Here is a 72,089-nt window from a genome sequence, read left to right as displayed (position 1 = left end):
GCAGTGGACAGGGTGGTAGAGGGCTCAGATTTGCATAACGCAGCATTCAAACACACCCCCTGCCCACAGAAGCTCAGTAGGAGATAAAGAGCCATCAGAGAGTCTAGCCTCAGCTCTGGGGCAAGGGGTCCTTCCAAAGTCTAAATCATGGCCTGGACTCCTCTCCTCCTCCTCCCCCTCCTCACCCACTGCCCAGGTTCGTGGAGATTTCAGAGGCCAGCCTTTGGAGGGATTCCTCTGCCTTAATTCTTCATTCCTAACATGGGTCTCTTTTCATTTCAGGAACCAGTTCTGAGGCTGTGGTGACTCAGGAGCCCTCCCTGACTGTGTCCCCAGGAGGGACAGTCACTCTCACCTGTGCCTCCAGCACTGGAACAGTCACCAATGCTCACTATCCATACTGGTTCCAGCAGAAGCCTGGCCAATCCCCCAGGACATTGATTTTCAACACAAACAGCAAACTCTCCTGGACCCCTGCCCGATTCTCAGGCTCCCTCCTTGGGGGCAAAGCTGCCCTGACACTCACAGGGGCCCAGCCTGAGGACGAGGCCGAGTACCACTGCTGGCTGGTACATGATGGTGTTAGGCACAGTGGTAGGTTCAGACGAGAAACCAGGACAAAAATATGCCCCAGCCCTTGTGATAAAGAGATCACATGATCAGACGCACCAACCCTCAAGCAGCCTAAATGTGGACCATGTATTGAAGGTGAAGGGAAGGGTCTGGATTGACTCTTCTAACTACCTTAGCCCTAAAGCAGAAGAAATACATGAATGATTTGGAAGGAACTGATTCAGGAAAAGCAAAACCCAATTATTTCATAACCCAAAAGGAATAGTAACAGCTGGGTCAGATCTAAGGGCTGAGATCAAACACATTTCTTCCTAAAAGGAGCATCCTGCATGATGTACTTTCCTGGCTAGGTGCAAAGAGAAGAAACACTCTGTATATACTAGCATTTATGTAATTGGGTTACATTTAATGCAGCATTCATGTATAAAATCAAAAATATTAAAAATTACCAAGTTTTCCAAAAAGGTCCTTTATGCCACAACTTTACTAATACCAATATAACTACAATCAATGTAAACTACACTTCTGAATTTGAATGTATTCTTTAATTTTTGTTCTCAATGTTTCCACAATTGTTATCAAAACTTGCACTCATATTTCTGCATTTTATATACAGCTCCTGCCATATAAGATTAATGTAGTAACTTCCCATTTATTAAAAAGTATACAGGGGCACCTGGGTGGCTCAGTCAGTAGATTGAGCATCTGACTCTTGATTTCAGCTCAGGTCATGAGCTCAGGGTCCTGGGATGGAGTCCCATGTTAGGCTCCTCGCTCAGCAGGAAGTCTGCTAGAGATTCTCTCCTTCCATCTCCCCTTACCCCTCCCCCCTCTAAAATAAATAAATAAATCTTTAAAACATACATATAAAGATTTGAAAGACTGCTTATTATTATTTTGATTTGAGTGTTGATGCAATATTATAGGATTTAGGTAATTCCAAATCTTTACTAGCCAAATAAAGGAGTGATGTTACATAATTAATCTTATTATTAATAAAACACTCCTGGTCATTTCTGTGGATTTTGTGAGATCAGGGGGAGACGCCTGCCATTGTCAATGGGAAGCCTCAAGTCATTACTCCTGACTATACAATGCACCAAAGAGGAAAACAGGAAGTTAGTAACTGCACATGTCTGTTGGAAGCAGAATAGTTTGAGACATGTGGGACAATGCATAGCCAAGACCACACCATTGTCTTTGAGCCTGGATTAGACCAGTGTCTCTCAAACTTCACCTGAGGATCCTGTAAAATGTGGATTCTGGTTCAGTGGGCCTGGAGGGAGGGCAGAGACCACATTTCTAAAAGCTTCCTGCCCCACAAATCCACATATATGTTTTAATAATAGGAAATCTATATGAGTAGTATAAATAAAGAGAATCATTGGCAGACAAGAACCTAAGAGAAATCTCTGACATAAAGAACTGAGTTTGCATTATAAAAGCGCTATCCCACCCCCTACCCTGGCCCTCCCTGCATGGATCCTGCCAAGAGAACAGAGGCCCCTCTTTCTTCAAGAACAAAAAACAAAAGCAAATAAACAAACTAAAAAAACTGAACTCTGGAGCTCCTGCTGAATCTCCCTCTTGGTTTTGAAGTGCAGACTCTTCCCTACCTCTGATTCAGACTTCTCTTTCTAAGTTCATGGCCCTCTCTCCCTTTCCTGCCGCCCTTCTCTCCTGTCCCTCCGCAGTTAATTGCCAAGGCCTTTATAGCAGGAAAGCAACTGCCGTTGTCCAGATCTTTACTACTTGGAAGCGGACACTGACATTCCTTCCTCCTTTAGTGTCTCTATTCCCTTACTTCTGAAAAGCCCTAGGTGTGCTTATTCTCTTTTGTTCACTTCAGCCAGTACCTTCTCCTTCTACTTCCCTGCCCCCCCCCCCATTTCCCAGTGAATACAGTGAACCACACAAACATGTTAATTTATCTTCCCAAATACTCACCACTCTGCCCTAGGTGCTGATCTATGAGGAATCAAGTAGGAAGAGAAACTTGGATATGAGCAGCCTGGGAAGAGGGTCTGATGGTTGAACTCTTAGCTGGGAAACCAGACTCCTGTGGCCCTGTCTCTGCTTAGGGGCCCATTTGTGCTTAGGGGCCCAGCAGCTATGTCCTCCCAGAGTCACTAGGGAGTCACGGACCATGCCCTCCCCACCTCCAAACAGCTCCACCTCAAGATGAATGGCTGACTCCATGCCCCATGTGAGGAAGCACAACCAGGGGTAGCAGAATATATTTACAGAATCCTCTCCCTCCCCAGTGGTTGGGGAGGAAATAAGAGAGACTGGGGGCTGTTTGCCAGCTCTGTGACTTGAGAAGCAGAATTCTGGGGTATCTGCACTTGCGGCTTGGACCTTTTTGTTCTTAACCTTACTCACTGCCCCAGTGCGTGGAGACTGGGCATTAGGAGCTCGCACTGGGAGGGTCTAGGGCTCTGTCTTGCTTCCTTGGTCCACTGACCTGCCTCACTCACCTCCTGTCACTCTCCCATCTGAACATTTAAATTTATTGAACACCTACTATGTGCCAGGCTCAGGTCCATGGCTCCAGATACAGCATTGACAAGATAGATAGGGTCCCTATCCTCATTGGGCTAACACCTTGTGTGGCTGACAAAGGGACTCATCACTTTCCTTCGTTCCTATTCACTGAGATTTATTTGAAAAGTCACTTTTCATATGGCGAGAAAGAGCTGGTTACTTGCTATTGAGTGAAAGCTCTGAGAGGGTCCCAGAGTATCCTACAGAGCACACAGGGTGCCTTTGGGATGCACTTACACACTCAAGGAGCTCTTTGTAAGAAGAGCTCAGTCATACCTTCTTTGTCCCACAGAACTGTGGCTGCATGTCCCACTCTCCCTAGCTCTTGGTGGACACGTAACAAAGTCCTAGCAAATGAAGAACAATCTCACTATTCTATAGGACTTCTGGAAGGCTTTTTTTTTTTTTTTTTAAAGATACATTAGCTTTGGGCGCCTGGGTGGCACAGCGGTTAAGCGTCTGCCTTCGGCTCAGGGCGTGATCCTGGCGTTCTGGGATCGAGCCCCACATCAGGCTCCTCTGCTATGAGCCTGCTTCTTCCTCTCCCACTCCCTCTGCTTGTGTTCCCTCTCTCGCTGGCTGTCTCTATCTCTGTCAAATAAATAAATAAAATCTTTTAAAAAAATAAAGATACATTAGCTTTGCTTTTGTTGTATCTATATAAGCTCCTACTGGACAGAGCCTTAGGCAGATATCAACTACGCCTTCTGGAAAAAATGTTAAAAAGCAATTATCTTGGGACGCCTGGGTGGTGCATTCTGTTAGGCATCCAACTCTTGGTTTCGGCTCAGGTCATGATCTCGGCGTTGCGAGATCGAGCCCAGCATCGGGCTCTGCACTTGCTGCGGAGTCTGCTTAAGACTCCCTCTCCCTCTGTCCTTCCCCCTCCTCTCTCGAATAAGTAAATCTCAAAAAAACCAAAACCAACCAAACAAACAAATCTAAGTATCTGAATACCAGACAGTGAAGAAAATGCAGGAAGGTCCTGGATGGAAATTAACATTTTTTAATGGGTATGGTAAAACAGAGTTCCCAATTTTTATGGCTTTTAGACTGGAGTTAGCATGAATTGGCATGGATAAAACTCCTAAAGTAAACCCACAGTCTGTGTTGAAGAAGCAATCAATTGACAGACTTCGGGGAACCACAGCCACTGGAAAGGAAGGGAGGAGTGCTGTAAAGAAGAGAGCCACAGAGGGGGAAACTGATATTTGTGCATAATTTCTGCCTAAATCTCCAGCTCATTTCTGAACAAGGCATGTGGTTAGGTATTTCCCAAGAAGCCTAAATAAGGACAAAAGGATTGACTGAGATTTGAGTTACCTACCATCCAAGAGACAGGGTCTTCAGTGTGAACCCAACCAAAATTTTGCCTGTTCTAAAAAATCAGAATTACTGGGACACCTGGGTGGCTCAGTCAGTTAAGTGTCTGCCTTTGGCTCAGGTCATGATCCCAGGGTCCTGGGATGGAGTCCCGCATCGGGCTCTCTGCTCAGTGGGGAGCCTGCTTCTCTCTCACACTGCCTCTCCCCCTGCTTGTGCTCTCTCTCTCTATATATAGGACAAATAAATAAACAAAATCTTTTAAAAAATCAAAATTTCTTAGAGGACTATAATGGATCTGACATCAATGCAATATAACATTCATAAAGTTCTGAATACAATCTCAAATTATTCAGCATCAAAGAAACATGGTTAGTGAGTCTAAGGATCTTAAGTTGGTGGAGGAAAAGTGCAAAAAGTGCTGTGACAAGAGGGGCGCCTGGGTGGTCAGCTGTTAAGCGTCTGCCTTCAGCTCAGGTCGTGATACCAGGGTCCTGGGATGGAGCCCTGCATCGGTCTCCCTGCTCAGCAGGGAACCTGCCTCTCCCTCTCCCACTCCCCCTGCTTGTGTTCCCTCTCTCGCTGTCTCTCTCTCTGTCAAATAAATAAATAAAATATTTTTTAAAAAAGTGCTGTGACAAGAGGACAGTAACACACAGAGAGGTTTGTTTGGGTGGCACTTAGCAAGGTCGGGTGAGCAGGGAAATCCCTCACAGCTATAAACCTTCCAGAAAGTGTGGCACAGGGCCAACACCCAGAAAAAGAAGGCAAAGGGTTCCCAGGTAGGAAGAGAATCAGAGAAAGGCTCATGTGTCTAGGGGAGGCCATTCAGCAGCACAGCCTCCAGGTCAGACAGCTGTAAAGCAGTTTGGGGTCTTTTATAGAGCAAGGATTTTTCTTATCAAGGTTATCAGATGTCGAGTGCAGTTTCATGGGGCATGCAAAGCAGACAGGCTCCACATGGCAAGATACATGCTCATTTGGTCTATATTTAAAGCAATTGGTTGTGTAAAAAATTGATTTTGTGCAGGCAGGGAAATGGCCACAGTCTGCACTGAAGAAGAAGAAAAAAGCGTAGGGGCCAATACATTGAGCCTGTCTTTAATCTATTTGTATAAAACTGGATTCTAACAAGTAGAATGCAGAAGTGATGGGACGCTCACACTGATAAAAAGCTAGTGGCCTGTCTTGGCTGCTCTCTCTTGCTTTCTCTTGGGTCACTTGTCCTGTGGGAAGCAAGACACCCTGCCCAACACAACCTCATGGAGAAGCCCATATGGGAAGCTACCAAGGTCTGCCAATAGCCACAAGAGAAAGAAGATACTAGTACTCCAAACAAGACTTCCGTTGTCTGTGGCTCACTAGTGACAGCTCACCCACAACTAAACACTAAGTGCTTTAGCAAACTCTCAATTCTTTTTGGTTCCACTCCCAGTGCCCAACCCACAGCATCCTCACATCACAGGTACTGTTGAGTATTTTAGGTCCGGGTTGGTATGAATATGTTCTTTTATTCTTCCTTTCTTCCCTCCCTTCCTTCTTCCCTTCCTCTCTCTCTCTGCCTATCTTCCTTCTTTTTTACCTTCTGCCCTCGCTTTATTAGACAATAAATCCATGAGTTAATTCCTTATACCTTATTCCTACATCTCTTGCACTTCTTCACGTGCTGATCTAGTTCAACAAGTATTTATGAATACCCGCTGTGAGTCAGGCCACGTTCTAGGCACAGATCAATGACCTCATGGAGAATATGTTTTCAGAGAGGGCAGAAAGATAAATTGTGTGGTACGTTAGAAAGTGGTAAGTGCTGTGGATAAAAATAAAGCAGAGAATGGGAATAAAGAATGACATGAAGATACAATTTTAAATAATCTGATCAATAGGCCACACTAAGATGATACTTGTACAAAAATTTGAAGAGGTTGGGAGGAAGCTATGCAGGGCATGGAGGACCCTTCTAAGTCTTTTGGTGCAGACAATCCTCTCAAATCCTTTGTTTCCATTATTTTTCCCAATTTTATCTTTGAGAACATTACACTTATTTTAAATCTTGATGTTCTAGGGGCACCTAGCTGGCTCAGTCCGTAAAGGATGCAACTCTTATCTCAGGGCCTTCAGTTCAAGCCCCATGTGGGGCGTGGAGCCTACTTAAAATTTAAAAAAAAAATTGAAAAAAAATCTTGATGTTTTATTTCATTAGTTCTAACTCACGTTAAAATGTTGAGTTGATGCCTCTTTTTATATAGTGTATATGTTTCTATGTGTCTTTTCATTTTTGTGACCATTCTACAGGGGTATCAGCTATTTAGGTTAGAAAGGTGTAAGGAGAAGGCACTGAAGTGTTACTTCTGTCAGTTTAAGTAAGGAGGAGTGATCTGCTCAGGAACAGAGCCCAGGGCTTATTCTGTTGGTTTTGCCCCATCTGGGTGACTGTAGACCCCATGCCCTGTCTCCCTTTCTCTCCTGAGATTGCTTTTTACGATCTGTTCGTCTTTTTTCCTTGTAAATTTAGGGCGTAGAGGAGGATGAGTGAAGGAAGAAATACGGAAACACTGCCTGCTGTGCTGCTGATCCCTGGTGCCCCATTGTTAGGCTGCAAATCCGTTTGGCCTGAGCTGGGGTTTTGGGTTTTTTGTTTCTTATCTCTCAGTGGTGAAGTACAAGCAGCAATCCAGCCAGGATAGCAAGGCGGGGGCGGGGGGGGGGGGGAGAAAAGAGCTTAACTCAAAAGCTATTTTCCAATTCTTGCTCTCGCAAAGAAGCCTGGTCCTCTAAGTCCTTTGCCCCAAGATGATGCTTTCTAGATGTAAACAAGGTCTCTATGCCCCGATTCCCCACCCAGTCCCTCTTCCCTTTAAAACAAAACAAAACAAAACAAAACAAAACAAAACAAAACAAAACAAAACAAAACAAAAAAGAAACATTTCCACGGTTTGGTGCTTGCTCCTCTCTTCTGAGGTCTTTCCATGGAGGAGTGGGGGTTGTGCTTTGCTATTCTACACACACACACACACACACACACACACACACACACACACAACCTATTCACTTTTCAGACCTCTGCAGAAGGTCTTCCCTGTCTGTTACCTCCTCAAGTGCTCTGGTTAATGATGCCAGGAAGGAGCTTCTAATCGACAACTTCATGGTACATTTTACTTTTCATCTAACTTTCCCCCTTACTATCCGTTAAATGTACTGACATCTTCCTTCTTGAAAATATCTTTTACTTTAAGTCCCATGAGAGGGCTCTCTTCTACTTGTCTCTTTCAACTTCCCTCACTCTCCTTTTCCTTTCCTTCTTTCCAAACCCACCCCCTGTATTTCATGTAGTGTTTTCCTAAACTACAAGTATGATCCTGACACCTCTCCCTTCAAAAGTCACATACACAATCTAAGACATGAAGTCCAAAAGCCTAACTAAGATATTCTCAGACCTTTCCAGCATCTGTGACCCAAATTCTCAGCCCCGCACTTCAGTCCAGCCAAGTCAACTTACTTTGAATTATTTGGATAACACATTTCTTTCTTATCCCTAATACTTTATGTAGGATGATCTCTCATCCAGAATGCACCATCTGACCAACCCCCACTCCTCTGTCCAGCACCCCCATTATGTCTGTTTCCATGCTAGTCTTTCTGAAGGTCCAATTTCATTCAGATTTTTACCTCCTCTGGAAAGTGTCCCTTGACTTCTCCAGACAGATTTACCCCCACTTATTCATGTGTTATGATAACGTATTTTCTGAGCTACGTATTTTTCCCAGTCTCTTCTCAAATAGACTCTAAATTCAAGAGGGTGGAATTTGTTTTCAAGTCATCTTCTGTTTGTAATAAAAATTTTACGAAGTTGAATGAATGGAGGAATGAATACTTAAATCCTTTAGTTTCCAAAGGCTCTATCACATCAGCACCTCCATGACTGTAATCATCCTGACGTACCCCAGGAAAATCTAAACAATCATAGCCTCTAATTTCAGAGATGGTCCAGAAGTGGTTGTGCTGCAAGACTATAAACCCTTTCATGACAGGATCTGTTGCCATTCTGCTCCCTGATATGTTCTTCCTGGTACCTAGAAGAATGTCTCCAGTACAGGAGCCGATGACTTTTCATCCAATGACTGAACTCAGGCATGAATATATTCTTGAGTGGAAGGTTCCCCCTCAAGATACGCCCATCAATTATTTTAGCAGGAAACTCTGCCTATAAGGGTGAAGAAAGAATCCAGGACTAGGTGTGTGAATCCTGGGCCCGGGAAAAAAACATTTCTTTTGTGCCATCCTCAAAATATCTTAACATACAAGTCTTAAAAAGGCCTCATCAAAAATGACAGTAGTCAGGGCTTATGAGTGGTTCCAAGTGTTTATTTCATTCTTCTAATCTTTGTGTATTTCCATCACTGTCAGCAATTAACATGTGTTTCTTCCGTGATAAAAGATTTTTGACAAAACTTCAGAGATGGAGAGACCACATTAGGGTTGCCAGGGAACAAAGATGGGAGAGGTGTGCAAATATAAAGGGGTAGCATGAGGTGATCCCTTTGTCATGCTGGAACAATTCTGTATCTTGACTGTAGTGAAGGTTACACAAATGTAAACTTAAGATAAAATTGTATAGAACTACTTACAAACACATACCACACACACAAAAATGTATGCATGTAAAATATGGTGAAAAGTAGACAAGGTCTGTAGTCTAGTTAACAGTACTATACCAACTTCAAGTTCCGGTTTTGATATTGTTTCATGTATGTTAGATGTCACCAATTTGGGAAGCTGAATGAAGGGTACTCGGGACTCCATGTACTATTTTTGCAACTTCCTGTGACTATATGATTATTTTAAAATAATTTTTATGGAAAGTTTTTTTAATTTCTGTTTTTCAAGAAAATATAATCCAAAATTTGGAAATGCAACAAAAAGGTAATTGTATGACTCTGGAATGTCACACTAGAGATTTTTTTAAATGGTCCCATCTGACCTTAAAAAATTGTTTAATTTTATTTGTCTAAGGATTGATTAGGGCCCAGATATTTTATAACTGGTACATTTACATTAGCATATAGAAAACACATTAGAAGTAAAATACAAAAGATAATCCCAAGGGTTATAGTTTTAGGATTTCTAACCAGCTTTGTATTTAATTTAGCAGATCTACTTTAGCTATCTTATTTCAACATTTTCCCACTGACTATATAAACACAACTCTGAAAATAAATAAAATAAAATAATAAATAAATGTATGTATGTATGTATGTTACTCTGTATGTCCTTATTGAATCAGCTTTGCATTCTGGTTGTTCCTTCATTAACGGAATACATAAATTAGGCATGTGCTCACTGTTTATATAATAACTATGTTTTCAGTAATATGAAAATTATGCTTTCACAGTACATGAAAGTACCACTGAAATGTGTTTACCTCATGAAAAATCCCTGGGATAGTCCCTATGTCAAAGAACAACATGACAAGCATGCTTTCTAGATCCTTTATGTTTCCCTGAACTTCATGGTTCATGAAGTTTTAACTGGTATGTAGAAAATAGTATTCATTTTCAGAGCTTGTACATGCCAAAGCCTGATGACCTAACACGTCTACTGTTCAAACAGAAATACTTGCAACTTCTCCCAGAAAGTGCCAACTTGTGCTGTCATATTTTAATGACTTATTATTACATAAAAAGTAAAATATATGTTACTAGAAACTTCGTTCTTAAAAAGCCATTAAGATGTTACCAACGAAAGTCTGTGAAACATTTTTATGGAAGGGACGAATCTCATCTAATGTTCCTCACTGAGGTGAATCCTGAGTTAAATCTGATATTTCATTTTGTTAAAAAAAAAAAGTGAGAAAGACATAAAAATTGGAAAGGAAAAAGTAAAAACTGTCTCAATATTTTTAAGATATTAAATATCTCCAAGTTGGAATAGACATGCAAACCAATCTCAAAATTGCAATGGGTTGGCAGAAATGATTAAATGATTTTTAACTTACGTGGAAATCTAAAGGACCTAGAATAGCCCTAGTAATCTTGAAACTTTCTACAAAGTTATAGTAATCAAGACTGTGTGGTATGGGTGTTTCAAAAATAAACCAACACTTTATACTGTATTGTATACTTTAAATTTGCTAAGACAATGTATCTTAAGTGTTCTCACCACATGGGGCACCTGGGTGGCTCAGTCCTTAAGCATCTGCCTTCGGCTCAGGGCGTGATCCCAGAGTCCTGGGATCGAGCCCCATATCAGGCTCCTCCATTCAGAACCTGCTTCTTCCTCTTCCACTCCCCCCTGCTTGTGTTCCCTGTCTGTCTGTCAAATAAATAAATAAAATCTTAAAAAAAATTTTTTTAAAAAGTGTTCTTACTACGTACACACAAAAAGGTAATTATGTGAGGTGATAGAGGCATTAATGAACTTAATCATGGACATCTTTTCACAATGTATACGTATTACCAAATCATCACACTGTACACTTTAAATACATATAATTTTATTTGTCAATTATACCTCAATAAAGTTGGAGAAATAAACAAATAAACCAACATATTTAGAAGTGTTACAAGTTACAAGTGTGACTACTTGATTTTTCAACAAAGCTACCAATGAAAGCCAAAGGAAAAAGTGCTTTTAATAAATGTTACTAGAATAACTGGATATTTGCATTAGAAAAGGAAAAAAGGAACTTTGACCCCCTACCTCATATCAAACACAAAATTAATTCAATACGGATTATGGACCCAAATGTGAAAGAAAAAACAATAAAGATTTAGAGGGAAAAAAAAGAGAGAGAGAGAGAGAATATTTTTATAAGCTTGCCATGGGCAAGGCACAAAGATACCAAGGATATGAGGGAAAAAAAATGATAAATTGGACTTCATAAAAAGTAAACCTTGTGGGGCACCTGGCTGGCTCAGTTGGTAGATGCGACTCTTGATCTCAGGGTCATGAGTTCAAGCCCCATGTTGGATATAAAGCTTACTTAAAAAAAAAAAAAGTAAAAGCTTCCTCTCATCCAAAGATAACAGGAAGAAGGTGAAAGGCAAGCTACAAGTTGTAGGGGGGAAAAAAATCAAAGGAATTAAAACAATATTTGTTAGTTGAATGAATAAACAGATGATCCTTCATTCTCCCTATTTCCCATCACCTCACTGTTCACATTCTCTTGAAGAAGCCCCCACGAAGCCCTCATATGGCACTATGCATTCCCTCAGAAGTAAGCACAGTCTGAAACAAACTCAGAGCTCCAAACTGAAAGGGTTCTGGACTCAATGGCCCACGTAAAAGGTTGCTTCATCAGGTAAACTTGTTCCCTGGCAAGGGAACTGCTTTTTGAGCTGAGGACACAGTTGAGGGACTAGCAAAGGGAAAGATAGGCACAAGTACCACACACATATCCTTCACCCAGGGTATTCAGAAGGGAATAAAAGAGCCAATAGAAAGCTCAGCATCATCTAAGAAGCCAGTAGATCCTTGGGATGACTGCATCATGGCCTGGGTCACTCTCCTTGTCTTCCCTCTACTCATTCATTGTCCAGGTTCATGGAGATTTCAGAGACTGGTCTTTGGAGTGATCCCTCTGCTCCTGTTCTTCATTCCTGTGTCTGTTTTCAGTTTCAGAGACCAGTCCTCAGGCTATGGTGACTTAAGAGCCCTTCTGGCCATCCCCAGGAGGCACAGTCACTCTTACCTGTGACCCCAGCACTGGAATAGTCACTAATGGTAAATATCCACATTGATTCCAGCAGAAGTCTGGACAAACTCCCGCAACACCGATTTATGACAAACACAACAAACACTAATGGACTCCCACCCAGTTCTCATGCTCCCTCCTGGGGTCAAAGCTGCTCTCACCTTCTTGGGGTCCCAGCCCGAGGAAGAAGCTGAGTATTATTGTATGCTGGTGTATCCTGGTGCTTGGCACAATAAAAGACCCAGATGAAGAATGGTGGCATGAACCTGCCACCTGGCTGAGCCTGAGTCAACATAGTATCGATCTGACTTAACTATCAAATGGATAGATATTTTAGCTCACCAGGAAACCTAAATGTTGGTTACTTATATGGGACAAAAGTCAAGGGAAGGGGACTAAAATGATTCAGTGAAAGTTTTGGGAGAAAGTGGATATAGGAAAAACAAAACCCAAATATTTTGTCAACTCATAGGGCACAATAGAAGCGGTACTAGTTGAAGAGTTTATGATCAATTCGTGCCCTCTCACCCTGCCCCCCCACAAATAATGTAAGATATATTTCCAACAACTAGTTGGAGCAAAGAAAATAAGCCCCTCATTTTATATGAGTAAAATTTTCAAAACAATGCAAGTTCACTGCATAAAATCTGGAAATATTTTTAAGGAGTACTTGTTCCTACCCCATAAAGACCAAATAGTTCAGAAGTTGGATTACTATAAAAGTTACTCTTTTAGTCTTTTATCCTTCAAGTATTTTCTCCATAGTCAAAATCACAATGTATACAAAACTTTGTATCCTGCCAGTTTTACTTCATACTACTGCAATCTGTCTTTAATAAATATGTGTATATGTGTGTGTATATAACTATTAAACAGAAGTACCAAAGCATTCAATTTTTGAGCAATTATTTCCACTTCCTGTAAGTATAAACTAAAATCTTGGAGTTTCTTGTATGCTACATTTTTGATATATACACATTTTTCCATGAATTTTTACTGAATTTGTAAAAGCTGTCTATGAAAGAATATGACATTAGTGCTTTTTTAATTCACATTTTAAAATAACTTCCAGAATGATTTATAACAATTGGCACTATAACCATATTCTCATTGGCAATAGACATTATACTTTCTAGACCATTAATCAATAAGATACCATTGTTTAATTTCCATTTCTATGTTTACCATTATTTTACATTTATTTATTAAGTAGCTTTATTTCTTCTTTGTGAAATAGCCAGTTTTTTTTTTCTTTACAATAATTTCACATTAGTGCCTTAGAGATTGCTCTTAGTAATATTTAGAAACACTTCAAAAAAAGGGGCACCTGGGTGGCTCAGTGGGTTGAGCATCCAACTCTTGATTTTGGCTCAGGTCATGATCTCAGCGTCCTGAGATCAAGCCCCGCATCAAGACCCTCATCAAGCCTTGCATCAGGCTCTGTACTCAGTGTGGAGTCTGCTTGTCCCTCTCCATCTGCTCCTCCCCTACTCACATACGTTCTCTCTCGCTTTCTAATAAATAAATAAAATCTTAAAAAAAAAAAAAAAAGAAACACTTCATGGGATGCTTGTGTGGCTCAGTCAGTTAAGCATCTACCTTCCGCTCAGATCTGGGATCAAGTCCCACATCGGTCTCCTTGCTCAGCAGGGAGCCTGCTTCTCCCTCTGCCTGCCTCTCCCCCTGCTTGTGCGCTCTCTCAGAAAGAAAGAAAGAAAGAAAGAAAGAAAGAAAGAAAGAAAGAAAGAAAGAAAGAAAGAAAGAAAGAAAGAAAGGAAGAAGGAAGGAAGGAAGGAAGGAAAGAAAGAAAGAAAGAAAGAAAGAAAGAAAGAAAGAAAGAAAGAAAGAAAGAAAGAAAGAGAAAGAAAGAAAGAAAGAAAGAAAGAAAGAAAGAAAGAAAGAAAGAAAGAAAGAAAGAAAGAAAGAGAAAAAGACTTCAGAAAAAAGTTTCTAATTAGTCCTTTCATAATTTTAGGTAATGATTTTGCCAATTTATATGCCATAAGACATTGTGAAGTTGTTATAGTTTCAAAAGCAAAAAAGCAAGGTGAGGAAAACTGTATAATATAAATCAGTTACCTTAAAAAAGTAGGAGAAAAAATAAATTAGAGAGCTAAAAAAGAATCTGAGAATTGTTAAATTTTTTGATGTTTGAAGAATGTGAATGTATTACATATTCGAAGTATTTAAACTAATGTACTTACTCCTAAAAGAATCTCATCTCAGGGCTGGCCAGGGTCAGCCACAACAGCAAACTGCAGAGTGGGAAGGTAACACCATGACAATTACCTTGGTTTTAGCTGCATTCCCCGTGAAATGTCACAAAAATTTCTAACGTTCCCTTCTCCCTGACGTAGCCCTGAGATTGCCCCCAGGGAGTCCCCACCCCCAGGTATTCCTGCCCACATGTGGTCAACTTCCATATTATGAATTGGTCTGTGTGACCAATAGTACACAACAGAAGTGATGTTATTCATCTCCCAGCTGGGTTGCAGCTTCCTCCTTGCTCTCCTTGCTCTTCTTGCACTCACTCTCTAGAAGCCAGCTGACATGACACAAGAACATGTGACAAGGAACTGAGGCCTCCTGCCAATAGCCGGGTAAGTTTAGAGGTTGATTGCCTTAGTCCATTCAAGTTGCTGTAACAAAATACACAGACTGGGTAGGTGATAAACAGGAGAAATTTGCTGCTCACAGTTCTAGAGGCTGGAAGTCCAAGAGCAAGGCGTCAACATGGTCAGGTGAGGTGAGGCTTCTTATATCTTCGCATGGTGGAAAGGGCTAGAGAACTCCGTGGGATCTTTTATAAAAACAGTAATCCCACTCAAGAGGGCTGTACCCTCATGACCTAATCACTTCCCAAAGGCCTCATCTACTAATACCATCACTTTAGGGCTTGGGATTTCAATACGAACTTGGGGGAACAAAAACATTCAGACCGTAGCACTGATCCTCCAGCCCCAGTTAAGCCTTCAGATGCCAGAGCTCCAGCCAACACCTTAACTGCAACCTCAGAAAAGAAGCTGAGCCAGACAGAGCTACTCAGCTAAGCAGTTTCCAAATTTTGGACTCCTGAAAATTGTTTTAAACTGGCAACTTTGCCCTGATATTTTACACACTCGTAGATAACTAATACAGATTTTAGCACCTGGAAGGGGAATGCTGCTATAACAACTATCTAAACTACGGCTTTGGAACTGGGCAGTGGGCAAAAGCTGGAAGGACTCTGAGGAGAGTGCTAGTGCAAGACTGAGTATTAAAACAAACACAAAAATTGAACTTTGAGAACACTGCAGTAGGGCTTAAAAGTGAGGAACATGCCAGTGGAAAATTGAGAAAGGGGTTACGTAGTGGCAGAAAGTTTGGTAACACTAACACCTTCAGTTGTATGAAAAGTAGAAAACGTACCGAACGAATTGAATCATCTAGCTGAGGAGATTTCCAGCCAGAGAGCTGGAAGTACCACCTGGCTGCCTCTTATTGTTGCTTATAGTACGATATGAAGGGGGGGGGAGGTTAAGGGTAGGACTGTTAAATAAAACAAGAGCCAGAACTTGCAGGTTTTGAAAATTTCCGGTCTCTTCAGATGGCAAAAGATGCTGAAATTAATGGCTACCAAGCAAAGAGCATACCCAGGGCACTAAAGAAATTGTGGTCTAGAGATGGGAGTTTGACTATAAAATTCTCTGAGGCTCAGAAAGATGAAAGGTGATGAGCCAGAGCACCATCCAGTCAGGTCAAGGTCCTCTAAAGGTCACCTCAATCACACAATAGGGCTTCTACTAAGCTTAGGGGTGTCGTCCCTCAGCTGTCTCGGCACAAAACCAAGATGGACTAGGTCATATCCTGAGATGTGTGGTTGTGGCTTTGGAGTGGACTTCTTTGGCATGAACACCAGTTAGATTAAAAAGCTCTGTGTCATTTTAGCATGACAGAGCTTTTAAGAGAATATACTTGAAGCTTTTAAGAGAATAAACTTGAAGAAATGTCTTTAGCTTGCACCGAAAGGGCCACAGACTAAAAAATGAAAAGAGAACTTTGGACTTCTACCTGCTATGAGCAGGAAGCAGGCTGAGCAAACAACTCAGCTATAACCATGTACTGCCTTTCATAAAAAAGGAAGTATGTCGTAGGGCAGAATCAAGAGTCCTGAGATCAAAGCCAAGAGGATTTCCAGGCCTTGAGTCCTAATCAATGAAGGCATGCACCCAATGGGATTTCAGAATTGCTACTAACAAATGATTGCCATCTCCCCTTCCTCTTTTTGAACAGGCATGTCTATAGAGGTTGTCCTATGCCGGTCCCACCTTTGTGTTAGGTGGGGATGTAGGTGGGCAGATAACTCACCTCTTTGGTTCACAGGTCCAAAGATCTAAAGAAACTGTACTTGAGATACTGCACATAAGGAATACCACCCTAGAACCTGATCCACGTCTAGACCTGATTTAGGTGAGGTTCAGGAGGTGAATGTATTTTGAACACTAGGAGGTATGTAATAAATAATGTGGCCCAAGTATGAAACCTGGTAGTTTAAAATTATGCCCATATTTTTTTCCCTTCAAAGATGGAGCCCAATTACCTTCCCCTTGGTATATGGGCTGGACTTGTGGCTCACTTCTAATGAATAGAATATTGTAGAAACAACAGAGTAAAATGTCTGAGACTAGGTCATAACAGACGGTGCAGCCTCCTTGCCATGCGAGCGAGCCATCTTGGAAGCAAATCCTCCAGGCTCACTCAGGCCTTCATGAGCTCTGAGCCACAACAACCCAACTAAGTTGCTCCTGGATTCCCAACTCTCAGAAACAGTGGGAAATATTTTTTTTAAAGCTCTTAGTTTTGTGGTAATTTGTTATAAAGCAATAGACAATATACTCCCACCTTGGGCTCTGCCTTTAGTCCCATTTTAGCAAGAATCCTGCTAGGTTAATTTAGGGAAAACTCCCCACCATTGATATCTGACCACCCTTAATATCAGATCAAATTCCTTATTCTACACCCTAGATGTCAGGAATAATTTTTCTTTAACATTTCCAAGTTTTGTTATTAGGAATTTCTTCCAAATGAGTATTTTTATACTTTCACCTTTTATACTATATTCATTTGGGGGGGGACAGATTTCTAGAATTAGAAGTTCATATTTTAATCAAACAGAAATATTTTTTAATAAACCATGTAGTAATTTGAAAAGGATGTGTGTATATAAAGACATTTAGTGTATACCCACACTCAAAGCTCCAAGGAAAATTTAATTCACAGTAAACTGTAAATTCAGTCTAAAACATTCAGCCTGCATACCTTTGGGATTAACTTACTCAAAAAAATATGTAGAATGAAAACTTTAATAAAAATGAAAATATGCCATCAAAATATTTGGGATACAAAGCTATAAACAAAGGTAGGCAAAGTTTAAATCTTCTATTAAAGAAAAAAAATGAAGCTTTTAGGGGCACCTGGGTGGCACAGCGGTTAAGCGTCTGCCTTTGGCTCAGGGCGTGATCCCGGCATTGTGGGATCGAGCCCCACATCAGGCTCCTCTGCTATGAGCCTGCTTCTTCCTCTCCCACTCCCCCTGCTTGTGTTCCCTCTCTCGCTGGCTGTCTCTATCTCTGTCAAATAAATACATAAAATCTTTTTAAAAAATGAAGCTTTTAAAATAAAAGGTCTTTATTAAAAAAAATCCTAAAGAAAGTAGAGGTATATAATGAATCAACACAAAAATAGAGAAAACAAAATTAGTTGAGATAATAAACCAAGGGTTGCTCCTGGGGAAAAGGAAACCAGAAACTGATAAAATTGGCAAATTTAATGAAGGGAAAGGAAATATATTTCAAAATGAGAAAGAGAAAAGGAATGAGATTCTGAGTAGAAGATAATATTCAACCCTAAGTGGAAATATTACTTCAGGAGAGGAAAGGTTTCAGGACCCCTGGGTGGCTCAGTTGGTTAAGCATCTGCCTTTGGCTCAGGTCATAATCTCAGGGTCCTGGAATCAAGCCCTGCGTCTGGCTCCCTGCTCAATGAGGAGTCTGCTTGTCCCTCTGCCTCTCCCCTCACCACTTGGGCTCTCTCTCTCCTGCTCACTCTCTCTAATAAATAAAATGTTAAAAAAAAAAAAAAAAAAAGGAGAGGAAGGTTTCTAATAGAAAAGTTGTGAATCAGGCTGAGCATAACTTAGGATAGTAAAGAAAATGTAAATGACTGTCTCAATAGACATTGTAAATTAGCCAATAAAACTAAGCAATTTTCTTTAAAAATTCTAAAGGCAGGAATTCATTACCTTTAATGGTAAAGCATTTCTCACTAAAACCAAGAGCAGAAAACCTCACTTACATCTATCGCACTGTTTTGAAGTTCTGGCCAATGCAATATGATTAAAAATAAACACAACTGGCAGGATGGCAGTCTCCATAGTGGTACCAAATAAAAATTAACTTCAACTTTACTGGTGAAAAGATAATAAAACGAAAACTTCTTCTTTTTTCAAAAAAAATTTATTACTACAATTGCTATTTTACTTACAATTTTTGGCAACATTAACAAAATAATAAATTTCATCTGAAAGAACAAGCAAAATAGACATGGAAATTCACAAAGGGCAATAACAAAATAGTAATCTTGACAGATATTCAATATATTTGTAAACAAAACAAAGTGACATTGCCTTAAAAAAATATAGAGGTATCAATAGAAAAACAGAGAAAGCTCCCGAAAGAACTGAACTCACTATATTCAGTTTCTTTTGGTTACAGGCACAGAAATTGACTCAAGGTAGCTCAATTCTAAGAGAAGCAAAGCTTTTGATGATTATCTTTTCCCAGCTTTCCGTGAAAACCTAGGAAATTTAACCAGATTGGAGAGGAAAAAGGGAGTGAGGAGGCTTAAAGTGCCTTTAAAAGGGGGAGGAGTAAGAAGGTGGACAGAGATTTCGTTGTCAGTATCTTCCGAACACTGGTGAAGCTCAGTAAGCTAAAGGAAGTGTCCACACAATTAAGTGAGGTAGCCAGCCATGCAGGCCCAAGAGGAAAGCATTCTAAGAGCAGAGCAGTTGCAAAGTCTTTGGAACAGGAAGAAATGTGATTTGCTTAAAGAAAAGCAAGGCCAGTGTGTCAAATTAGTGCACCAGTGGGGACAATGGTTGAGTAGCATGGCGGAGGATGGAGAAGCGAGAGGAGGTAGACAGGGGCCGTTATCACCAGAACCTGTAGTTGGCAATAAATAACAATTTGTACTCCTTAGGGTCATAGTTTAGTTAAAGAGCAAACAACAGTTAACAGTGTTGGTAATACCAAGCAACCACAAAAAAAAACCAGAACTAAAATATTTCATATTTTTACTGTTTTCAAAACAGAATTTGTTATAAGAACAGAACAAGGGAGATAAGTATGCAAAAGTCTGCATATCTATTTATACACAAGTTTCCACCTGAGACTAAAACAAGTGTGCACATACACACACATACATACATATTCATTCACTCACACACACTCTCTCGCTCTCTCTCTCCACCTGAAGAAATAGGTTCAGGCTAAAATATCAACAAAGTGCCTTGGCCAAAGCAAACTAATAAAAAGGCCTAGTAAAATGTTCAAAGTGCAAATCAATCAAGCATTGAGCAAATAAATACAACAGAATCTATACTCAGGAAATTCTTTAAAACATAGACAAACTTGCAACTACCTTGTTATCTGTCCTCCTTCCCCATTCTAGAAGGGATGCTAAGCCCCTGAGGACTAGCACTTCCCAGCTTTCTGTGAAAGCTTAGGGACTTTAACAAGATTGAGAAGGGAAGAAAAAAGTGGGGAGAGATAAGGTACCGTTAAAGAAGAGGAGAAAGCAAGGGAAAATAGGAGACACTTCTCCTTGCTCAGGTCTATGGACAGCATCCTAGGTTCCTTAAGTCATGCACAGGCTTATAGGTACTTGAGTCAAGGCGGAGAAAGAAGGGATGGCACTAGAAAATATCCAGGAGACTCAATCCTGGGAACCCACAGAAACAGCCAAGGATGATGTTCAGGAACCAATATTCAGAGAGCACTCCAGTTATGTCAGAGTCCTTGGAAATGGCAAGGGGAAAATATTCCCCTCACAGTATAGTCAAGGATTAGACAGCTGAATAGATTAGGTGAAGGACAATAACTCTAAGACCTAATACCTAATGAAATAAATGGGACATTTCTTACACATCGGAGTGTGTCCAGCACAACTTTAACCTCAACTAGTTTGATAAGGGAAACTATACACACAACACAGAATAACTGTTAACTGTAATACATTCATGTCTAAGGCAAGAAACAAAATTGCAAATTTCACATGTTCAACTGGGCTAAGATCCACGTACACAGAAAAATATAAGGAAAAGCCCTATAATGGGTTTAATTTTACTCAGTCACCATGGGCTGCTTTTATCCACTACCTACTATTCTTGGACAACCCCATTCCAGCTTAATAGTACAAGAACTAAATTTAGCCTAGTCCTTGAACTGGATAGATACCATTTGTTGGGCCCTTTTCAGTTCAGACTACGGGTCCAGTGTAGTTCAAACTATGGACGTCAGGGCTTCTTTCCCTTGAGAAATTTTACTTGCTTTACTGCTGTGACTAAGAGGCGTATAAGGCTAATTCGTCCTGACCAAAGGCCAGCCAGAAGGAAGAGGGAAGGGAACAAATGGAGTTCCTTTGGATCACTCAACAGGAGGTCCAGTGGCACCAGACCCCATTCTATTCATTACCCCTGCTTTTCCATCTGAAACCAACGATACAGTAATTTTTTCATGTCTGCAGGGGTCCCTTGCCAAAATGCCAAGCATTTTATTTTAATGGTTTTGCTTCCTTGGATGTTCTTGTGCTAGGAAAAGACACTCTGAGACAGTGTTCTATCTTCCTTGGCTCCAAAACTAGAGTGAATGTGTATGTGTGTGTGTGTGCGTGCCCTCAACCAGAATAAGAAGCCACTGCTCTCCACTGACTAACCTCCCGGTTCCTGGTTCCCATTCATGCCACACCTCGTCCCTCAACTTCTCCATACTCAGGCTTTCAGAGTCAGATTGATTCAGACTAACACAAGACAGACACTTCTGGGCACTCAGCAGCAAATGGAACCATGATAAAACAAAGCCATTCAAGTCTGACTAGAGTTAATATTGAAATCTTCAGGGCATGGAAAAGGTTGAAGTTAAAATTAAGTACTTAAAAAAACCCTATAGATTCTATATACAGAAATGAGAGCTTTCAAACTTACAAGTAACATGAAATATCAAAATAATAAATAGGTTTCCACTTTTTTCTCTCACACACATACATACACAAAACATCTTTTATGTGTTAAGCCAGACACAGTACATGAAAACCAGGTAACAAATTCTTAAATAATATCTCAAAATTCAGATCAGACAATACTGTATTTCATGAATTTAAAAAGAAACTCATAAATGACTCAGTTTCACTATTTTTGATGCTGATGAATAATGTATGGTTTGTATTTTTTTTAAATTTTTATGGGATTTTTGACTTTGATTGAAATACCTGTTTTAGATTTACTGAAACTAGAATTAACGAGGTTTTTTTGAAATTCTACTTTTAGACCTGGAGGGTGATGGTTCAGAATCAGACGTGTTCACAGTAATGGATGCTACTTCCACTGATCCTGGTTGAAGAGGTCCCAGTGACACTTGAATAACTACCTTTGTTTCAGGGGGTCAATCCCTCTAGCTGCTTAGGTTTCTTAAACATTTGATGACACTGGGTCTTGTGCTCCATTTTCTCCTTGAAAGTTAAAAACTGTAGCCGGCATTTCGAACACTGATGAACACTCTTTTCCCAGTGTCCCCTATAATGACACATGTATGGCGTTGCAGTTTTGAAAATTTTGAGACAAAATGGACAGAGCAAATTCTTAGTGTTTTCATGGCATTTTCTGAAATGTGCTTCCACATCAGCAAAGGCTGACGATCTGTAATTGCAAACCTGGCACACGTAGGGCATCTCGCCAGGCTTATGATTGTCCTTCATGTGCTGCAAGAGGACCTGGTCTGTTTTGAATGACAATTCGCAAATTTTACAGACAGTAGAAGGCTCCTGGATAGTTTGTACACTTTCAATGTGACACTGCAGCTGGAAGGGAGTGGGAAACTGCCGGTGGCAGTGCTGGCAGGTGGTGTGGCTTTCCCAGCTGTCACCCCTCTGTTTCTCAAGTTCCAAATGGTGCTTCATATGATTCATAAACTTGACATTTTTTAGAACTTTCAAGCAGCTGAGGCATTTAAAGGTTGTGTGAGTCTTCTGTTCTGGCTGACCATCTCCTTTATGTTGCCCATAATAAAAGTCACGAAGTAATATGACCAGACTTCCTTTCTTGGGATCAACAATCTGGTTTTGACTTGCTAGACTCAAAAAGTCTGTTTTTGCTAGTCTGTTTTCCTTAACAGGATTTATAGGCTTGAAATGGACACTGTCCTTTGGCAAAGCTGTTGGAAAAGGTGCTCCATTCTGAACATGGCTTAATGAGGTATGAACACTGTTTGAGAGTGTGCTTTGCTGCGAAGTCATTGTATGAAAGATACCTGAAGGGGACAAAGCTGAAGCATGTCCCCCTATGATTCCATCACTGAGTTTAGGTCTTTTGGGATTTATGTCATTTACTTCAGCAGTGGAAAGTTGCTTTGATATGCAAGTACTTTTATTCATACCTCCTCCAGAAAGTGCTGCTCCTGCTGGATGCTGCAATGAACTTGTGAATGTAATCAAAGGAGAACATAACTCTGAAGAGCTATTAGGCACGACTTGTGGTGAATTATTTTTATAATCAGGTTTACACAAGGGCTCAATAATAATGGGACTATCTGTTGATCTTGATTCAGATTCAGAAACTGGCAAGGCAGTCACTGCTTCTGATATAGGGGTCACATGACTTATAGGTTGCAATTTGTGAGCAGTACCTTTTCTGAGATGACCGTACTTTTTTCTCCTTGAACATGAACCTGGGGTGACTCTGTTCAAAATGTTTGAAACAACTGGTTTTGAATTGGAAGTCACCCCAACAAAGATCAGCTCAGCGTCGTCACTTACATGCTCCACCCCAACAAAGATCAGCTCAGCGTCTTCATCATCTACTTTTTTGGTTTATTCTACGTTCTGCTGTGGTTCTGGTTCTGGCTCTGGCTCTGGTTCTTGTTCTTCTTCACATAACATACATGGCTGTTCCATTTTTTAATTTCTTTTTTTTTATTCTTGAAGGTGTGGCCAGTCCCAGTGCTTTCTTTATATAAACTGCCACCTAAGTACAAACACACTATACATCAGTAAGTACAGAAAAATGCATTATCTTACTTAATTCTCTCCAAAACTCTAAGGTAGTTATAAACACCCTTATTTTATAAGATAAGGACACTAAAACTCACAGAGGATAAATGACAGCTTAAAGCCTACAATTATTCTGTCTATGCAACTCTATAATCGTAGCTTTGCTTTAAGCTGATTATGATTTCTTCTATTAAAAAAAAAGAGGAAAAAACTAATAACTAATCACTAGGTGAAATCACACGTAAAGGGTATGCACCATTGTGCAGTGTTTAGACACATGGGCTCTGGAGTCAGAGAAGATTAAGCTGGAATTGTAAGTCAGCCACAAACCAGCTGCATCTTCTTTGGCAAGTTCAAACCTTTTAAATGCGTTTTATCTTAAAGGCAAAAGTTCTTATTTCTTACACTTAAGGTAACAGCTCTTTTTTAAAAAGCACCAACAATCCAATGGTACCTTATTTTGTAGCTGAATTAAAGAAAATGTTAGAGTAAATGTACATATCTCAATTGATTCATACACACTAATTTCATAAAGTGCCAAATTCATAGAACAGAGTAGGAGTACCTACTCATTGTCAACAAACAGCATAATTCAATGTCAAGTGCTTAGCATGTGCCTAGCAAATTGGGAACAAACTCTCTTGATAATCTCATCCCAACTCAAGGCCTTAATTATAGTCCATTCACTGATGTCTCCTAAAATTCTCCCTCTAATCCTGACTTCCCTGCTGAACTTAAATCCAACAGAACTTCCTCCTTCAGCCCACCTCAGTCTCTTTTCCACATGGCAGGCAAAGTAATACTGTCAAATCAGATTATATCATTGCTCAGCTCAAAACCCTCCAACGGCTTTCTAGTTCACTCAGTAAAAGGCCAAGTGCTCTAATATCGCCAATGCCTGCAAGACCATGCTTCCAGGCCTACGTACTGCCCTGCATTATGTCCCACTACTCTCCCCTATCCACCTCACTCTAACCACACTAACTGCCTTGTTATTTCTTGAACACCTTAAACACTTTACCTTGCTTAGGGCCCTGTATTTGCTGTCCTAATATGAATGCTCATCATCCAGATACCTGCATGACTGAATCCTCACCATCTTCAGACTTCTATTGCAAGTCTTCTCAAAGAGGTTCTCAAATACTCCAACCAACTGCAATTCATATTCCCAGTCTCTCTTCCCTTCCCCTCACCTTCAAGTCCTTATCACCACCTAACACATTATAAACTTTATCTATAATCTTGATTCTTTTCTACTGTACATCCAGTAAAATGTAAACTCCAAAGGACAGATATTATCTTTTGTTGACTTCTGTATCCCAACCACAAAGAACAGTGCCTGGCACAATATGGGAGGGAGCTCAAATAAAGAATTTGTTAAATGAATTAATAGTGACTTTCATTAACAATCTTTATTTGTAGAACAGATGTAGTCCATTAATTCCGCATTTTCTATGCTTCACTCTCAGAACCTTGTCCATGTCAGATATTCTGTAGGCCCATGAAGGACTGAAAGCTTCTAGCTTTTTAAGAACATTTTTTATCACAACCCATAGTAAAAAAAAAAAATGCGTATGGAGTCTCACTACACAAACATATAAATAACAACTGCTTTACTACATGGGATGCTTATTCTAATATTTTCTATTTCATTTTTCTTAAATTGGTCATGACCTACAAAATCAATTATGATTCAACAATGGCTCACTACTCGTGGTTTGAAAAACACTGGTTTTGGGCTAGCAAGATGTAGGTACTTTAAACTATGGATAACTCACAAGTTGCTGAAAACTTAATGTCAGAACTCATTGTAGTCCAATGTAGACCTTTCAAACTCCATCTATAAAAATTAAACTGGCATCTAATATGTGCCATGTACCTCCCATTAATTTAATTAGTACATCAACATATAATTTTGGAACACATAGATACTTAATCCTGAGATGTGTGTACCAACTTCAAAGTAAGTCAAAAAAGAAACAATAATAAGCAGAAAAATTATTTATTATTTTCATCACTTGTTCTGCAACTATATTTTGCTTGCCCAACACTGGTATGACACTAACAAAGTACTAAGAAGAAAGTGGTGAATGCATGAAGTCTACAGTCAAGTGTGTCATGAATAGTGATTTACAACCTTCTTAAAACTAAGATCAAGTACATAATTAGGAGATATGTAATGCAAGAAAATATATAAGGCACATCTGAAAACACTGCTCTTTAGAGTCATTGAAATTGGTTTGGTCTGTCTATATAACAACTTCAATCATCTAACTCCAGGATGATGCCACTTAGTCCACTGTTTCCCAACATAAGCACCACTAACATGTCTGGACCAGATAACTCTCTGTTGTGGGGGTTGTCACGTGCATTTAGGATGTGTAGCAGTATCCCTGACCTCTACTTACGAGACGCTAGTAGAAATCCCCTACATGTGCAATCAAAAATGTTCTATGGGAGAACTTCTACCCTAATCTAACCTCCGGAGTATCACCTTCCACATTTCTAGTAACTGTCTTCTAGGTAATTCCACATGATGCTCTAATATCATCTCAAGAAATAATTCTAAGTTGAAATTATTATCCTTTTTTAAAGATTTTATTTATTTATTTGACAGAGAGACAGCCAGCGAGAGAGGGAACACAAGCGAGAGAGGGAACACAAGCAGGGCTCCCAGCAGGGAGCCTGATGTGGGGCTTGATCCCATAACGCCGGGATCACGCCCTGAGCCGAAGGCAGACGCTTAATGACTGAGCCACCCAGGCGCCCCCTAAGTTGAAATTATTAATATTCTCCCTGATATCATAAAAATCAGAATATAATTTAAAACTTAGAGTTAAAAAATTTTTTAAAAATAGAATAAAATCTAATTTGACAACTAATGTAAGCATCAGAATTATCTGAGGATAGACATTTAAAGCCTAGAAAAATTTATGATTCATCTGAAGTTACATGTGAGGTCTGGAGACAGAGTTAGCACTAAAATTCGTGATTCCTGAATTCTAGTTCTGTGTTATTCCCTATTCTGTGTTATTAACTTAATGCATGTCTACATTTCTGGTGATGGTGCTATTAATTGCTCAGTCTCTAAGGATCAGAGTCTCACTGGATCCAATTCTAATCTCGTATTTTATAAAAACTGTTCAAACCTCCCCCAACCTCCATCAAATTATTCACAGAAACTTGTAAGTGGTTCTAAATAACTTTTTAGAGCATTAGTCATTCTAACTACCTTTCATTTCCATTCCTACTAAAGCTCTTCCCCCCAATTTCTACGTTTGAGTCCACTGGTTACTTCATGTTTATACATCTGCACTAGGCTCCAAATTGTCTTGTCTCTCTGTCCTTCAAATTACCACCAACTGCATACCCCACTAGAGGAATCTTAAAACACCCTGTAATTTATATCACTCTACTATTCCTACATGTTAAATGACTCCTCCAATTTCAGAGAATATATTTTAAGTTATGCTATGGACCAAACTGTGTCCCTCCAAAATTCGTATGTTGAAGCCCAGCAATCCAGCCACAGTGGCTTCCCTGTTGTTCCCTTTAGGCTCTGCTTGAAATTCTTATCTCCCAGATATCTGCACGGCTAACACGTCTATCTCCTTTAAGTCATGTCCAAACTTACCTTTACCATATACTCGCTCTGATCACCTGATCTAAAATTACAACACTCCTGGGATGACTGGGTGTCTCAGTCACTTACGAGTCTGCCTTTGGCTCAGGTCATGATCCCGGGGTCCTGCGATGGACCCCTGCACTGGGCTCCCTGCTCAGGGGGAAGCCTGATTCTCCCTCTCCCACTCCCCCTGCTTGTGTTCCCTCTCTTGCTGTCTCTCTCTCTGTCAAATAAATAAATAAAATTTCTAAAAAAAAAAAAAAAGAGTCTGCCTTCGGCTCAGGTCATGATCCCGGGATCTTGGGATCGAGTCCTGCATCAGGCTCCCTGTTCAGGAGGGAGACTGCTTCTCCCTCTGCCTGCCCCTGCCCCTGCTTGTGTGTTCACTTTCTCCCTCTCAAATAAATAAATAAATTCTTAAAAAAATAAATAAAAATAAAAAAATAAAACTACAACACTCCTACCTACCCAACATTCAATCCTATAACCCTGCTCTATTATATTCTTCCTAATTTCATAACATCACCTTCTGTATCACCAAAGAATGTATTTTATACACACACACACACACACACACATATATATATATATTCTATGTATATATATATATATACCTAACATTATATTATATACCTTTCTTTCTCCACTGGACTGTCAGTTCTTTCCATTGGAAAAGTTCTGTTTCGTTTTTTAGTTTGTTTTGTTTGTTTTTGTCTGTTTTTTTCATTGTTTTCTCCCAAATCCTAGAGCAGTCCTGGCACATAAGTCTTAAATATTTGTGAAAGGAAAACAATTATCTAGGAGTTACAAAAATTTAACAAAGGAAAGTGGGCTGAGGGAAGAAGTAGGAAATGTTCAGATTTGAGGAACAGCCAATTTTCTTCAGGTCCGGGACCCACTGAAGTGTACTATTACAGCAAATGTGAGAACCCTGTACCCTCAACCTCAGGAGAATGACTATGGTCAGTCACTTTCAGCCATTCTCCCTTGCCCTTCCTCACCTCCCAAGAGCAGGATCTTAGAAGAATCCACAAAGTAGAGATGAGCAGGGAGGCAGTTCAACCTAAAAGTGGCCTATTAGTTCAGAAGGAAGTTCTTTCTCTAAGACCAAGTGTTTCGAAAGGGTTTGGAAGTATCAGGTGAATGGTGAATGATTTAAAGAGGGGCTACAGAGAACCACAAAAAAAGATGACCAAAAAAAAAAAAAAAAAAGGACAATGTTAATTTGTTAAATGCCAGCAATAAGGTAAGGTCAAAGTGAATGCTGAAATAAGAAACTACAAATATTCCCTCCCTCATAAAAGCAAAGAGAACAACAGCAAAAATTGTCAAAATCAAGCTTTTTCATCCTAGAAATTAACCAAAAGCTTGCAAAAACCAGAGGATTTCTGTGGAAAATATTATGGCAGTTCCTCAAAAAGTTAAACACTGAATTATCATATGACTCCACAAGTCCACTTCTAGGTATTGCCTGATACAACTGAAAACAGGTACTCAGACAAGTACATGTAAAGTACATGCATGTTTATAGACATGATTCACAAGAACTTAATGGTGAAAATAATACAAATATCCATCAATGGATGAGTAAACAAATTGTGGTATATACAAACACTGGAATATTATTCAACCATAAAGGGAATAAAGGCATCTCCAGGTTCACTGCTGCATTATTTACAATAGCCAAAATACAGAAACAACCTAAGTGTCCACTGATGGGTGGATAAAGAAAATGTGGTATATACAAACAATGGAATATTATTCGGCCATAAAAAATATGAAATCTTGCCATTAACAATATGATGGACCTGAGGGCATTATGCTAAGTGAAATAAGTCAAACAGAAAGGCAAATACTGCATGACCTCACTGATACATGAAATTGTAAAGAACAACAATAAGCTCATAGAGAGAATAGACTGGTGACTGCCAGAGGCAAGGGAGAGGGGTAAAGTGGATGAAGGGGATCAAAAGGTACAAACTTCCAGTTATAAAATAAATAGGTTATGGAGCTGTAATGCACAACATGGTGACTATAGTTAATAATACTGTATTGCATATCTGAAGTTGCTAGGAGAGTAGATCTTAAAAATTCTTATCATAAGACAAAAAATAATTACGTATGGTGACAGATGTTAACTATATTTACTGTGAACATTTCACAATTTATACAAACACCACATCATGCCCTATACCTAAAACTAATATAATGTTATATGCCAATTATACCTCAATAAAAATAATTAACTTACTTTTTAAAAAGTGGAATGAAGTATTGATACTTGCTACAACCTGAATAAACCCTAAAAACATGCAAAGTGAAAGAAGTCAGATAGAAAAGTTCACATACTGTATGATTTCATCTACAGGAAATATCCAGAATAGATAAAGCCATAGAATCTAAACACAGATTAGTAGTTGCCAGGGGATGGGAGAGGAGAAATGGAGAGAAACTGCTTAATGGTAGAGTTTTACTTTGGAATGTTTGAGATATTTGGAACTAGATAGAAGCAGCAGATGTACAATGCTCCAAATGCCACTGAATCTTTCACTTTAAAATGACTGATTTATGTTATGCAAATTTCGCCCTCAATACATTATTTTTTTAAATAAAGAGGGGATATTACTACCAACCACAGAATTTTTTTTAAAAATGTGTTTTAAGATTTTATTTATTTGAGAGAGCGCGCGAGTGCCAGGAGCGGGGGAGGGGCGGAGGGAGAGGAAGCAGCATGCAGCAGGGAGCCCAACCCAAGCTGGATCCCAGGATGCCAAGATATGACCTGAGCCAAAGGCAGACACTTAACCAACTGTGCCACCCAGGCCTCCCTGAAATTAATTAAAAAAAAAAAAATTAAGGAAACACTATGAACAATTCTATTTGAAAAATAAGATAACTCTGATGAAATGGACAAATTCCTAAAAAGACACAAACTACCAAACTGACTCTGAAAAAACAAACCTAGAAAATATGAATAGATCCAAAACAAGCAAAGAGATGAAGTTAGTAATAAAAAAAAAAAAAAACTCCAAAAGAAAAATCCAAGATCAGATGACTATCTTGGTAAATTCTATCAAAACAATCTAAGAATTAGCACTAATCTTTCATCAACTCTTCAAAAATTAGAAGAGAAAACTTCCAGCTCATTCTATGAGGTCAGTACTATTTATACCAAAATTAAAGATATCAACGCCAAAAAACAAACAAAAAAACCTAAACACCAATATCTCTTATGAATAGAGGCAAAAATCCTTAACAAAATACTAGCAAACACAATTTAATAACATATAAAAAGGGCTATACACCATGACCCAGTGAGATTAATGTAAGAAATGCAAAGTTGGTTCGTTATATGAAAATCAATCAACATTATACCATTTTAATAGAATAAAGGACCAAAAATCCCACATCTGCCCACAAAAAAAGCACTGGACAAAATCTAGCTTCTGCGGGGGGGAGGGTGGGGAACACACTCAACAATTGGGAGAAGGGAACTTTCTCAGACAAAGGGCATCTGTAAAAGACCCACAGCTAGCATTACACTTAATGGCAGAAAGACTGAAAGCTTCTCCTCTAAGACCAGGAACAACACAAGGATGTCCACTTCTACCATTCTGATTCAACATTATACTCGAGGTTGTTTAACCAGGACAATCAGGCAAGAAAAAAATAAATAAATAAAAAAGCATTCAGACCGGAAAAAAGAAGTAAAACTATATTGGAGAGGACATGATTTTGTATACAGAAAATCCTGAGGAATTAGTATTAGAACTTATAAACAATATAAGATCAATATAAAACATCAACTCTATTTCTATACACTAGCAACAAACACTCTGAAAATGAAATTAAATAAGCAATTCTATGTACACTAGCATTAAAAAGGGTAAAATACTTAGGAATAAATTTCCCAAAAAAATGTAAGACTTTCATACTGAAAACGCTGAATTATACTGACTACTTTGCTGAGGCAATTAAAAAAGACCTAAGGAAATTCATACATCCCATGTTCATGGATAAGATTTAATATCGTTAAGATGGCAAGATTCCTGATACTGATCTATCAAAATCCCTGCTGGCTTTTTCACAGAAATTAAAATTCATATGGAAATGCAAAAGACTCAGAACAGCCAAAACAATCTTGAAAAAGAAGAAATGAAAATCTCACATTGATTTCAAAACTTACTACAAAGCTACAGTAATCAAGAGTGTGGTACTACCATGAAGACAGAAACACAGATCAATAAAATACAATTCAGAGTCCAAAAATAAACCCATACACTAATGGTTGATTGATTTTCCATAAGAATAGCAAAATAATTAAGTGGGGAACAGATAAGTCTTTTCAACAAATGCTGGAACAACTGAACATCCTCCACATCAAAAGAATGAAGTTGGACCCCTGCTCACAGCATATTAACAAAAACCCTCAAAATCAATTGTAGAACTAAATGTAAGAGCTAACTGTAAGTCTTTTTTTAAAAAAATAGAAGTAAATGGTTTTTTAGACAAGGTACCAAAAGAATAATGACAAAAGAAAAATAAACAGGATTTCATCAAAGGGAACCCTCTCACACTGTTGGTGGAATGCAAGCTGGTACAGCAACTCTGGAAAAAAGTATGGAGGTTCCTCAAAAAGTTGAAATTAGAGCTACCCTATGACCCAGTAATTGCACTACTAGGTATTTACCCCAAAGATACAAATGTAGTGATCTGAAGGGGCACCTGCACCCCAATGTTTAGAGCAGCAATGTCCACAACAGCCAAACTATGGAAAGAGCCCAGATGCCCATCAACAGGTGAATGGACAAAGATGTGGGGTGTGTGTGTGTGTGTCTATACATATATGTGTGTGTGTGTATGTGTATATATATTGTATATATATTGTATAAACACACACACACACACACACACACACACACACATATATATATACACACACACAATGGGATATTACTCAGCCATCAAAAAATGAAATCTTGCCATTTGCAATGACATGGATGGAACTAGAGGGTATTATGGTAATCGAAATAAGTCAATCAATGACAATTATCATACAATTTCACTCATATGTGGAATTTAAGAAATAAAACAGAGAAGCATAGGGGGAGGGAGGGAAAAATAAAAAAAGACCAAATCAGAGAAGAAGACAAACTATAAGAGACTCTTAATCATAGGAAACAAACTGAGGGTTGCTGGAGGGGAGGGGAGTGGGGGATGGGGTAACTGAGTGATAGGCATTAAGGAGGGCACTGGATGTAATGAGCATTATATATAATATATATATATATATATTTATATAAGACTGATAAATCACTGAACTCTATCTCTGAAACCAGTAATACACTATATGTTAATTAATCAAATTTAAATAAATTTAATAAAGAAGGACTTCATCAAATTAAAAACTTTGTCCTTCAAAGGATACCATCATGAAAGTAAAAGGACAACCCATGGAATGGGAGAAGATATTTGTAAATCATATATGTGATAAGGGACGTTTATCCACAATACATAAAGACCTCTTATATCAGAAGAATAAAAAGACACCCCTATTTAAGGGGGATGTCTGGCTCAGTCTGAAGAGCATGTGACTCTTGATCTCACGGTCGTGAGTTCGAGCCCCATGTTGGGTGGAGAGATCGCTTAAATAAAAACTTAAAAAAAAAAATGGGCAAGGGAATTAAATAGAAATTTCTCCAAAGGCCTATGGACTCTGGGAAGCAAACTGAGGGCTTTGGGGTGGGCGTGGGGGTGGGGATGGGATAGGCTGGTGATGGGTAGTAAGGAGGGCACGTATTGCATGGTGCACTGGGTGTTATACGCAAGTAATGAATCATGGAACTTTACATCAAAAACTAGGGATGTACTGTATGGTGACTAATATAATATAATAAAAAATATTATTATTAAATAAAAAATATTTCTCCAAAAATGATAGAACAAATGGCCAAGTATATGAAAAGATGTTCAACATGATAGTAATCAGAGAATTATGAATCAAAACCACAATGATATATCACTCACACCCCTTAGGATGGCTACTATCAAAATATATAAAAATAAATAAATACACCAGAAAATAACAACTGCTGGTAAGGATGTGAAGAAATTAGAATCCCTAGGTGCTGTGGTTGGAATGTAAAATGGTGTAACTGCTATGCAAAGCAACAGAGGCTCCCCAAAACATTAAAAACTGAACTACCATATGATCTAGCAATCCCACTTCTGGGTATATATCCAAAAGAAATGAAAATAGGATTTCAAAGAGATACTTGCACACCCGTGTTCACAGCAGCACTATTCTGGTAACTAAAAGGTGGAAGCAGCCCAAATGTTCATCAACTGATGAATGAATTTTTAAAATGTATATATACACATACATTGGGATATATCCAGGTATACGAAGGAAGTCCTGTCACATACTACAACATCCATGAATCCTGAGGATGCGTTATGCTAAATTTAAAAAGCCAGTCACAAAAAAGACAAATACTATATTAATTACACTTATACAAAGTATCTAAAGTAGTCAAAGCAACAGAAAAGAAACAAAAAGTAGAATGGTGGATACCAGGGTGGAGGGAGAGAGGGAAAAAGGGACTTTGTTGTTTAATGGAATGGATACAGAGTTTCAATTTTGTAAAATGAGAAGTTCTAGAGATCTATTTTAAAACAATGTTAATACATTTAACACTAAAATGGCTAAGATGGTAAAATTTATGTTATCTATTTTTTACCGCAAAAAAAAATGAGCAAAAAATTTGAATAGACATTTCTCCAAAGAAGATACACAAATAATACAAAACAATAAGCACAAGAAATGCTGCTCAACACCATTAGTTATTAGGGAAATATAAATCAAAATCACAACGAGATACCACTTTGCATCCACTGGGCTGACTATAATCAAAAAGAGTAACGGTAAAAAGTGTTCCAGAGAATGTGGAGAAATCAGAATCCTCATATTGCTAGTGCAACTGTTGTAAAATGGTCAGCCTCTGTGGAAAACAGTTTGGCAGCTCCTCAAAAACTAAATGTAGAGGTATATGATCCAGCAATTTCACTCCTAGGTACATATCCCAAAAAGTTGAAAACATAAGTCCATGTAAAAATTTGCTCAACAATGTTCATAGCAGCATTATTCATAATTGCCACAAAGTGCAAACAATCCAAATGCCCATTAACTGATGAATGGATAAACTGTGGTATAGCCATACAATGGAACATTATTCAGCCATGAAAACAAGGAAACTACTGCTGTATATGCATGACATGGATGAACCCTGAAAAGATGCTAAGTGAATAAAGCCAGACACAAAAAGGCCACATATTATATGATTTCTCTTGTATAAAATGTCTACAATAGGCAAATCCACAGAGACAGAAATAAATTAGTGGCTGCCATGGGCTGGGGTGGGGTGGGGGGAAGAATGAGGAAATGTAGTAGGATGAATAATGACCTCAAAAAATATTAGATCCTACTCCCTGAAACATACATATGTTACCTGATTTGGGAAAAGGGTCTTTGCAGATGTGATTAAGAATCCTGAGATGGGGAGATTATCCTGGATTATATAAATGGGCCCAAAATGCCATCATAAGTATCCTCAGGAAGAGAGGCAGAAGTATTCACACTTACAGTAGGAGAAAGCATTGTAATAAGACTGGAGTGACATGGCCAGAGCCAAGGAATGCCAGCTGGAAGAGGCAAGCAATGCATTCTCCCCTAGAGTCTCCCGGATGGCGTGGCCCTGCCAACACCCTGATTTAGGCCAGGTGATACTGATTTCTAACTTCTGGCCTCCAGAATTGAGAGGGAATAAATTTTTGTTGTTTTTAATCCACCAAGATTGTGGTAATTTGTTATAGTAGCCACAGGAAACTAATACAGGGTTTTAGGGTTAATGAAATGTTCGGGAATTAGATAGTGGTAAAAATTGCGCAATTTTGTGAATATACTAAAAATCATTCAATTTTGCATTCTACAGAGTGAAATGTATAGTATGTGAATTATATCTCAATTAAAGAAAAAAAAATGCCTAGCAATAGGCTGGTGTGACCCCTCCCCCCAACCCAACAACTGATACTAAATTTTCAAAGCCCCTGAACAGACTCCATTCACGTAACAAGAGTTAGGTGATTAGGATTATGGTAACAATGCAAACTAATCTAGCCCACAAAGAGAGTTAAACTAGTATCAGATGGTCAATTTATAAATTTGTAGTGGGAGGCATATGTTCCTAGGGATGGATGGATATCTTCTTGTAGAGTGGACACCACTCTGATACTAAGGTCTTGAAACATCAACTTAATTATCATTAGGACTGCTAAATATCCTGATTTGACCAGGACAATACAGTTTGACCTGCTGCCCCTGTGTATTTTTTAATAGTGCCACTTTTCACTCTTAAAAATACGCCGATTTCAGGGCATCTGGGTGGTTCAGTCGGTAAAGCGTCTGAATCTTGATTTCAGCTCAGGTCATGATCTCAGGGTTGTGAGATCAAGCCCCATGTTGGGCTCTGTGCTCAGCAGGATGTGTGCTTATTTTCTCTCTCTCCCTCCCCCATTAAAAAAATGATTTCGGTGATAAGTTAATCAACCTACTTGTAAGGAATCTGAAGTTGTGAAAGTGGTGAGAGCATATTCTGTGCACACTATTTGTGCCCTGTCATGAATCTCTATGTAACATATATCTTCCTGCTATTGGAAAGCTCCCAACGAAAAAAATCCTGGTAAGATTTCCACAAAGTATCCATATTTTGTTTTTCAAATGTATACAATAATAATGCTTAAGCTGAACTCTCAGAACTCTACTATTCAGAGTTACTCAAATGACTAATTTATACATTTAAAGGAAAGATAAGGAATGCACCTAAGAATACCTGTGGTTGACAAGTATAAGGAACTTACAAAGGATAGTTTAAAATAACTTGTACCCAAATTTTTTAATTGTTATGAAACCAAAAGATGAAAGTCATTATTTTTTTCATATCAAATTGACCCTAACATATTAATGCTGTGTTAGAACTCCTGGGTACAAAAAAAGGAGGAGGCAGGAATTTATTTCCTCCCTCCCTCCCTCCCTCCCTCCCTTCCTTCTTCCCTCTCTCTCTTTGCTCCCCTCCCTTCCTTCCCTTCCCTCCCGCCCTTCCCTCCCTTCCTTTCTTTTAAGGAAATTAGGAAGAAACTGTTACTCTATGAAAAGATCATAAGAAGTTCTATGGGTGTTCATACATATAAGGTTGGTAATGTTCTGATGGTCACTATTTTGGATGAACTACAACTATAAAACATATTAAATTAGTAGAATTAGAACATATCCCTTTCCACAAAAGACTGAGAAACAAACAAATGACACAGGAGCATAATGATAAAGAACCGTACAGTTTTGACAGTCTCCTAACCCTAACCCCTAACAGAGAAAAGAGCAGGGAGAAGCATCAAGAGGGTGTTTGTGAGGAATTTGAGTATTAGGAAGTATTTGGTGAGCCTACCATATGCCAGGTACTGGTCTAGGTACTGGGGATATAGTAGTGATTGAAACAAAGACCCTTTCTTCAGGGAGGTGACACTGCAATAGAGGTAATTGGAAAATACATTTAAAGAGATACACACATACAATGTTATTATGTACAATGTTATAGTATCACGTATTACATATTTCAATACATAAATAATATAAAACATACAAAATATCTTATATTATTATGTGTGTGTGTGTGTGTATATATATATATATATATATATATTATATATATATATATATATATATATATATATATATATATATAAAATTTCAAATGGTTATAAATGCTATAGAGAAAATAAAGGAGGAAATGAGCCAGGTAGTATGGAGGCAGGCTGATACTTGTATGGCATGGTTATGGAGATCTGGGGAAGAATTCTCCAGCAGAAGGAAGAACAAATACAAAGGCTCCGAGACTGAAGCATGCTTACCAAATTTAAGGACTGGTCAAAAGGCTAACATAGGCAAGCCAATGGAAAAGGAGAGAAACTGGAAAGGAGATCAAAGAATGATTTTGTTGTAGTATGTTAATGCAGTCGATTCTAAGTTGTTTGGTTTTTACTCTGAGTATGATATATTGGTCACTGGGAATTTTGAGTGAGAAGTGATATGACCTTTCATTTCAAAAGGATCACTCTGGCTGCTGTGTGAAGAAATAAGACTTTAGAAGGTAATAACTCAAAGCAGGAAGGCAAGTTAAGATGCTACTGAAATAATACGGACAAAAGATTATTATAATACAAGACAGGGATACTGAGAAGTGGTCAAATTTTAGATCAAAACCTTGAAGGTCCACAAGATTTGTTGACAGATTGGATTTGGGATGTGAAGAAGAGGATGACACATATAAGGGGTGATGCTGAGCAAATAAACATGAGACCAGTGCTCAGGGAACGACCTGGGCTAAGTACGTAAATTTTGGAGTCTTTGGCATGTAATGTTATTTAAAACACAAGACTGGATGAGGTCATATAGGGAAAGAGGTCTGATATCCAAATCCTGGGGCGTTCCATTGGTTAGAGGTCAGGAACGTGAGAAGAAACCAGAAAAGGATATGAAGAAGGAAGAGTTACTCAGAGCCAAAGCGGGGGGGGGGGGGGGGGGGGGGGGGGGGCAGGCAGTAATAGAGAAAAGAGAATAGAGAAGGAGAATAGAGAAAAAGCATGTTGTAATCCAAATGAAAAATTATCTTCAGGGAAGAGAAAATGAATTACTCTGATAAATGCTGCAATAGGTCACATAAATTAATAACTAACAATTCAGGACACCTGGGTGGCTCAGTTGGTTAAGCATCTTCCCTCGGCTCAGGTCATGATCTTGGGGTCCTGGGATCAAGTGCCGCAATGGCCTCCCTGCTCAGCAGGGAGTCCGCTTCTCGCTCTCATGCTCCCTCGGTGCTTGCGCTCTCTCTTTCTCTCACATAAATAAATAAGATCTTAAAAAGAAATGAGTAACAATTGACCACTGGGTTAAGCACTGTGGAATTCACTGGTGATCTTGACAAGAGTGGATTTAAAGGAGTATGGGAGAACTGGAGGAAGCAAATATGGACAACTCTGGAGAAATTTTCCTCTAACAAAAGCAAATACGAAATAAAATAAGCAGAAGGGGGACGTGCAATTAAAAGATGGATTTTTAATGACAGGTGACAATACAATCAGTCTGTTTGCTGATGAGAATGATCCAGAGAAACTGAAAACTTAATCCAGGACAAAGAGGAGACTTGCTTGAACAATATTCCTGAATAAACAAAAACTTCTTGGATTTAGTACACAAGGGGAAGTTTTGCCCTTAGCCTGGAGCCAAATAATTCACTCATAATAATAGAACAATATAGAGAAGAGCAGGAATGGTGGATAAATGGGTGTGCTAGTCAGTCTCCAAGATGGCCCCAAATGAATCCTGCTTCCTAGTATTCACACTCTTGTGTCGTCCTCTCCCACACTATCATAGGGTTAGCCTATGTGACTAAGCAAATACAGAAGTAATGGTATGTAACTTCTGAAAAAGACTCTGCATTTCATCTTGGGAGCAAGCTCTCTCTTGAATCACTCACTCTGAGGGAAGCCAGCTGCCATGACAGGAGCAGCGCCATGGAGAGGCCCACAGAGTAAAGAACTGAGAACCGTGCTAATGGTCAAATGAACAAGCTCAGAGATTGATCATCCAACAAAACTCAAGTCTTCAGAGACTGCCAATCCAGCCAAAAGCTTCACTAAACCTCATAAAATACCCCGAGACAGAATCACCTAGCTAAGCCAGTCCTAGATCCTAGAGTATGACAATGAAATAAACATTTCTTAGGTCATTAAGTTTGAGACAATGTGTTACGCAGCAATAGATAACTATGTAATGGGTCTCACTGCGCTACATACACAAGTCACTGGGCATACAACATTCTTATTGTTTTGCCTACTGGCATGAAATGAATTCATATGGCCTCCCCTATCCAGTCACATTCAATTACTTCATGAAATAAAGCCGTCAGGAAATGGTTGTAGAAACGAACAAACTAACCCTATGCAATCATGTCTAAGCAATACACATTTATTCTGAATGAACCACTTTAATACATTAGCTGAATTCTTAGGTATGTGTATCAGCCCATTTTAGCCTCCTACTACCATTGTAAAAGAAATCAGTTTTACATAGCTTAAAATCTATGACCCTCTTATTTTCTTTTTCCTTTCAAGAGAGCAGGTGAAAGAATGCCACCCTCCCTCCCTGTTTTTAAGGAAGCAATATAGAGACCTCCGGAATCACCGAAATCAGTGATTGGCTTGAATTCATCAGACATATTCAGGCCATACACAATCAGAAAACACTGTCTAAATAGTCGTATTTTAATACAGGAGAAAATAAGAGAAAACTGAAGAAAAATGATACCGTCTCGGTCCTTATAAAGACCTCTCATCTTACCTCAGGTGTGCACTGAAACTTCTAAGAACTTGAGATATTCCAGGCAGGAGAAGGTCACATCCTTGAGGCAACCATAGAGGAGGATGAGGGTTACTTACACGTTACAGGGATATTTTGTATCACACTGCCTACCTGATATTGCCATCTGGGCGTTCATCAAGCATCTCACACTTTACCAGAAGAGAGCTGGATTCCTTTCCCCCACACCTGTTCCTCCCGTCTACCCTCGCTCAGTAAAGAAAACACCCTGCCTGCCAACTGCCCAAACCCAAAGCCTGGAAACCACCCTGGGTCCTGGCTGTCAGGAGGACGTCATGAGGGTGGAAGAGTCTGAAATAGAGTCCAGGCAGAGATACAGCAAACTAGAAAAATGAACAAGGCGCTGAGGTAGGGGACAGGGAGCAAATAAATGAATTTACAAACGCCTGAGTTGCCTTAAAGGCTCTGGGCCAACAGACATCCTGAACAGGGAGGAGGCAGGTTGGGGACATTTAAACGCCTTCAGTTTAACAAGAGACCCCAGCGGGCCGGGGGAGGGGAAGGTATTAGGAGCCAGGGCAGGCCCCTTCTCCAGGAGGCCCAGGCTGGGCCCAGGCTTGGGGGTGGGGCGGCCCGCCAGGGTGGGGGAGGGGACGCTGCCCGAAAGGCTCCCGCTGAGATCGGGGAAGGGGGTGTACTTGAGGGGGTCTCAGGACCCGCCGGGGGCCGCTTACCCGACACTCCCTTCGGAGGCCTCAGCAACAGGCACAGGCCGCTCGGGTGGAGCGAGACCAGGAGCGGTGTGGCCCGCGGGGCTACGGCCGCGCAATCCCTCCCCTCGCCCCTCTGGGAGCACTGGGGCCGCGCCACGCCCCCGTCCTTACCGGCCCCGTCCGCAGCAGTCCCTAAGCGGCCGGAGGCGCACCGCCCCAAGGCGCTCCCCAGGCGAAGCCCGAGGGGACTACGCCTCCTCAGGCCCCAGGCGCCGCCGACGCCGCCGCCTCCGCACGCGCGCCCGCTGAGATCTGTGATTGGCTGCCAGGTGCGGGCCCCAGGCCGGCGCGGCTCTGGGCTCTGCGACCTGATTGGCGGCGAGGCCAGTCCGGCGCCTGCGCGCGCTCTGGCGCCCCTGGTGGCGATCCGTGGGCGCGGGGTCAGGCTGAGAGGGGTGAGGGCCGCAGCAATGACCCGCAGTCCCTTGAAGAGTCTTGGAAGGTGAAGGTTGCAGAGCTGACCGGGGTTCAAGTATCCCCAGTCCATCAGGGGATACTTTTGCCGACCTGGAGTTTATCCCTTTTTCATAAAAGTACCAGCTGCTGGCCCCATGTTTAAGAGAACTTGACCACACACCTGGGTCTTGATGCCCATACTCTTGATGTTGCATCTGGTCAAGCTATATAAAAATAACCTGGCACTTATTTTTGTATAGTTTGCAGAATGAACTTTACATTTGCTAATGTCTGGCAAAAGCCACAAAGAGAACATTATTTTGTAACATGAAAATTATGTAAAATTTAAATTTCAGGGTCCATAACTAAAGTTTTATTGGAATACAGACACACCCATTCCTTTAGGTATTGTCTATGGCTGCTTTCCTCTTAAAACAGCAGTTGGTTAATTGCCAGAAATCATTTTCAAAAGTCTAAAATATTTATATCTGGCCCTTTACAAATTTTCTTAATTGCTATTACTTCCAGAAGTCTGTCTATTTTAGTAATGTTTTGAAAAGAAAAAAAAAGAAGAGGACAGCTTTTGGGTTTGTTAATCTATAATGTGATTTTCATCTCTAGTTCATTTATATTTTCCACTCTTTACTATCTTATTATCTCTATAGGTTCTGTTGTTCCTCTTTACAATATAATTTTCTTTAATTGTAGTTGACATGTTATATTAGTTTCAGGTGTACAGTGTAGCGATATGACATTCTATACATTACACAGTAATCACCATGATAAGTGTAGTTACCATCTGTCGCCATACAAAGTTATCCTCTTTATAATTTTTTGAGATAAATGCCTAGGTGGTTTATTTGTAAACTCCCGGTTATTTCTTTTGTATGTAATGCTACAAATTTACCTTCATTTACTTAAGTACAATTTAACTGTATCCTACAATTTTTGCTTCATAATATGTTCATTATCATTCAAATCCAAGTAGGTCTTCCCTATGATTCTCTTTTTAACACAAGCATTATGTAGTAATATGGTATTTATTTTCCAAATCTGTGGGATTTTGTTTTATTTTTTTTAAAGATTTTATTTATTTATTCATTTGACAGAGATAGAGACAGCCAGCGAGAGAGGGAACACAAGCAGGGGGAGTGGGAGAGGAAGAAGCAGACTGATAGCAGAGGAGCCTGATGTGGGGCTTGATCCCACAACGCTGGGATCACGCCCTGAGCCGAAGGCAGACGCTTAACCGCTGTGCCACCCAGGCGCCCCTATTTTCCAAATCTGTGGGATTTTAAAAAGCTATTCCTTTATGAATTTCTCATCTTGTTCCATTATGGTCAGATCACACAGTCTAAATATTCTTGATCCTTTGCATTAGAGGATTTCTGTTCAGTGAAGCATACCATAGGCAAAATGAAGAGGATATAGATACAGAGAAAGTATTTTCAATGTCTAAAATGTGTATTTGGGAAATGCCCTCCTTTAGGCCTCAAAATTACTTCAATATCCTTCATTAAGTTACTATTAACCATGCTCCAGGCATTTATTCAAATTTCACTAGTTTTTTGACCAACGTCCTTTTTCTGATGCAGATTCCCATACAGGATACTGCACCACACTTAGTCATAGTGCCTCCTTAGCCTACTTAGGTCTATGAGTTTGTTAAACTTTACTTGTTTTTCATGACCTTGACAATTTTAAGGAGTCTTTAAGTGTCAGATATTTTGCAGAATGTCTCAATATGGGTTCGATGTTTTCCTCATGGTTACACTGGGGACATAGGTTTTTAGAATTATACACAAACAATAAATCATGGAACACTACATCAAAAACTAATGATGTACTGTATGGTGACTAACATACCATAATAAAAAAAAAAGAATTATACCACAGAAGTGATATGTCCTTATCACTTCCCACCAGGGATACATGCTATCACTATGACTTACCACTGATTTCTGCACTGTAAAGTTACTTTTTTCTCCTTTCCATATTCTGCCCTTGGAGGCAAGTCACTAAATCTAGCCCACCCTAAGGGGCTACATGTAGTCTCATTGAGGGGAGAATGTCTATGAGATACACAAATTATTGAGAGTACAGAAATTATTTGGACTTCATTTGTAAGGAAAATTTGTTTACCCTGCCTTTAAATCTAATTTTAAATTAATCTAAAGTAAATAAACTAAAAATCCAGTACTTCAGTCATACTAGCTATATTTCAATGGCTCAGTAGTCACATGTAGCATATTGGACAGAGCAGATATAGAACATTTCCATCACTGCAGAAGCTTCTATTGACAGAACTGATTTATTTTTTTTAAGGTTTTATTTATTTATTTGACAGAGAGAGAGCAGCAGAAGGAGAGGGAGAAGGGGACTCTCCACTGAGCAGGGAGCCCGATGCAGGACTTGATCCCAGGACCCCAGGATCATGACGTGAGCTGAAGGCAGACACTTAACCAACTGAGCCACCCAGGCACCCTTGACAGCACTGATTTAAATCATTATTTTTCCAACCTTTCTACTCCTTCTTTTCCCTCGTCTTCTTCACTGAGGGACAATTGACATAAACATTATATTAGCCTCAGGTGTACAACATTATGATTTGATATTTGAATATTTGTATATATTGTGAAATGATCACAATAAGTCTGATGAACATCCATCCATCACCAAATATAACTACAAATTCTTTTTCTTGTGATGAGAACTTTTTTTTTAAGGTTCTATTTATTTATTTGACACGGAGAGAGAGACAGCCAGCGAGAGAGGGAACACAAGCAGGGGGAGTGGGAGAGATAGAAGCAGGCTCCCAGCAAAGTGTGGAGCCCGATGTAGGGCTCAGTCCCAGGACCCTGAGCCGAAGGCAGATGCTTAACAACTGAGACACCCAGGCGCCCCTATGATGAGAACTTTTAAGATTTACTCTCTTAGCAACTTTCAACTATGCAATATGGTATTATCAACTATAGTCACCATGCTGCACATTACCTCCCCGTGGCTTATTTTATAACTGGAAGTTCAAAAGTCTGGATCTCCTTCACCCATTTTGCCCACCCCAACCCTTCTTCTTTTCAAATGTATGCAGTTTAAATATGAATTCCTTCTAACTGCTTTAGCTCCATCTTATAATGAGCATAGAGAACAGTATGCAAGAGGTTTGTGAAAGTGCAAGAATGGCATTTTGCACTTTAGGCTCCTGGCCTCCTGCACCCTAGTCCCAGCCCTGTTTTTAATTATATTGCTTAATTTTTGAACTTTGGGTTTTTTTCCTCAATTATCTTTCTGTTATTGATTTCTAGCTCAATTCCCCCAAAGTCAGTGGGTAGCTACAAACAGCCCTACAGCTAACACCATGATTAATGATGAACTATTGCATATGAGTCTAAGAGCAAGACAAGTATGGCCTTTATAACCACTTCAATTCAACAAAGAACCTGAATAGCCAAGACAACTTTGAACAACAACGCTGGAGAACTTAATCTCCCAGATATTTTTATTAGTCAGCATTCTCCAGAAAGACGGAACCAAGGATGAAAAGAGAGAGAGATGGGGTTTATGCAATTGTGGAGACCAAGAAGTCTCATCATATGCTTTCTGAAAGATAGAGAACCAGGAATGCTAGTGGCATAATTCAGTCTCAGTCTGAAGGTTTGAGAACCAGGAGCTCTGATGTCCAAAGGCAGAAGAGATGGATGATCCATCTCAAGAAAGGAGAGAGGAATTTTTTTTTTCCTTCACTTTTGTTCTCTTAGGGCTCTCAATGGATTAGATTGGATAATGCTCACCCATGTTGCTGAGGGTTTATCTTGCTTACTCAGTCTGCTGATTCACATGCTAATCTCTAAATGCAAAAGGCTAAAGAGTAAAGTTTTCTTCTAGAAAACTTAGAAGGAGGGGCGCCTGGGTGGCACAGTGGTTAAGCGTCTGCCTTCGGCTCAGGGCGTGATCCTGGCGTTGTGGGATCAAGCCCCACATCAGACTCCTCCACTATGAGCCTGCTTCTTCCTCTCCCATTCCCCCTGCTTGTGTTCCCTCTATCGCTGGCTATCTCTATCTCTGTTTGAGTAAATAAATAAAAAATCTTTAAAAAAAAAAAGAAAGAAAAAAAAAGAAAACTTAGAAGGAATATATTTACATCTTTGGTAGACAATAATTTCTTAAATATGATGCACCATGAAGCACCAACCCTAATGCACATATACACACCCATGAAACCACCATCCAGGTCAAGATGTGGGACATTTCCAGTGCCCCATGCCCTTCCCAATTGACAGTATAGTCAAAAAAAAAAAAAAAAAAAGAAGAAGAAGAAGAAGAAGGGGCACCAGGGCGGTGCAGTCAGTTGGGCATCTGACTCTTGGTTTCAGCTCAAGGTCATGATCTCAGGGTCCTGCGCTCAGTGCAGAGTCAGCTTGAGATTCTCCCTCTGTCTCTGCCCCTCCCACTCCCCCTCTTTCTCTCTCTCTTTTTCTTTCTCTAAAATAATAAGTAAGTAAATAAATAAGAGAGGGGGCAAAACTTGAATAGGAACTTAAAAGAAGAGGATGGTAGTCAAGTGGCCAATGATCATATAAAAAAATATTCTCCATTCATTACTCATCAGGGAAATGCAGATGAAAACAACGTCATAGCACTACAACTTCAAGAGAACAGCACTAATGGAAAGGACTGACAGTACCAAGTATTGTATCTGCTGCACTGGAATTCTCAATATTGTTGGTGGAAATGTAAATTATTTCAATCACTCTGACAAAGTGTTTGGCAGAATCTGCTCTAAAAACTAAATCGATGTAGTTCTGGAACGTCTCATTAGTATACATATATTCTAGAGAAGTGACTACATATGTCTACCAAAAGACATGCACGAACTCACTGCAGCTTTATTCGAAATAGCAAAAGAATCAGCCTCAAAGTCCATCAGGAGTAAAATGGACATATAAAACTCTACCACATTCATTCAATGAGATTCTACCTAGCAATGAAAAAGAACGTCCTAAGCCTGCATACAGCAAGAATGCATGCATCCCACTTATTTAAAGAAAAACAAAGACAAAAATCTGTTGTGTGATCCCATTTACTTAAAGCTAAAAAACAGAAAAACAAAATCTATGGTAGTAGATGTCAGAATAGTGTTTACTTTTCAGGGACAGGTTGACTGGGAAGGAGCACGAGGAAGCCTTCTAAGCTACTTCTTGACAGTAGGGACCTGAAGAATTGTCACCGTAAAACCTATCACTGACTATTATCATTCTACAGCCATGATGTACAGATGACCTAGCCTCAGTTCTGCCTTTCAGTATCCCTAGAGGTGGGTAGAACATAACTTGAGCTTTGATGCTAGCCGTGGTAACAACTGGAATACCTAGAGTTCATGGCAATCCTCTTTTTAGATTTTACAGGTGACAACTAGAGATCAGTGTTGCTCACAATAGTCGATGCTGCACCTCTTGAACTTAGTTGAACTGCAGTTTGAATCATAGCCTCTGTTTCAGGAGGCAACCCTTCCAATTACTTTGGCTTTTTACAAGCTCGATGCTTCTTGGTTTCCTGCTCTGTCTTCTCCTTTGAAGTCAAAAAGCGTAGCCGGCATTCGGAACACTGAAAGGCTCTTGTTCTGGTGCCTCCAACAATGATTCATGTAGACTCTGACAGCTCTGAAAATGTTGAGACAGAATGGACAAAGCAAAGTCTTAGTGTTTTCAGGGCATGTTCTGGAATGTGTTTCCACATCAGCAAAAGCTGACAATCTGTAATTGCAAACCTGGCACACACGGCATTTTGCCAGGCTTATGATTGTCCTTCTCATGCTATAAGAAAACGTGGTCCATTTTGAATGAAAATTCGCAAACTTTAACGACAGCGGAGGGCTCCTGGCTAGTGTGTACACTTCCAATGTGACATTGCGGCTGGAAGGGAGTGGGAAGTCCGGGGTGGCAGTGCTGGCAGGTGGTGTGGATTTCCCAGCTGTCACCCTTCTGCTTCTCAAGTTCCAAATGGCTCCTCACATGGCTCATAAACTTGACATTCTTTAGAACTTTCAAACAGCTGAGGCATTTAAAGGTTGTGTGAGTCTTCTGTTTTGGCTGCCTGTCTCCTTTACGCTGCCCATAGTAAAAGTCATGAAGTAACATGATCGGATTTTCTTTCTTAGGATCAACAGTCTGGTTTTGACTTGCTAGACTCAAAAAGTCTGTTTTTTCCAGCCTTTTGAATTTATTTTTTGTGTCTAGATCCATAAGATTGAAATGTGTCCAGTCATTTGCCTAAGCCCAAGAAAATAATGCTCCATTCTGAACATGGGTTAATGAGGATGGGATACCTTTGAGGTTGTGCTCATGCTCCCTGTAGGAGAGAAATGACCACAGCTGAGGAATGTCCTCTTGGGATTCCATCACTGAGTTTAGGTCTTTTGGGATTTCCACTGTTTATATTGGAAGTGGGAAGTTGCTCTGAATTTCGAGGACTTCCACCCTTGCCTCCTAAAGAAAGTACAGCTCCAAGCAGCAAATCTGAGGTACTGTGAGGCATGACTTGTGGTGAGCTCGTTGTATAATCAGGTTTAGATGAGGGCTCAAAAATAATAGGAGGATCTATCACTTTCCATTCGCATTGGGGTGGCCACTGAGTCCCGATGGGTCACGAGGTTTGCAGGCTACAATGCACAAGCAGGATCTTGACTCCAGTAGCCTTTTTTTCTTTCAGAATATCATTCCAGGGTCACTCTGCTCAAAAGGTTTGAAATGACTGGTTTTGAATTTGAAATAGCTCTGATAAAGAGAATTTCTGCATCTTCATTTACATGCGCTACCCCTGTGAAAATCAGCTCAGCATCTTCATTTTCCCTGTTCCTGTGTTTGGATTCTGTGTTGTTCTCTGGTGGTTCTGGCACTTGTCTTTCCTCACATGACAAGGAAAGACCTGCCATTTTCAAACTGGTTTTTGCTTGAAGAGGTCCCTTCAACTTCCAGTGCTTTCTTTTTGTAAATTAGCATCTGAGTAAAACCAATAGTATTTATTTCAAAAACCAAAATCATTACCTTATTTAATCCTCCCCTGAAATGCTGAGATGACTCTTAGCAAGTTCCTTATTTTCCACCTGAGGAAACAGGGTCCAACTATGTAGGTGACAGGATAGTCCTAGAGTTACCTCTCCAGCCCCCCAGGTCTCTAGCAATTGCAAGCTCAACATGCCCTCTTCTGGGGCCATGATTAGGGTGAGGCAAGTGAGGGATTAGGGCACAATATTTAAGGGCAAGATTCAAAGAGGCACAGGTTCAGCATCTCAGAGCACCTGCCTCCTGCATTTCCGCACCCTAGGCATCTCACTAGCCTCCCCCTACTCCCAGGTGTACCCTCTGGGATATCTAAAATTTAGATCTTTTCAGTCCCCTAAAAACAAACAAACAAAAAACAACTTACCCCTCCTGCAGTGTTCCTTTTCTGAGTAAACACTCCTAGTCACTCAGTTCACAAACTTTGGAGACATCCTTTGCCAATCTTTCCCCCATACCCCACAGCCAGTCAATGAGCCAACCTTGCCTGCTCTGTTTTCCAAAGATATCCAGAATCCCGACAACCCTCGTCTACCTCTACTGCCCCCTCCCTGATCCAAGACACCATGTTCTCTCCCTAGATCATGACTACAGGCATCTTATTCTCTCCCTGGATGACGTTTGAAAACACCACGTTCTCTCCCTGGATCATTGCAGAAGTTTTCCACCTCATACTTCTTTTGTCATATTTCCCCATAGCGTCCCCAGTGCGCCTGTTAAAATATGTAAAAAAACTGGCAGGCAGTTTTTTGCTTATAGAATTCCAATGGCTTCCCAACTCACTCAGAAGGCCAATGAACATGAAATGTCAAAAAAGAGCCCTAGAACTTTGGCCCACACCCACCAGTCCTTCCTTTTCTGCCTCTCCCTCCCTCCATTGCAGGTACTCTGTGAGTCTGGAAGGCACCACACCCTGTGTTATCTCAAGACTTCTGTGGCTCCCCCTGCCTTGAATGCTCTTCCCCCAGATATCCCCATCCCAGCTCCTGGCCTGCTTTAGGTCCGCATCTTGTCAGCAAGGCTTCCCTAACCATGCTATCAAAAATCACCTCCTCTCCCAACTCACATGTCCTACTCACCCCCAACACTATTTCTCAACTTAGTATTTATCACCTGCCTAACACCCAATACAGTTAACCCTAAACACCAGGGTTTCAACTGCACAGGTCCACTTATATGCAAATTTTTTCAATGAATACAGCACAATGCTATAAATGTATTTTCTCTTGCGATTTTCTTTTTTTTTTTAAGATTTTATTTTTAAGTAAACCCAACATAGAGTTCGAACTCACAACCCCGAGTTCAAGAGTCAAATGCTCTACTGACTCAGCCGGGTGCCCCCCCTCTTGATTTTCTTAATAACATTTTCTAGCGTACTATATTATGAGAATACAATATACAATACATGAAAATACAAAATATGTGTGAGTTGACTGTTGATATTATCAGTAAGGGATCCAGTCAACAGTAGGCTAATAGTAGTTAGACTTTGGGGGAGTCAAAAGTTACACAGATTTTCTACTGCGCAGGGAGTTGGTGCTCCTAACCCCTTCCATGCTGGTCGAGGGTCAACTCTATATAAATGTATCTTGCTTTTATTTTCTATCTCCACCCACTAGACTGTAAATTGAGGGAGGAAAGGGACTTGTGTTTCCTTTACTGCTGTATCCTAAGTTCCTAGAGCAATGTTTGGCATACTGTCAATGCTAAATCTTTGCTACCCAAATAATTAGTAGCTGTTATCAATATGATCGTTTATGTGTACAACAGACCCAAACCCACTAATTCCAGGCTCTCCAAGCATTTAGTGAAATCCAAATCCAAACGATTTAACACTATCATGCGAGAGAACATTCTAGCCAGTATGTAGGGGTGGGTATGTGTAGTTGAAATAAAAGTTTTTCAAAGAATACCCTCCCTACAATGGATATGCAACCTTCTATGCTATTAACAAATTTCATCGATGCAAAGGAACAGTTAGTGTTTACATTTTCCCATTTCTAAAAAAAGACTGTGTCTCATCAGTAACATTTAATAGTTTGTTTGGCAGCATATATTCTTTGTATTGTATGGTGATGGGAGAAATAATGTTGTGTCTTACAGTTGATGGCATCTTAGATGCAATGAAAAATTCTAATTTTTTTCCATAAGCTGATTGCAGCCCATTAAATTTATTTTGCAATTCACTAATAGGATGCTAGGGGCATTTTTGCAAATGGTTTAAATCAGGGATTGGCTGGCCTCCTGTTTTTGCACAGCCAGTGAACTAAAATGGTTTTTACATTTTTAAGGGTTTTGTTTTTGTTTTTGTTTTTGTTTTGTTTTGTTTTGTTTTACTTTATATCAGCCCACTCCTTTCTGAATCTGTTTTCAGGGATCAAAGTTCATATGCCGGTTTGCTCTGGTAACCTCTCACCTTCTTCACTCTCCCTTCCCTCAGCATCTTCTAAACTGAATCTCAGGCTATCCCTCCGGATGCGCTACAGCCCTCTTTGCCTACCGATTTCTTCGGGGAAGAAAAGGCTTCAAGCTCCCCTGACAGCCAAAAAAAAAAAAAAAAAATATATTTGTAGTCCCACTCCTTCCAGTGCATCCAAGTCACAGAATTAGAACAGAAATCCAGTTTGCTAATTAAAATGTTCTAAAGTGCCATAAACTGATATGACTTTAAAAATACCTCTCTTACCAAACTAACATGTTGTACATCTTTTTTTTTTTAAGATTTTATTTATTTATTTGACAGAGAGAGACAGCCAGCGAGAGAGGGAACACAAGCAGGGGGAGTGGGAGAGGAAGTAGCAGGCTCCCAGTGGAGGAGCCCCATGTGGGACTCCATCCCAGAACGCCGGGATCACGCCCTGAGCCGAAGGCAGACACTTAACGACTGTGCCACCCAGGCGCCCCAACATGTTGTACATCTTAAACTTACACAGTATTATGTCAATAAAGCTGGATAAACAGATAAACAACTAAAATGTCATTCTGTGTAAATGTGACAAATGAAACTCAAAGTGGTATTGTAACGGAGGGTCCTTAATCTTGCCTGGGAACTATGGAAGAACTGTCTTTTGGGCCTTTCAAGTAGCTCTGGGCATTTCCAGTAGGAAAGCAGGGTTAAATGAAGTGACAGGTGTTCCACAGCAGAAAGTCCCAATGGTGAGAAAGTCCTCCTGGACCCCCATCGTTTCCTACTACTTTGTCCTGTCCCACTCTGTTCCAGCCACACAGCCCTTCTTGCATTAGGACCTTTGCACTTGATAGTAATATTTAAAGTTGTAAAATATGATAAAGCCAAATAGACCACAACTGTGTGGTTATTGGGTCTGTGAACTATCAGTTAGGCACTTCAAATTTAAAGATATGTTAATTTGGGCACCTTGGTAGCTCAGTTGGTTAAGCATCTGCCTTTGGCTTAGGTCATGCATGATCCCAGGGTCCTGGGATGGAGTCCCACATCCAGCTCCCTGCTCAGCAGGGAGTCTACTTCTCCCTCCCTGCCCTCTCGTGTTCTGTCTCTTGCTCTCTCTTTTCCAAATAAATAAATAAACAATCTTTAAAAAAAGGTATGTTAATTAAATTTAGTTTTTATTTTTTTTTAAAGATTTTATTTTTAAGTGATCTCTACAGCCAATGTGTGGCTCAAACCTACAAGCCTGAGACTGAGTCACTTGTTCCACCAACTGAACCAGCTTGGTGCTCCAAGATGTGTTAATTTTACAATTCACTAGTTCATAACGTAGTCAGTGGTACCATGTAAGGTGGGATGATGTGGAATAATAGGGTCCAAAACTCTCCATAGAGATCCTACTGGTGATTTTAGTAGTAGCTCAGTCTTGGAATCAGCCCAAATCCCACCTCCCACCTCCCACCCCTAAAAGTGGTATTTTAGTTTATCACTTTTGTAAGCCATTTAATCTATGAGGTCTAAGCCTGTGGTTTTCATCCTGTTACACATTAGAATTGCCCAGGGAACTCTTAGAAACACACTTGCCCAAACCAACTGATGGCCAATTAGATGAAAATTTAAGGGAGTCCCTTTACAAATCCTCAACAGCCATGTGCCCTCCACCTGAGAAAACGCCAGTGGCTTTGGGAATTCCTCTTCCCACTTCCACCTAACAGGAGAAAGGCTTTCCCTTCACTTTTTCAGATCCATTTTAGAGTGCATAGCCCAGGGTGTCAATTCCTCCGTGGACGACAATCAACGTGACAATTTGGAACAGAGGTAAGAACAGGAATGCCACCTCTAATGACTGCATAATAATGCTTCTGATTTGGGGCATATAGCCCAGAAGACATTCAGAGAAGTAAGTGAAGCTACTACAAGAAAACCCCTTCTATTCTCATGGACTTATTTATTATGTATTTTTCAACATTTCCATCTGGAAAAACTAAAAGTAGAATCTATACTGAAGCCTGTCTCATTCTAGAGTGCTGATTCTCAGTGAGGGGCAATTTGTTCCTTAAGGGGCATTTGATAATGTCTGGAAATGTTTTGTTTTGTTTTTAAGATTTTGTTTATTTATTTAGAGAAAGAGAACACACAAGTGGGGGGAGGGGCAGAGGAGAAAGAGAATCTCAAGTGGACTCTCCACTGTGCACAGAGCCCTACTCGAGGCTCTATCTCATGATGCTGAGATCATGACCCAAGCTGAAATCAAGCGTCGGACGCTTGACCAACTGAGCCACCCAGGTGCCCCTGGAGATGTTTTTTGACTGTCATGGTATATTGATTATCACTATTAACATCTCGTGGGTAGACATCAAGGATATTGTTAAAACATCCTACAATACTCAGAATGCCGTCCCTGCCATGACCCCACCACCACCACCACAATAAATTATCCAGCTCAAAATGTCCACAGTGCCTGGGTTGAGAAACCCTGGTCCAGAGTGAAAGAAACTGCCCCACTCCTTCTCTGCATGATGTCCTTGGCAACCTCTTTATAGCAAGGAGTCAGCATTCCTGACCAAGTGCTAAGATAGTTATCTGATAAACTTTAATAGGACTGAAATGTATTTTTGAAAATTAGTCATCCTCTCCCTGAGATGACTGCCAGTGAAGTTATTGACATTTAATCTTTTCCTTTTAGATTTGGTGTTAACGATGGTGATGACTAACTTTTCTATTTTCCTACAAAATGTTCCTAACAAGAGTGAATCTTTGATTTGGCTTGCTTGAAACCTTTCCCTTTGCAGCAAGACTGTAATAAAATGTAAGTGTTAAGTGTTTGTAACTAAATTATCTTGAGAGTTTTCTTTTCTTTTAACTGTAGAAATAAGGGCTATTTTTTTTCCAGTAAGATTTTATTATGTCTAAAAATTACCTGTAAAAATTTACAATATATTTACATGGTTTTATCAGTTCTATATTATTAATCATTATAATGGTAAATCAATAAAAAAAATTGGGGCCTTGTGTTTCCAGGAAATTATTTTTTTAATTTCAATATCAATTTATAAATATGAGAAATAGGAGAGCATACAGAGAGGGTAAACAATAAGACTTTCAAGCATAAATAGATCATGTTCTATAAAATCCTATGGGGGAAGTGGACTAGAAATGAAGACTAAATGAGAAAAAAAAGAAAAACAGTGTAAACGTTCTGTCCATTACTAAGGGCTCCTTCTCATATTTTTTAAATGGATGATGGTGAATATCAGAACCCTATGTTATTTACATTCTTTTGGATACATTTAAAAGAGTGATATTAAGGGGCACCTGGGTGGGTCAGTCATTAAGCGGCTGCCTTCGGCTCAGGGCGCGATCCCAGGGTCCTGGGATTGACTCCCACACTGGGCTCCCTGTTCTGCCGGGAGCTGATTCTTCCTCTCCCATTCCCCCTGCTTGTGTTCCCTCTCTCATTGGCTGTCTCTCTCTGTCAAATAAAGAAATAAAATCATAAAAAAAAGTGATATTAACAGTTTTATTTATTTAAAGTGTCCATTTTTATTTTAGGCCAGAAATCACATCCTTTACAAGGTTTAAACTTATGATGAAAAAAATTTAGGTGTCTACTTAAAAATGTTTGGTGATGAATATAGATTTGCAAAAATAGTTTAAGGGAAAAGAAAAAAAAATGACTACTTACAGGCTTAGTTCCATGCCTCTAAGAGATTTGTCAAACCTCACAATCTCTAGGGACACTGTCAGACAGACAGATTCCAAGGCTGCATCTCACACCAGGGAAACTCAGATGGCCAGGGGAGGGGTCTGGGAATCTGCATGTTCAATGTTTGCCTCTTCTGATTCTTACGCAAAAATATTTTGGGCAGCCTTGATCTCTCCAGCATAATTAAAATATTCATACACCCACTCCTTCAAGGGAAGCCCAAGGGTGTGTGAGGTCAAGAATTCCTTTTTCCTTCATTGATCTGACACACTGAGCACCTATTTCAGGACAAACATATTGTTGGGTGACCCAATAGATAATTTAAAGTTGGTGCTTGAGCTGGGGACTTCTCTCCCCCTCAGAGTCTTCAGGAAGGACCCGCATCTCCTTTTCAGGGGCTTCTGGATGTCCAGGAATGTTCAGGAAGGCTGGGATTTATAAGCAAAGCCCAGGGATCTGGGTCCAAACCTCTCAATTTGAGAAGCACTTTTGAATAACCTGGGCTGTGCTCCTTAAATGTCAATGAATCTCAGGAATCACCTACAGCTCTTGTGAAAGTTCTGGGTGGAGCCTGAGGGTGTGAATTTCTAACGAGCTTCGAGATGATGCCCGTGCCTCTTGGCCGCAGACCAAATATTGAACAGGAAGGACTAGGCAGCTTTGAAAAAGTACCTGTGGCCTGGTTGATTCTGTTGATCCTACTCTAAAATGTGAGGGGAAATACCTGTGTTCTAGCCGTCTACTGTAGCTAAGAAAAGGAAGAAAAACAAACTATAAGCCATATAGCAGAATGGTCTGAAATCTAATTACCTGACCTACAGAAGGAACTTAAAAATGTTAAGTTATGAATAAGCAAGAGAGCTCAAGTTCAATCTGCTCTGCGTACACCAGGAGAGTCCACGGAGGGAAGTGACTATCCAAAGTGGTTTCCATGGAGAAATGGGATGCCTTCTGCAGACTGTATTGACAGAAGACCAACTTATCAGAAGGAATTTGGGCCTGTAGCCAATAAAGGAATGTGAGTAGGGAGAGGGCCAGAAAGAGGGAATATGCTATTCCTCAGTTCTCTCCCCCTCCAGGAGCCTCCATGAAATGAGCCTTGGGCACAAGGACTCCCTGGAGTCAGGGAAAGGAATGTCTGGGGTTTTTTTTGTTTTTTGTTTTTTTTATTTATTTTATTTTATTTTTTTAATGATTTTTTATTATATTATGTTAGTCGCCATACAGTACATCCCCGGTTTCCGATGTAAGGCTCGATGATTCATTAGTTGTGTATAACACCCAGTGCACCATGCAATACGTGCCCTCCTTACTACCCATCACCAGCCTATCCCATTCCCCCACCCCCTCCCCTCTGAGGCCCTCAAGGAATGTCTGGTTTTGATTTCTTCAAAGCCTGTCACCACAGGGGCTGCCTGTCACCAGTCAACATCAGGATACTTCTGGGCAGCATGCTGGGCTCAGGAAATTGCCTACTCCCAATTTTCCTTCCCTAAGTAGCCCCATGGCCAAAGAAGCCCAGTTCATAATCAAAGGAGGCAGCTCTTTGACTTCAACATTGTCTCTGGGACCCAAGGTCACAATAGTGAGGGTGATATATGGTCATTGTGATTATTCACCACCAGGGAGGGCTGGGTGTCTCACACAGCCTATGAACTTTGTACCCAGGACGTGAGGTCCACAGGACTGAGGGTCTTCCTTAAATGCAGACAAAAGCTATGTGGAAATCGGTCTCTAGGACACGGCTCAAGGAGGCACCAGTGTTCATGAGGGCACTAATCAGGGTGGTCAGCTTTTGTTGCCTTTCTCCCTCTCCAGGGGAGGTCATGGCTCTCCCAAGATTCTCACAAACTTTTTCCTCTTCCCCTCTTCCTGGGAAAGCTTTATCTCAAGAGACTTGGCTTTTGTAATCAATGGCAGTGCCTTTGGCTTCCTGCTGCTTTTGTTCTCTGTTCTGTTTTGTCTTGCCCCTGGAGTAAGAAATCACAGTGGGATGGTTTCCCAGCTTAAATGCAAGGGTAGGGCACAGAGGGATCAAAATGCACAGAAACGAGACACACTAAAAAATTTAATAAATGATAACTTATATCACCTGCTTGCAAAACGGTAGGGAGATACTAATATCCAGGCATTCCTAGATGATAAATTATGGTGGCCCCTGTTAGCTCCAGCTCCTTCAGGTGCAAGAAAGGGAGAGATAGAGGGAGGTCCCAACTCTAATGGGTACCCCCAAGGAAGAGACCTGAGAAGTGGTCCCAGCAAAGTGCTCTGATGAGCAGGTTGAGTTAGTCACAAGTCTTAGCACTGCAAGGACGGCGGAGAAGCAGTCTTTAGGAAAATGCTGTCTTTACCAGGTGGGTTAATTTAAAAACTCTAACTTACAGATGAATCATGCCAAGGAGAAAAACTCCAAGTTAAATCAAACACTGAAATCCTGAAATTGGATGTGATGCTTTCTTTGGTGATTGGGAATGGATTTCAGTCAGCCTTTGAATAAATATTTTGTCTTGTACACATTTTTATTAATTTAAAAACAAAATAAAGTAAAGCATGTGTGTGTGGGGATATTAGTGGCATAAAAGCATGTTTATAACAATGTGTTCAGGGATAATGCATTGTGCCTTAAGAAACACTTTTCAATTAAAAGTCATACTTATATACAGTTAAAAATGAAATCAAACAACACAAAAGATCATTCATCAGTTGTAAATTCTCCCTCCTGCTCAAGACCACAGTTACCTGCCTCAATTTCTAAAATAAACTACTGCTAAGAATTTCTCATGGGTCCTTCAAAGCACATTCTCTTCATCTAGAAGTATGCTTCCCCTTTTCCCCTGACATGTTATGCAAATAAATTTTCATACCCTGCATCGAAATTGAGTCTTATTAACATGATTTTACTGAATGATTTCAACTTGGATGGGTAGAAATCCATCAGGGACCTTAACGATTATTGTCATTTGATTTCAAAGTTTCAGAGGCAAACAAGAATGCACCTTCTCTTCTGAGGAGTTTGTGGGAAAATATTACAAAAGGAGGCAAGAGATCCTTCGTTAACAAAAAGGCTGGGGTATCCCAAACTCAGAAGTCAAAGCAACTTATGTATAAATATCAGAGGATGCTGTTTGGACATATCTGTATTTGTTGATTGTATGTTTCCATTAGAATAGTTTCTACTCCAAGGCTTTTCCAAAGGTGACTCATAGTGCCATAAGATACCACCTTTACCCTCAAGAATGACTGAGTTACTAAAAACCTCATCAGAAGCAGGAGACATTTTTGGGGAAACTTACCTTCTAGTCGACATCACTGTCGTCCAAGCTGAATACTCAGTGTTTGAGCCTCCGAGAAACACTATGCTCATTGACTTGGTATCTGAGAGAGCACTTAATATAAAGATCACTACAGGGGGCATATTGAACCTGAATAGCAAAATTATCTGATGGAGCCTCCATATACTTGTCCTTGGAGTCTCCTTCTTCATCAGTGAAGCAGAAATAATATTCGGATTCTAGACATCAATTACAATGCATAGGTTTGGGTTTTTTTTTCCCCTCCCACCAAGCATTTCTGTGAAACCAGCTGGGTGTCCTGCAATTCAACTCAATTCTGACACTATCTACGTGGAGATAGAATCAGATCACACAGGTTAAGGGCTTGGTCCCCCAAGACTGCCTCTTCAGATGCCAATGTCAAGTCCAGGTTGTCACCTGTGCTTCTCACTGACTAGCTATAAATTCAGGGTTCCCACAATCCCTTCCTTGGGTTTGATTCATTTGCTAGAGGCCCAGAGAACTCAGGAAGCCAGTTTACTCATTAGATTGCAAGTTTATTATAAAAGGATATAATTTAGGAAGAGCCAGATGGAAGAAATGTATAAGGTGAGGCATGGGAGAAGGACACTAAACTTCCAAGCCCTCGAGGAGCACACCAGTCCCCAAATCTCCACATGTTCACCAACCTGGAAGCACTCCGAATTCCATCTTTTTGGGTTTTTATAGAGGCCTCAGTACAGAAGCACAATTGATTAAATCATTGGCTATTGGTGATTGAAGTCAATCTCCAGCCCTTCCGCTCCCCAGAGGCCAGGGGTGAGACTGAAAATTTCAACCCTCTAACCACATGGTTGGCTTCATAGGCAAACAGCCCCCATCCTTCCTTGCTTTCCAAAAGTCACTCCATTAACATAACAAAAGACACCTTTATTGCTTTCACCACTTGGGAAATACCAAAGGTTTCAGGAGCTCTGTGCCAGAAAGAGGAACAAGGATTTATATTTCTTATTACCAATCACAACTTCATATATACTCAAGAGGAATGATCTTGGGATTAAATGAGGTTGTGCTCAGTAAGTGGTAGCTCTTACTCCACATTAAAATTTGTGAAATAGGAGGGATAGTATCTCAGACTCTTTTTTAATCCCCTGGGCTCTGCTGTGTAGGTTGTGTTTCTGGAAGTTGCCATAGCACAGTCTCAGGAAATGGAAATGCTTGAGGGGTAACCTCAGGTGGGGGGCCAGCCTATAGTGGCTCATAATTGCACCCATGTTTCAGCCTCACTAATCCATTCCTGAGGCCATTGTGACCTTCCAAGAACCATGAAGAAGGCAACCCTGTTACCTTACATCCTAGGTACCCCTGGTACCTAGCAGAGGATCTAGTATATTAGAAACAGGTAATGAACTTTTGTTTATTTGACTAATGGTTGATAAACCTTTTAGTATTTGTTATTGTATAAATTAGCAAACCAGCACAATTTCATCACATTTCACATTCTCTCTTTCTATATCCTATGGGTTGACACCCACCAATTAGAACAGGCACCCTACTAGGAGCATAGGCTCCTTGCTCGGTGAGCTTGAAGGCTTGTTAAGCAATAGTAGTTATATGTCAATCATATTTCATATCTGTCCTTTTCCATTTTGGCCTTTTTAAGGAATTGTGTAGAAGCACTCCTCTACCCCTCAGCTAAAGCATTGGCCAAATTGAGCTAGGAGGAAGGAAGAAGCAAACATAGCATATGATTCTTCACCTAGGAGTAAAGTGAAGAAAATATAGATCCATGTCATCAAAGCATGATAGGACGTTGTTACCCTTGAAATAAATCTGTCAGTTATCTGGGGGATGAGGGAATGGGGAAAGTGGGTAAAGAGGAGTGGGAAGTACAGGCTTCTAGTTATGGAAGAAATAAGTCACAGGAATGAAAGGTATAACATAGGGAATATAGTCAATGGTATTGTAATAGTGGCAATGGTGCCAGATGGTAGCTACACTCGTGATGAGTAGAGCATAACAAATAGAGTTTTTGAATCACTATGTTGTACACTTGAAACTAATATAACACTGTGCATCAACTATCTTTCAATAAAAAAAAAAAGTCTAAAAATGTTAAAAAGAAAGAAAGAAGAAAAAAAACTCAGTTATTTAACCAGTGAAATAATTCAGGAATAGCAGAGAATTGGAATTCACAACCAAGAAGTTGTGGCAAAACCATAGGCAAGTCTGGAGAACAAAGCAGAGGACTGCTCTTTTAGAGAGGAAAGGTGGGCTGAGGGCTGGGAAGGGTTATTACAAACAAAAATTCCATCAGATTATTGAAGAAAACATTGCAGACAAGTCCTGCGGACAATGGCTTTGTGCTCCAGCCCTCTGAGGTCCTGCTTCATCATATTAAATTCTGTTTGTCCAAATGCTGGGTTGACTCTCCTTTTGTTCTGCTCTTTCTAAATTCATCTTGACAACTCTTAGGTATCTGGACCAACAGCATCCTGGGAGAATCCCAGGTTTGTCTCCTCTCAATGCTGAAGTTCTCCCTCTGGAGCAGCAAATGAATCCCAACCAGAATCGAGCTCAGCCCGAGGGGCCTCCTGCTGCTCAGTTGATTTATCTTTTTAAGTTTCACAGCCCAAGATCACCAGTAAGACACAAGATTGGTCAGGTAATGAAAATATGCTTCTCACAATGATTTCATGTCAGTGGCAGAGTCTGGGCTATTTCTCTCTCTTTCTCATTGTACAGCCACCACCCTTGTCCTCAGTAGTAGTAGTAGTAGCTATAATCTGGGTTTGTAATACTGATCCAGGGGATGCCTGGGTGGCTCAGTAGGTTGTGTCCAACTCTTGATTTCAGCTCAGGTCTTGATCCCTGGGTCTTCAGTTCAAGCCCTGTATTGGGCTCTGCACTGGCTGGAGCCTACTTAAAAAAAAAAATGGAGGAGGAGTTAAGATGGCGGAGGGGTAGGAGTCCCCTTTTTCAGCTGGTCCCCTGAGTCGAGCTGGATAGGTACCAGACCATCCTGAAAACCCACGGAATCAGCCTGAAATGAAGGAAGATACATCTGGATCTCTATAAATGAACATCTCCAGCACTGAATATTGAGGTATGAAGTGGGGAGCCGTGAATCTGTGCACAGATGTTGGAAGATAAATGGAAGGGGGAGGAGTCTTCACACTCAGGTGCCAGGAAGCGGTAGCCACCTGCACTGGGGAGCGGGCCGGACTCACGGACTGCCACCCATGAGAGAGCAGACTGAGATCGTGAACCTGGGAACGCGTGTGCAACCAGACTGAAAACCGGCGCTCCGGAGCGCCCCCAAGCCATACTGAAACAGGGAGCTCGGGAGCGCGCGGGGGCGGCTGGTGGCTGGGGGGGTTAGAAACATAAAGGACAGAGACGTGAAGGCCCTGGAAGTGAGGGCTGGGACGCCAGCTGTGGGGTGCACAACCCGGGATGCTATAGGGTTTTTAATAACACCAACAGAAATAGGGTTAAAGAGGCCAGGACAGCTCAGTGGAGAGCGGACTGTGATCTCTCGGTTCTGAGACAGAGGCTAGGATTCTGCCACTGCTGCTCTCTCAGAAGAGCCACAGAAAACCGCCAGGGAAAGCTACCACAGAACAAAAGCCCGGAAATACCAGCTCACATTGTGCCCATCCCCATCCCCCCTCGCCGGGGACAGGGAGACTCTACTCAAAAAGGGTTGCCTGAGTATCGGCACGGCAGGACCCTCCCCCAGAAGGCAGGCTGAAAATCAAGAAGCCCACATCCCTAAGGTCCCTATAAAACAAGAGCATGCTGCCTGGGTCCTGGTCAATAATTTGGGCTCTGGACAGCCCTGCAACCTCTCCTCATCAGAATGACGAGAATTAGAAATCCCCCCCCCTCAGCAAAGAAAAGATAATGAGTCTGTGACCTCTGCCACAGAACTGATGGATATGGATATAACCAAATTATCAGAAATGGAGTTCAGAGTAACAATGGTCAAGATGATGTGTAGACTTGAAAAAAATATTAACGAAAATATCAAAGAGAATATAGAATCTCTAAGGGCAGAAATGAGAGCGAATCTGGCAGAAATTAAAAATGCTATGAATCAAATGCAGTCAAAACTAGATGCTCTGACGGCCAGGGTGAATGAGGCAGAAGAACGAATTAGTGAATTGGAGGATGGGATGGTAGAAGAGAAAGCTAAAACAGAAACTTGGCTCAAAAAAATCCAATCTCAAGAATATAGGTTATGGAAGATTACTGACTCAATGAAAGGTTCCAATGTCAGAATCATCGGCATCCCCAAGGGGGTGGAGAAAGAGAGAGGTCTAGAAGAGATATTTGAACAAATGGTAGCTGAAAACTTCCCTAATCTAGCAAAGGAAACAAGCATTCATGTCAAACAGGAAGAGAGGACCCCTCCCAAAATCAACCAAGACAAACGTCCCCTATGTCACATCATAGTGCAATTCACAAATATTAGATCCAAGGATACAGTATTGAAAGCAGCCAGGGCAACGAAATTTCTCACGTATCAAGGCAAAGGTATCAGAATTACGTCAGACCTGTCTACACAGACCTAGAATGAGAGAAAGGGTTGGTGCGGGGCATTTTTAGTGCCCTTTCAGAGAAAAACATGCAGGCAAGGATCCTTTATCCAACAAGGCTGCCATTCAGAATTGATGGAGAGATAAAGACCTTCCAGAATCGCCAGTCATTGACCAATTGCATAACCACGAAACCAGCCTTACAGGAGATATTAAGGGGGGTTCTGTAAAAGTAAAAAGGCCCCAAGAGTGATACAGAACAGAAAGTCATAATCTATAGAAACAAAGACTTTACAGGCAACATGGCATCATTAAAATCATATCTCTCAATAATCACTCTCAATGAGAATGGCCTAAATGCTCCCATAAACGCCACCGGGTTGCAGATTGGATAAAAAGAAATGACCCATCCATTTGCTGTCTACAAGAGACTCATTTTGAACCTAAAGATACATTCAGACTGAAAGTGAAGGGATGGAAAACCATTTTTCATGCCAATGAACCTCAAAAGAAAGCTGGGGTAGCGATTCTCATACCAGGCAGATTCGATTTTAAACTAAAGACTGTAGTTAGAGATACAGAAGGACACTATATTATTCTTAAAGGATGTATCCAACAAGTGGATATGACAATTATAAATACCTATGCCCCCAACAGGGGAGCAGCAAGATACACAAGCCAACTCTTAACCAGAATAAAGAGACATATAGATAAAAATACGTTAATAGTAGGGGACCTCAACACTCCACTATCAGCAATAGACATATCATCTAAGCAGAAAATCAACAAAGAAACAAGAACTCTGAATGCCATACTAGACCAGATGGACCTCATATATAGATATAGAACACTACACCCCAGAACCAAAGAATACTCATTCTTCTCGAATTCACATGGAATGTTCATCAGAATAGATCATATGCTGGGTCAACAAATAGGTCTCAACCGATACCAAAAACTGAAATTATTCCCTGCGTATTCTCAGACCACAGTGGTTTGAAACTGGAACTCAATCACAAGGAAAAATTTGGAAGAAACTCAAACACTTGGAAACTAAGAACCATCCTGCTCAAGAATGATTCGATAAACCAGGAAATCAAAAAACAATTTAAACAATTTATGGAGACCAATGAGAATGAAAACACAACGGTCCAAAACCTATGGGACATGGCAAAGGCAGTCCTAAGGGGAAAATACATAGCCATCCAAGCCTCACTCAAAAGAATAGACAAATCTAAAATGCAGTTTTTATATTCTCACCTCAAGAAGCTGGAACAGGAACAGAAGAACAGGCCTAACCTGCACACGAGAAAGCAGTTGATCAAGATTAGAGCAGAGATCAATGAATTAGAATCCAGGACCACAGTAGACCAGATCAACAGAACTAGAAGCTGGTTATTTGAAAGAATAAATAAGATCGATAAACCACTGGCAAGACTTATTCAAAAGAATAGACAAAGGACCCAAAATAATAAAGTTATGAATGAAAAGGGAGTGGTCACAACCAACACCAACGAAATAGGAAGGATCATTAGAAATTGTTATCAACACCTTTATGCCAATAAACTAAACAACCTGGAAGAAATGGATGCCTTCCTGGAAACTTCTAAACTACCAAGACTGAAACAGGAAGAAATTGATTTTTTAAACATACCAATTAATTATGAAGAGATTGAAGCAGTGATCAAAAACTTCCCGAAAAACAAGACTCCAGGGCCTGATGGATTCCCCGGAGAATTCTACCAAACATTCAAAGAAGAAATTATACCTATTCTCCTGAAGCTGTTTCAAAAAATAGAAACAGAAGGAAAACTACCAAACTTATTCTATGAGCCCAGTATGACCGTGTCCCCAAACCAGGCAAAGACCTGATCAAAAAGAATTACAGACCGATACCCCTGATGAATATGAACGCCAAAATGCTCAACAAGATCCTGGCTAATAGAATCCAACAGTACATTAAAAGGATTATCCATCATGACCAAGTGGGATTCATACCTGGGATGCAAGCGTGATTCAACATTCGCAAATCAATCAGCGTGATACAACATATCAACAAGACAAGACTCAGGAACCATATATTCCTCTCAATTGATGCTGAAAAAGCATTTGACAAAATACAGCATCCTTTCCTGATTAAAACCCTTCAGAGTGTAGGATTAGAGGGTACATTTCTCAATCTCATAAAAGTGATCTATGAAAAGCCTACAGCAAATATTATTCTCAATGGGGAAAAGCTGGAAGACTTTCCCTTAAGATCAGGAACATGACAAGGATGCCCACTCTCGCTACTATTATTCAACATAGTACTAGAAGTCCTTGCAACAGCAATCAGACAACAAAAAGGTATAAAACGTATCCAAATCAGCAAAGAAGAAATCAAAATGTCTCTCTTCGCAGATGACATGATACTCTACATGGAAAACCCAAAAGAATCCACTCCCAAACTATTAGAAGTTATAGAGCAATTCAGTAATGTGGTGGGATACAAAATCAATGCTCAGAAATCAGTTACATTTCTATACACGAATAATGAGACTGAAGAAAGAGAAATTAGGGAATCCATCCCATTTACAATAGCACCAAAAATCATACGTTATCTCGGAATTAACTTAACCAGAGATGAAAAGGAGCTATATTCTAGAAACTACAAATCACTCTTGGAAGACATTGAAGAAGACACAGAAAGATGGAAAAATATTCCATGCTCATGGGTCAGAAGAATTAACATAGTTAAAATGTCTATGCTACCCAGAGCAATCTACACTTTCAATGCCATCCTGATCAAAATACCAATGACATTTTTCAAAGAAGTGGAACAAACAGCCCTTAAATTTGTGTGGAACAAGAAAAGGCCCCGAATCACCAAGGAACTGTTGAAAAGGAAAAACAAAGCTGGGGGCATCACAATGCCGGATTTCGAGCTGTACTACAAAGCTGTGATCACAAAGACAGCATGGTACTGGCACAAAAACAGACACATAGACCAATGGAACAGAATAGAAAACCCAGAAATGGACCCTCAGCTCTTTGGGCAACTAATCTTTGATAAAGCAGGAAAAAACATCCAGTGGAAAAACGACAGTCTCTTCAATAAATGGTGCTGGGAAAATTGGACAGCTATATGCAAAAGAATGAAACTTGGCCACTCTCTCACACCATACACAAAGATCAAGTACAAATGGATGAAAGACCTCGATGTGAGACAGGAACCCATCAAAATCCTAGAGGAGAACATAGGCAGCAACCTCTTTGACTTCAGCCACGGCAACTTTTTTCATGACACATCTCCAAAGGCAAGAGAAACAAAAGAAAAAATGAATGTGTGGGACTTCATAAAGATAAAAAGCTTCTGCACAGCCAAGGAAACAGTCAAAAGAACTAAGAGGCAGCCCACGGAATGGGAGAAGATATTTGCAAATGACACTACAGATAAAAGACTGGTATCCAAGATCTACAAAGAACTTCTCAAACTCAATACACAAGAAACAAACAAACAAATCAAAAAATGGGCAGAAGATATGAACAGACACTTTTCTAATGAAGCCATACAAATGGCTAATGGACACATGAAAAAATGTTCAAAATCATTAGCCTTCAGGGAAATTCAAATCAAATCCACACTGAGATACCACTTTACACCAGTTAGAATGGCAAAAATGGGCAAGGCAGGAAACAATTGTTGGAGAGGATGTGGAGAAAGGGGATCCCTCCTACCTTGTTGGTGGGAATGCAAGTTGGTACAGCCACTTTGGAAAACAGTGTGTAGGTCCCTTAAAAAGTTAAAAATTGAGCTACGCTATGATCCAGCCATTGCACTACTGGGTATTTACCCCAAGGATACAGACGTAGTGAAGAGAAGGGCCATATGCACCCCAATGTTCATAACAGCATTGTCCACAATAGCTAAATTGTGGAACAAGCCGAGAGGCCCTTCAGCAGATGACTGGATTAAGAAGATGTGGCCCATATAAACAATGGAATATTACTCAGCCATCAAAAAGAATGATTTCTCAACAGTTGCTGCAACGTGGAGGGCACTGGAGGAGATAATGCTAAGCAAAATAAGTCAAGCAGAGAAAGACAATTATCATATGGTTTCACTCATTTATGGAACATAAGAGGTAGGAAGATCAGTAGGAGAAGAATGGGAAGAATGAAGGGGGGGGTAAACAGAAGGGGGAATGAACCATGAGAGACTATGGACTCTGGGAAACAAACTGAGTGCTTCAGGTGGTGGGGGTGGGGAATGGGATCGGCTGGTGATGGGTATTAACGAGGGCACGTATTTCATGGTGCACTGGGTATTATACGCATGTAATGAATCATGGAACATTACGTCAAAAACTAGGGATGTACTGTATGGTGACTAACATAATATAATAAAACAATATTATTATTAAAAAAAAAGTGAAACTACTACTGAAACTACTACAGTTCAGTTCTCCCCAACTCCCTCTCCTAGAATTATTTGACATTTTCGTTCTGCCCAGGCCTCCGGTCTCCTTCCAGGGTCTTTTCGGCCTCCGGATGATTCCCCAGTCTTGTTACATGAGATTGCCCTCTGATTCTTTTCTATCCATATTCTTTCCTCTCACATCCTTATCTCCAGCTGCCCTAAATCCAATATGCCTATCTCCTGTGCAAATCAAGTGGCTCCAAGGTGAATTATTACCGAACAATCTACTATGTGTGCCATAATCTCCTGCCTGCTTTCTAATGACCTGGAGACTCCTATCTCCCCCAACAGGGCCTTCATCTATATGGTCCCTCTGCCACCAGCCGTCACTACCTCCCCAGGCCCCTTGTATGGCCATCCTTACTGATGAGGACTCTCTCCAACCAATCCCGGGTTTTAAAAACCTCATTGCCTTGATAACATGCCTCTTTGAACATTTTGACGGCAGAGTCTAAATTCCGAGTAAAGAATCTTGCCAGATTTCTCTCAAATGAGGTCAGCCAAATAGAGCCCTGACTGTAGGACAACCTGCTTTAAAATCAAGATGCAGTGGTGACTTTTGTTCTTCCTTTACTTGTGTTGGGCAGATATAACCATCACTTTCCTACATGAGGTCATCCATGAACAGGGCACTCCAATGCATGCTTTTCATGTTAGTCCCATAGGTAAATCTCACCACATCATTATGGAGTATTGTCTCTATTTTGTGATTGAGCAACCCAATGCTGAGATCATGTGATGCTTTGTTTTTTCCTCTTCTTCCCAGAGAAGCTGTCCATTTTGTACACTTTTGCTCAAATCCTAGAGCTGTTGGTTCCCATTCTGGAAATTAGTCCCTGTAACTTGGGTCTACATTAGGGATGCTAGGACAAGGTGCATGTCAGGAAAAAATGAGATCTTTTCCTGACTCTCTTTTTTGGGACATTCCATCAGTTACACAGATTTCTTTTTTTTCCTTTTTTTAAATATTTTTTTTATTATGTTATGTGAGTCAGCATACAGTACATCCTTAGTTTTTGAGGTAGTGTTCCATGATTCATTATTTGCGTATAACACCCAGTGCTCCATGCAATACGTGCCCTCCTTAATACCCATCACCGGCCTATCCCAATCCTCAAACCCCCTCCCCTCTGAAGCCCTCAGTTTGTTTCCCAGAGTCCATAGTTCTCTCATGCTTTTTTTTTTTTAATTTCATATCTGGTTTTACAAAAGTTACTAAAGTTACAATGCACGAATTCTCCAGTCAAGTTTCACTCCCTTTTACTACGTGTGTATGGACCACAACTTCTGAGAAACAAACTGAGGGCCTCAGAGGGGAGGGGGGTGGGGGAATGGGATAGGCCGGTGATGGGTAGTAAGGAGGGCACGTATTGCATGGTGCATTGGGTGTTATACGCAACTAGTGAATCATCGAACTTTACATCAAAAACCAGGGATGTACTGTATGGTGACTAACATAATAAAAAAATATTTAAAAAATAAAATAAAAAATGTAAAAAAAAGGTCCTGTTCTAGGTGGGTTACTCCTAGCACTCACTTTCTTCTCCATCAAAAATAGGTATTTATTGGGGCGCCTGGGTGGCACGGCGGTTAAGCGTCTGCCTTCGGCTCAGGGCCTGATCCCGGCGTTATGGGATCGAGCCCCACATCGGGCTCCTCTGCTGTGAGCCTGCTTCTTCCTCTCCCGCTCCCCCTGCTTGTGTTCCTTCTCTCACTGGCTGTCTCTACCCTGTCGAATAAATAAATTTAAAAAAAAAATCTTAAAAATAGGTATTTATTTACAGCATGTAGTGATAATTTAAGAATCTGTCACTTTAGACTTAACATCCAGAAGGCATGAAGGCATTCCACCATCTCCCTGAATATATTTTTTTCTTTCCCTGCCAATGACATCATGATTAACCTAATGACCCAGGCTAGATAATCTCTTCTTTCCACAAACGTTAGGCACTGTTGTAAGAATGGATCGCAGCAGTGAATACAGTAAAATCCCTACCATCATAGAGCCTGCAGTCTGGAAGAGGAGAGTAAAACAAACAAAGATATGCCACATGACGCTGAGCATGTAGAGACAAATGCAAAGCAGGGAAGAGAGGATGTCTGGGGGGACAGGCTGCTGCTGTTTTATACCGGGTGGTCTGCGAAGGTGACATTGAAGTGTAAGACCAGACAGAAGTATGGATTCCAGGGGAAAGTATTCTGGATATCAGGAATGACAAATGCAGAAGCCTGGAGGCATGTTTAGCAGGTTCCCAAAACTGCAAGGAATCCTGGTCGGTAAGAGGTGAGTGAGGAGCAAACTTGGTCCAAGAGGCACAGGGTGGCCAGATAGAGTGGCACCCTGAAAGGCACTGTAAGGACTTACAGAGTACAACAGAAGACGAAGTTGGAGGGTTTTAAGCCAACCGAGGACACAATCTAATTTGCTTGCCTGTGGGACGAACAGACTACAAAGGCCCAAGGGAAGACATAGTAATATTTCAGTAGTTCAAGCAAGAAATGAAAGTAGTTGGGTCCAGGATGGTAGGGGAGAGATGGAAAAGAGGCTGGATTCTTACATATACTGAAGGCAGAACCAACAGGAGCGCAGTGTGCACAGAGGGGAATTTACTGTGAGGCTTCTGGACACTTTCATTAGCTTATGTTTCTGGAAAGTTTGCAAAGAAAAAAAAAACCCGTGTGTGTGTGTGTGTGTGTGTGTGTGTGTGTGTGTGTCTGTGTGTGTCTGTGTGTGTGTGTGTGTGTGTGTGTCTTTTCTTAAGATCTTTACTATATATGCTTCAGGCCCCAGAGACCTTGGATCTCATCCCTGGGTGTGAGAGACAAGATGGGTCAAGGATGACTCTAAGGTTGGGGGCTTGAGTAACTGGTAAATATACCCAATTGTTCTGTATTGAAGTTTTTCTTTCTTATTTCTTTAGGGCCTACTTGGTCATACCTTCCTTGGTGATGCCTCCACGTGGACCGTTAGGAGCTGAAGCATTTGCGTTCTAGAATGCGGGCTTCACAAAGTTATTTTAACCCCCTCTGTTCAAGGAAATTGACCAATGGTCTCTAACCTCCGGTACATTCTGAATTTAATACACATCAGCGTGTTCATGCTCATCCGGAGGATCTGGATTTCTACCAAAATCATTTCAGCTGCCTTTTCTGGAATGTTTTCAGCTGCCACCCCCTACCACTTTTTGTAAAACCTGAGGTTGGAATTTGGGCACTGGATATTTCAAGTTTGACAATAGTTGCATGAAGAGGGTTGGAGGCAAAGGCAAAATTTTAATTACAGCTTTCGGTATGTTTATTCTTTTTCCTCTGAAGACTGAAGTCCGCCCACTTTGTTATATCAGATGGTTAAATCCCAATTTGAAAGTCCATTTAAATCATAAACGCAGAGCTACTCAATGTCTTTTATTAAAATGAGGCTGAGAATTAGGGAGTCAACTAGATGGGTGGGTGGAATAAGAGCAGGATTCCCAGAAATACCACTTGCTCTTTCCTCTGATATCTTTTCAGAAGAAACAGTAAGCATACCTCACAACCAGAGATATTCAGACTCCAAAATCTACACAAATACAAACATATTTATGCACCAGCACACTCTGCTTGAAGGTGCCTTGGAGAAAGAAATGAGGATACATGAATTTGGAGGCTAGTTTGACATGAAAATTGTGGCTATCCCTTACAATGCCTAAGAGAATAGATGCATGTGAGGGTAACTGGCAAGAGCTTCACTTCCTCCATTGATTACCAGGTTTATTTTGCGCTGACTTGATTGCTTCTCTGAGGGAAGTTATGGATTCTGCTTAAAAAGCGTCTCTTTTTTTTTCTAGGTAGAAGAGGCTCATTCTTTGAGCCTACATATGAGTGAATGTAGCTGCTAGAATGCACCCCCCCCCAAAATAGAGGAAAAACGTAATTGGCTCTAACCACCACTTTAAGGTCTTTCAAGGGCAAATGCTTTAGGACAAGGTGGTTGTATGTAGGTCAGGTGCAGGGCGATGCATGGTTATTTGGGACCTGTGAGCTAAATGGGACAAAGGAACTGACCTCCACACCCCTAGGAGCAAATTTTTTTTTAAAAATATACCCTACAAACTCACATCACTATCTACTCTCTGTCCCCCAAATGATTTGTCTGGTAAGCATCTTTGGGTCTGTTCTTGCCTCTGCCATGTGGCTTTGTAGGTCCTGTTTCTCTGCTGAGTGAGAAATGATGGTCGGTGTTCTAATGCCAGTCATATCCTCATCCCCATCGCTGCAAGATTTATGCTTGGGAACCCTCTTCATGAATACAGCAAAAAGCCTTTAGTTTGTTTCTAGAATGCTCATTGCTGGGATGCCTGGGTGGCACAGCGGTTAAGCATCTGCCTTCGGCTCAGGGCGTGATCCCGGCGTTGTGGGATCGAGCCCCACATCAGGCTCCTCCGCTAGGAGCCTGCTTCTTCCTCTCCCACTCCCCCTGCTTGTGTTCCCTCTCTCGCTGGCTGTCTCTATCTCTGTCGAATAAATAAATAAAATCTAAAAAAAAAAAAAAACCCTCTAAAACGAATGCTCGTTGCTGCAAATATCGAAATATGCTCCAAGATCACCTTTGGGAGAAACCAATGACATGAGCAATTCAAAGTCATCAGTCTGATGAAAATTGGATCAATACGTAGGTGAGAAGCAATGAAAACCACCTGAGTTTTCAAAACTTTGCTTATAGATGTATCTTGAAAAGTTCCTATATGAACTTGAAAATCTGTCTTCCTTAAACTCTTTAAAACAAGAGATGGTGGGAACTAAGAAGCAATGTGAAAAAATTATAATGTAAGCTTAAGTAAAAAATAATTAAATTGTATATGCCATAATACAACTATATAAAATTATATTTTACATGGAAAAATTACTATAGAGGACCATTAAAAAATGGAAAGTTTTACTCAGCCTTCTTCAAAATAAAATAAGCAAAAGAAAACCACTTGGTTGCTGAGATTCCTGGACGCTGTAGGAAACCAGGAAATTAAATGCCTAAATTTGACCTTTATTTGGGACAAGAGTGAAGTTTCATTCTGCAGCCCCTTGGTAACAGTGACACTGTGACTATATTGTTTAAGTGACTGTCATAGTCAGCAGATTTGTCTTCCTATTACTTCATGGTCAGTTAAGAAACACACATTCGATCTAGAATTTTTATTTAACACCAGATAGATTTTCCATGGTTACCAGCTGTAGTGTAACAATAATAATTAATATTCACGGCCTGTGCCTGGCACTATTCTAAATCAACTTGTTTAATCCTCACACAAGCTAATGAGATAAATCAAACTATTTTCATCCTCCCCCCTTACAAATGTGGAAAGCATGGCCCAGAACATGCTAAGATATTGCCCACATCATAAGTTAGTGTCAGAACGAAATTCAAACCCTGAGCAGACTGGCTCCAGGGTCCATGCTCTGAACCAGGAGTCAGTGAACCGTTGCTATAAGGGGCCCATATATATATTTTAGATTTTGCAGGCCATCTGGTCTATGTTGCAACCACTCCACTCTGTAATTAGAGCAGGAAAATAGCCATAGACAATACGTGAACAAATGAATGGGGCCGTTTTCCAATAAAACTTTATTTGTAGACGTGAAATTTGAATCTCATATGATTTTCATGTGTCATGAAATAATCTTTGTTTTTTACTTTTTCAATCCTTTAAAAATGTAGAAAACATTCTTAACTTGAAGCTTGTACAAAAACAGGTTGTGTGTTGTTGTTGGCCCCGGGGCCATAGTTGGCCAATTCCTGCTCAAAACCATTACTACCACATTTTGAAGTGAGCGGAAAGGCTGAGGGTGCCACCAGGAGAAGGGTCAGGGTGACAAGGGAGACATCAGTGTAGGAACTTTCCACCAGAAGTCCGCTGTATGAGTTTGAGTGAAGAGAAGGACTCCAAGTAATACAAGTTACCTTAGAGGTTGGGGCACTTCTGAAAACAGTATGTTTGGGGGAATTGTCTCCTGGCC

General features: G+C 40.4%; 1 protein-coding gene and 2 pseudogenes across 1 annotated transcript; all 3 read right to left on the bottom strand.

The window, feature by feature from the left end:
- Positions 1–20,963: 20,963 nt before the first annotated feature.
- On the bottom strand, positions 20,964–29,580 carry LOC125281896 (zinc finger protein 280B-like; annotated as a pseudogene).
- A 6,752-nt stretch (positions 29,581–36,332) lies between these two features.
- On the bottom strand, positions 36,333–40,746 carry LOC125281895 (uncharacterized). The gene is made up of 3 exons (XM_048215805.2): positions 40,371–40,746; positions 39,508–39,568; positions 36,333–36,633 (listed from the first exon to the last, which is right to left on the bottom strand). The coding sequence occupies exons 1-3, from the start codon at positions 40,744–40,746 to the stop codon at positions 36,468–36,470; spliced, it is 603 nt and encodes a 200-aa protein (XP_048071762.1). The 3' UTR covers positions 36,333–36,467.
- A 5,321-nt stretch (positions 40,747–46,067) lies between these two features.
- LOC125280903 (zinc finger protein 280A-like) lies at positions 46,068–47,586 on the bottom strand (annotated as a pseudogene).
- Positions 47,587–72,089: the final 24,503 nt, after the last annotated feature.

Source organism: Ursus arctos, unplaced genomic scaffold (assembly GCF_023065955.2).
Source record: "Ursus arctos isolate Adak ecotype North America unplaced genomic scaffold, UrsArc2.0 scaffold_39, whole genome shotgun sequence".
Lineage (NCBI taxonomy): Eukaryota > Metazoa > Chordata > Mammalia > Carnivora > Ursidae > Ursus > Ursus arctos.
The sequence above is the reverse complement of the archived record's forward strand: the minus strand, read 5'-3'. Positions and strand labels throughout refer to the sequence as shown.

Coding starts and splice junctions, on each gene's coding strand:
- LOC125281895 (XM_048215805.2), bottom strand. CDS start 40,746: ATGGACTGGGGATACTTGAACCCCGGTCAGCTCTGCAACCTTCACCTT. Junction 39,569..40,370: donor GACTGCTGCGGACGGGGCCG/GTAAGGACGGGG, acceptor GGTTGCCTCAAG/GATGTGACCTTCTCCTGCCT. Junction 36,634..39,507: donor AGTTTCAGTGCACACCTGAG/GTAAGATGAGAG, acceptor CCTCTATTGCAG/TGTCACCTCCCTGAAGAAAG.